Source organism: Cornus florida, unplaced genomic scaffold (genome assembly GCF_030987335.1).
Source record: "Cornus florida cultivar Cherokee Brave unplaced genomic scaffold, ASM3098733v1 CherokeeBrave_3.0.0_Hap2_Chr11, whole genome shotgun sequence".
NCBI lineage: Eukaryota > Viridiplantae > Streptophyta > Magnoliopsida > Cornales > Cornaceae > Cornus > Cornus florida.
The window spans coordinates 55,700,332-55,772,420 of NW_026775581.1; the positions used below are offsets into that span (position 1 = coordinate 55,700,332).

The 72,089-nt window shown below is 35.1% G+C and overlaps 2 protein-coding genes across 2 annotated transcripts; one reads left to right on the plus strand and one right to left on the minus strand.

Annotated features, from left to right (window-relative positions):
- The first annotated feature begins 19,319 nt into the window (after positions 1-19,319).
- Positions 19,320-22,686, plus strand: LOC132281105 (uncharacterized). Its single transcript, XM_059782840.1, has 6 exons — positions 19,320-19,469; positions 19,679-19,801; positions 19,928-20,023; positions 20,946-21,617; positions 21,987-22,043; positions 22,236-22,686. Exons 1-6 carry the CDS (start codon positions 19,320-19,322, stop codon positions 22,542-22,544), a joined length of 1,407 nt encoding a protein of 468 aa, XP_059638823.1. The 3' UTR covers positions 22,545-22,686.
- A 1,647-nt stretch (positions 22,687-24,333) lies between these two features.
- Positions 24,334-30,956, minus strand: LOC132283547 (uncharacterized). Its single transcript, XM_059785510.1, has 4 exons — positions 30,744-30,956; positions 30,463-30,577; positions 25,509-25,661; positions 24,334-24,636 (listed from the first exon to the last, which is right to left on the minus strand). The coding sequence occupies exons 1-4, from the start codon at positions 30,749-30,751 to the stop codon at positions 24,475-24,477; spliced, it is 438 nt and encodes a 145-aa protein (XP_059641493.1). The 5' UTR covers positions 30,752-30,956; the 3' UTR covers positions 24,334-24,474.
- Positions 30,957-72,089: the final 41,133 nt, after the last annotated feature.

Below are 72,089 nucleotides of genomic sequence, written 5' to 3' on the forward strand. Positions count from 1 at the left end.
TTCAATTCACGTCTCCGAGTTAACTGATATGAATCCAAACCCTAAGCTTACCTCACGTAATATATTTATAAGCTTAACTCTAAACCCTAATCCTTGTAACCTTAAAGCCAGAGCCCATCTCGGCCCATAAACCGACCTAAGATATATACCTACGTCGGCCACCCATGTAAAATGCAACCCTAAATTCACGTAGAGAACAGAAAACGAAATTCCCTTAAATTTAAATTTCTATTAAATAAAATTGAATAAACAATTAAATAAACACAATTAAATAAATAAATAAAATTATATAAACAGTTACCAAAAACAGATTAAGTAACATGACTGATTAAACAAATAAACCATTAAGCAATTAATTAAGTAACATGACGGATTAAACAAATAAACCATAAAACTATTACGCAAATAAGCAAATAAAATGCAAATAAGCCATAAATTAAATTCCAGGAATAGCCTTTTAAAATTAGGGGTATTACAATACCCATCAACTCCCTCACGAGACTAAATCTCTCCTAATCTCAAGGTCTCAATCCATAACCTATGTACCTATTATAGAGTTACAAACACAATTTATTGTTGGATAAAGATTACAATTCCTTAAAGGCCAAGACTTGTTTAATATTAAATCCTTAATAAAATGCAACTCTAAAATAAGAATCCAATTAAATTAGGAATTTGAGACACAAGTCCCAGCAATCTTCATTTTGGCTCAAATTCCATCACACCAATCTTTACTTCCTCCAGCATTCATCAACTCATTATACGTCGTTCGATCAGTCAAACCTCCAAGGCTCCACCTTGACTACTCGAGCTTGTAATACCCCTAATTTTTAAAAGGATATAAATGGGGTTTCATTATTTATTTTATTTGCATTTTAATTTGATTATGTGGATATATGCTTATGTGGCTATATGTTTATATGTTGTGCTTAATTGATTTAATTGTTTGATGTGTATTTGTGTGATGTGATCTATGTGACTTGATTGTGTACTTGTTTGTAATTATGTGTTAGTTAAATGTTTAATTGTTTGTTTTTATTTTATTTTATGTTATTTTAAAAATGAATGGATTTTGATAGTAGTAATGGACCAACCAAATGGGTCACATGAACTACTTAGATAGGAAGCCTAGATGGGTAAGAATTACGACCCATAGATATTGGTTATATATAATATATATATATATATATATATATATAAATGTGTGTGTGTGTGTGTGTGTGTGTGTATATATATATATGCAAATATGTGTATTACTATTATTATGGTATGTATTATTATTAATTATTAATATTATTAATACATGGAGGATTTAGTTATATATATACGATATATTGTTGTGTGTGTGTGTGTGTGTGTGTGTGTGTATATATATTACTGTGAATATATGTATATAATTAGATTGTAATATTAATATAATAATAATAATAATAATCAAGGAAGGATTATGGTTATATATGTGTGTGTGTGTGTGTGTATATATATATATATTACTGTGAATATATGTATATAATCAAATTGTAATATTAATATAATTACTATAATATTATTTTATTTTCCTTTTCTATTCCAGATGTTAGTTATAGAATAATTAGAATTAGGGTTGTATATTATAGTGCAGTATATATATGTGTGTGTGTGTGTGTGTGTGAGAGAGAGAGAGAGTGATAAGCGTCGAATACTGATTCAAGCGCCCTAAATTACATTAAAAAAGTCCATTAAGTGATTATTTTATGTAGATTATCTCCATTTGCATGTTTTTGTACATTTTCAGGTTAAATTGCAAAAAGGAAGCAAAAATGATGCCTTGTGGAATTTTGAACAAAAAGGGTGCCAATTCTGAAATTCTGGCAGCAGTAGAACCTAACTTTTGTCACCATTTTCGACCCTGCAAACTCAAGAACTGGACTTCCATCATAACATGAAAGATTTAGAGCTCTGAATCAGCTTTCCAAATCTTCAAGCGGTTCGTCATTCGGAGTTTGGAGCAGAGAGTTATGATCTTCTTACTAGAGGTGCGCAGAACTGCCTGGCAGCACTTCATTTCTCCCCATTTTCGACCAACTAGACTTGAGAATTGGGTCTTCATCAAAACATAAAGTTTTTAAAGCTCTGAATCAGCTCTCCAAATCTTCAAACAGATCATCATTCGGAGTTCAGAGTACAAAGTTATGGTCATTCTTCCACAGTGGGTCAAAGATGGGCAAGAGTTGCATGTTGCTCATTACACTAATTTCGAGTGCTCGAGACCACCCTTCGAGTGCTCAAAATTCTGGCAGATTACACTCGGAAATGGCTCAATTTTAGCCACTTGCACATTGGTTTCCTCAATGCCATCTTCCTTCTTTATGAAGTGGTTGGAGGTGTTCCTTGGAGGAGAGAGAGCCTTGACTTGAGCTTGATAAGAGAGAGGGAGGACCACATAGATGTTATCCTTCATTTCTTACAAGATTAGAGGAGAGAGAAGACAGCAAGGAAGAGAGTGTTCTTGAGTGCTACAGTAGAGCTCGAAAATGAAGTTGTATTATTCTTCTTCTTCTTCCATTTTTGTATCAATGGAGAGCTAAACCTCCATTTAGGGAGGTGATGAAGCCTCCTCTTTTGATCATGTTCTAGATTAGGCTATACTTTTGGGGACTATAATGTATAATGTATGGTAGTTTCATAGTCTAAGAGCATATTCCTTCTTGTAATGAATTTTAATGTATAAATGGTTGATGTAAGTTCATTGTCATATCTTTAATGATTCTTGGATCAATCTTATTGCTTTTATTTTCATAGTGACAATGAAAATGTAGACTATGAATGTTTTTCAAGGCATGTTGATTTTGAAACTTGATATTCCATTGCTTAGGTACCTCCTTTGATGGTTTATACTTGATTCCTACCTTCATGTGCTTCACCATTTGATTGAAAGCTTGATGGTCTTTTGCTTGAGATAGTGTATTTGATTCTACACCTTAGTTTAAGTAGTTTAACTATGGTAGCTTTTGATGGATCATTCTTGTTTTGATTAAGTGAACTTCTTAATGATTATTAAGCAACGGAGTTGCTTCATATTTCTTGACCATTGCATATATGCTATTTATCCCCAAATTTAGACCTAATCTAGCATGTACTTAGGGTGTAGTGTGGATTCATCTCCCTAGTCTTTTCTACTTGTATCTCACTCCTTTAATTTCCTTGCAATTTATTATTTTATGCACTCCTAATTTCCTAGTTTAGTGACTATCAAACAAACCCTTATTACCCCTTATCATTCTAAGAACAATTCTAGACTCTTAGGTTGCCATAGACTAGCGCAGTCCCAGTGGTTCGACTTACCCGACCAATAGCCCTATTTTACAATGATTCGTGTTATTGCGAAGGTTGATGTACAATTGACCAACCGATCAGTGAGTATGTTTGCTTAAGGGCCTGATACGTGAGTTTTAAAGAGAGAGGAAAGAGAGATTTGGCCAAGATCAAGGCCGAACCAAGGAGAAAGAAGGAAGGAGGTTGTACGTGGGTTAGGACCGAACCAATAAAGGTGCATGATGGCAACACGAAGGTTGCCGACGTCGAGGAGTTGGTCAAAGAGGAAAGAAGTTGGGTTTCAATCTGAAATCCTTAAAGGCAAGTTCTTTTTTCTACTCCTCTCTTTGATCTAGGGTTCAATACATGTTTAAGATAGCTTTAGGATGATTATAGAAGATTAATGAACCTGTTAACATGCTTTAATTGGATTCTAACAGAAACTAATTATGTGTTTATGCTTGTATTCTTGATTTGTATAATTTTGTGATTGGAAGCATGATTTGTTGATTAATCTTGTTGTAAACATGTGTAATCGTCTTAAATAAATAACTGGGGATGTTTGGGACTTAGAACTGAAGTTTAGGACCCATATCAATAGAGTTCGAAAGAGATTTTTTTTTCCGAAAGAGTTCAAAAGAGTTGCAAAGGCTTAAAAACGGAGAAGATGACCCGCAGCAAGAACGAGCCGACTCAGTTGCAACTTAGTCGACTCGATTGCTGAAGAAGCTGACTCATTCTGGAATGAGACGCCTTAGTTGACCTGGATGTGGGATTTTTGGGTTTTTGGTTTCAGATGAAGCTGTAACCTATTTTTATTTAATTTAATAGGTTAAATGGATTTATTTAATTACCAGAATGTCTAGTATACATTTATATGCTAGAATAAGTAATTATAAAGGCTCGAATGGACTAATATAAATTATAAGTTAGTAATTTGAGCAAAACATTTTTAGTTAAGTGTTTTGGTGGTATTATCTAGCCAACACCCAGACCCCACCCCTAGACCCCCAGGCTCGACCAAGTAAATTGTTAGCGTAGTGGGTTCATGATTAATGGGAGTTGTATTTATGATTTATGATATGAATTGGATTATTAATCATAAAAGGATAAATTGTTGAGATTTATATTATTGCTTATGTTGTAAATGGTCATAACCATCATGTGAATACAATTGAGGATTAAGGTATTAACCATACTGGATTAATATGAACTAGGAGAGGTTATGCAATTTAATTAAGATGTAAGTTAATTACTTGTTTAATAAGTTAATTGCGTGCTACTTAGAATTGTTGTTTATATTGTTTAATTAAATGCAATAAATATCTCCATGTTTATTATCATATTTACTTCTGGATCACGTGATGTACATATATACTTGCATCATTTATTAGATTGTGTGGAAACCATTGTCAGGATATGGTTTAGGATTAATGCACTATTGTCAAGATTTGGGGGCATATAATAGATGGATTAACTATTAAGTTAAGTCCAATCTATTCATGTCAAGCCACTAAATCAGTTGGATGGACAGACTATAGTGGATAGTTTTATTTTTATATTTTGGATAGGATAGGATTTTTATATATATATGTGGATATGTGTCATAATATGAGCTTGGGGTCTCAAGATTGATGATTAGTAAGGTTATATTGTCCTGGTTGCATAGCTGGATATAGATAATGTGATGTACCTTGGTAGATGACGGTGTCCATGACTGCCTATGTGTTTTGCATGATGCCTAGTATCACGATGAAGCTGCCCTATAGTCCAGTGAGAGTCTTTTTTTTTTCATGATTATGGTTGTACAAAATAAAAAGAAAATATGTACAAAGTCACAGAGGGCATACCCTTAGAATAGAAAACCCCTAAGAGAACTTGAAGACAGACCTCCAAGTTCTTCAAACAAAAAGAAAAAGCTTAAGGAAAGGTGGAAACCCACTAACCCCAAACATTTAGGCAGCAAGATCTAAAAGAGGAATATTATGAATATCCAACACTTCCAGCAGTAAAGTCCTTGCTACCTCTTTTGAATCAGTGGCAGATCCATAAATTCTCGCTTTTCTTTCATGCCAAATCCCCTATAGCACAGCAGCAAAAAAAGTTCTATGATAGACCGCATTAGACAAACTTTGAAACTAGTTAAACAAGTCTACCAAAGACTGCACACCATCAAACTGATTCATGTTCCAATTCAGCACCTCACCTAACCATCTCCACAATGTTTTAGAAAAATTACAATCAATGAAAATATGGACAGTAAAGTCAATAGCTCTGTGGCACAAGGAGCACCTAGAAACCAAACAGGGCTTCTTTCTTTGGAGATTCACCGTAGAAGGAATTCGATTCAACATCACAAACACAACAATCACAGACCAACGAGGCCTTGCTTTACCCCAACATAATTTAAACCAGGTAACTTCTTCTCCATAAAATCTGCAAGAATTCCAAGCTTCTTTAAAAGGGAACTTACCATCATTCCACAAAAGTTTATCTGCAGAATTGTGGACAAGAACCAACACCAAGAAATCTCTGAACTCCTGTAACTCTTGATCATGAAAGAGATTTAAATTCTAGCTACCATTGACCAGTAAGCAATTCAATGTAGCAGTTCTAGAAATAGGTAAATATCTAAACAATCTATGTCCAAACCTCTGAGAAATTGTGAACCCACCACACCATGGATCCTGTAAAGTAAATGAGATACCATTTCCAATATAAAAACTAATGTGTTGAAACATAATATCCCTCATTTCCACAACTGATTTCCAAATCACCGAGTGAGAAAACTTTGGAATAACATTCTAATATGAGGACTGAGGAGTATATTTATTCCTAAACTAAGAAACCATAACTTGTCTTTGCTTAGGAGGAAATCCCAAGCTAAAACAACCTTTGAGGTAGGTTGAATATCCACTAATTTCCTGAGCCCAAGACCACCCTCATTCTCAGCTCTAGTAATTAAATCCCAACTCAAAAGATGCATTTTCTTTGAGTTATCAGTGCTGCCCCATAGAAAGTCCCTACACATCTTCTGAAGTTGACTTGTCACATATGCTGGAACATTATAGATGCTGCACCAGTAGAGAAAAATTGGAGTGACAGTGGATCGAATGAGTTCCACTTTTCCAGCAACTGATAGAAGCTTAGTACACCAGCAGGTAATTTGTCTAGAAATTCTATCAACCAGACCCTGACAATTAACTTTCTTCAAACCATAAGGACACAAAGGGAGCCCCAAGTACTTGATTAGAAAATGTTCCTCATAACATTTCAGAATCCTAAGCAGATTTAACATCCTCCTCACTGCCCTTGAAAAGAGAATACTACTTTTTTTTTCACTAACTTGAAGACCAGTTAAAGTCTCAAAACTTTTGAATATAGCTGCCAATTTCCTAGCATTAGAAATAGAAGCTTTGCAAGTGATGAGCAAGTCATCAGCAAAAAAATACATGACTTAGGACAGGTTGAATTTTAGCAGCAGCACGGGTGACACAAAGCCCTTTATTCTGAACAGCAGTGTTGATAATGAAAGAGAGATACTCAGTAATTAAAGTGAAGAGCAGAGGGGACAAAGGACAGCCTTGTCTGAGACCCCTACCTGGTTGAATAAACCCTTGGGGAGACCCATTGATCAAAATAGAATACCTAGTAGAGTTAAGAATGGAAGAAATCCAAGAGATCCACACAGCACTAAAACCATAACCTTTAAGAATTTTTAACAAGAAATCCCATGAGACAGAGTCGTAGGCTTTCTTAATGTCCACTTTCACAGCCATGGAAGCATGCCTAGGTCCCTTGAAATCCCTCACCATTTCATGAGCTAAGATCAATGCATCCTAAATTCTACGACCTTTAACAAATGCACTCTGTTCCGGTCCAACCAAGGAATTTAAAACCATGGACAGTTTGTTGGCCATAATTTTAGTAATAATTTTATAAATCAGATTACACAAGGTTATCGGTCTATACTCTCTCAATTTCTTAGCATTTCCCACCTTAGGAATAAGAGTAAGAAAGCAGCTCCAATAGGCATACCACTAGTTGAGAAAAAATGTTGAACTGCAGCACTGACATCCTTGCCCACAACTGACCAATAGGTTTGATAAAATCTAGCTAGGAATTCATCTGGGTCAGGAGACTTGTCTGGATTAAATCCCATAACAACTCATTTGATTTCTTCTTCATTAACCAGTGAGAGTCTTTAGTGTGTATCTACATATATATATACAGACTATATAGCTATTGCATGAGTTGACTGGGATGTATTTATTCATTAGGTCTCTGTTAGATGTTGTAGAAAAAAACTTGTTTGTGGGTCTCACCCACTATTTATTTTTCAGGTACCAGGTGTAGATTCTGGTTCGTGCAGAGCAGAGACCATTCATCATCATTCCTTTGGATTATCTACTTAAGATTTTACTTTATATTTTAGTATTCAGATGTCGACAGTTGTTAGTATTCTTTATATCAGTTTGAGATTTTCTAGGGGTCCATATAGTATGGATTCTCGAGTTGTATTTTAAAGGATTAGTTGTATCAGAAGAATTTACTATTTAATAGAAATTTGTTCTAAGGTTTTATTTATTGGATTATCATTTTAGTTTTCATTTCAGCATTTTGTTTATTCTTAGTTATCCTTTTGTATTCTATGTTCAGGTGTGGGCCTGGCCAACCCGCATTCAGATATCTGGGGGTATCACAGAGCTCCACCTAGAACTGAAACTAGTCGTTGCAACTATTATGACTTCTTATGTTTTCTAGATCTCCTTTACACAAAGGCTGACCATCCAAACTAAACCATTAACTTTGATAACAATTTGTCAGCAGGCAACAAAAGCATGCGACCATAAAGATCCAATGAAAGCCAATAAAATAATCACACACAAACACAAAATATTACAAGGTTTGACAAAAACGGGCCTAGATCCGCGAATGAGAATATATTCAATTATGATTTTCGCAGAGATATTACAACAATAGAATACCAATATCGTGTACATGTTTTTTCACCATGTACCACTCTATAAGTCTGTCCCCTAGCTACCGGTGCCACTGTGTTTTCTCTATTATACCAACCTATAAACTACCTCTACCCATTAACTCTCTCGTAAGATACATCTCTCTCAATCTAATAAGCCTAAAATCGTAACTTAGACATCTATTTATAGAGTTACAAACTCAATTCCTTGTTGGACAAGGATTACAATTCTTTGGAGCCAAGACTTTTCTATTAAGAAACTACTTAATAAAATATAGCTCTAAGATAGAAACATAACTAAACAAAGAATTTGAGAGATAAGTCCCAATAATATTAAAACTAATTCGATCTGATTCCTAGAGATTGGAGAAAATTCAATTTAATCCAATCCATGGGAAGGCTTATTTTGATTCGATTCGATTCGATTCATAAAATATCATATTGGATCGGATCAGTTTTAGGATTGGATTTTTCTAAACAACTTTATTATTATTATTATTATTATTATTATTATTATTAAAGGATTGGATTTTGGAAACTCTAATTCATGATCCAATCCCAACAAATTCTCAATTTATGAATCCGCCATCGAACCATGGGGCTGAGAATTTAAATCGATCTGCACAGATTGGATTGGATTCACGGATTCACAGATTAAATGAATATCCCTAATCACAGTAGCAGCCAAGAAAAAAATATAAAGATAATAAATTTACCAAGCAGACGTTTGATTAATTTAGTAAACGAGCTAACTACTGATAGTAATTCCATTGGCACAAGTCATGAGAAGAGATAGGGAAATTGCAAGACAAAATAGCATAAACCAATGCACCTGTATGATTGCAGCCCAAAGCATTAGAAGAAATTAGTAACTAGGAAGATGGGGAAGAACTAGAAGATACCAATCCATGAAACAGGGCAACATACCAAACTGACAGATCAGGATCCTCTACGATTGCATGGTGTGTCTGGTTCCTCCGATGGAGCAAATTATGGAAGGTTAAAATTTTTTATTTTATTTATATACAGTTTTTGTATATATATATACACTGTTCAGACGTTTCCTCATTCACTCTCTTCCAAATTTGTCAGCAACCCATCTGAAATTGCAAATATTGTTCACCTTACTTTATTCTCTCCCAAAATAAACATATTTTGATTTCTTTCCAAAATGAATCAGAGATCTATTTCTCCATTCCTTTGTTTCCATAAATTTCTCCTTCCCTTTCTTCGTATACTAGGTCATTTTATTCCAAATTAACAAAGCAACATCAGAGCACAGAGACGAGCAAGTATTATTTTCAAGTATATTTTATTTCCAAACAAATCGTATATTTTTTTTTGAAGAAATCAATAGCAGAAAAAGAAAAAAATAATTACTAAGAAGGAAAGGAGACAAGTGGACGATACCCAGAAAAAGGAAATTAATCCTCTATTTATTTGTTTGGTTCATGAGTAAATTGTTTGGGTTTAATCGTATGTGTATTTGTTTGCTTCTTGCATAAATAGTTTGGGTTTAAAGTAGATACAAAGATTTGCAGAGTAATTTCGAATACTTTCCGGACTGGCATGGTTTTTTTGTTTAATTATTTTTGTACTTTTAAGTTTCTTTGTTATGCAAATAATTTTGTACATAACATCCCAAGCAGTTTGTAATTTAAGTCGATATAAGTTGTACGCGACATCCTAGCATAATCTTACTGGATGATAGTTATTGACTCTAATCGAAGAAACACTAGTTCAAATTATAATCTACTTAACATCTTAAGCATTACGTAATTTGTTTCATGATATACGTAAAATCCCAAGTAGTACGTAGTTTGTTTCATGCTTGTGTTATACTTACAATCCCAACAAAATCATACTTAACAAAATCTGAAGTAGTACATAGTTTGTTTCATGCTTACGTTATACGTATAATCCCAACAAAATCCTACTGAAGAGAATAATTGCAGTATTTAATGGAGTAGGAGAAGGATCAGGAACAAACACGAAGAGGTGGAGAGAGGAACACTAACATAGGAATCATGAATCAACGAACCGACAATTTTCAGACAAAGTAAATAAAATTGACTGTTATCACATGAATTCAAGTTGAACCACGTAAACAACATGAATTTGGAATAAGCTAACAATTGTTCAGGCAAATGGAATAAATTTGACGATAATCAAATGAATTTCACTAGAACCCAAAATAAAATACCAAGACCAAATAAAGAGAGGAAGACGAAACAAACAAAGAGCAAGCTTCTTCGATGGTTCAACCTAGAACACATAATTGAGAGTTAAATCATATTAAACCGGACCCACCTTGTCTATTAAGATAACTTATATCATATCTTGAAAATAATATTTAAAGTTTTTATATATATGGAATACAACTTAAAGGGGGAGGTGAAAATTTAATTACTCAATTTTTTTAATTGACATGGCGTTTTCATAGCCACTTATCTGGCACCGAATAGAACGGTCACTATGAGACAGGAGAATATTTTGCACCCCAAACCAGCCTACTAAAAAAATGTGATAATGTGTTATAGGACTGCTACTTTGAGCAAATTATATGGATCAAAGATTATGTTATGTAATACCCCTAATTTTAAAGGATAGTCTCGGTAGTTTATTTTGGAGGTTTTATTGTAATTTTGCATTCTTATGTGGTTATTTGGCTATTTGTTTGGGTGTTTTATTTGTTTTTAATTAATCGTTTAAACGCAGTGTTTTGTGTTATTTAATTAATTGGATTACTTGTTTAATTGTTTTAATTAATAGTATTTTGTTTTATTTAATTAATTGGCTTACTTGTTTATTTGTTTAATTTAGTTCACTGTTGTAATTTAATTCACTGTTGTAATAGGATTCCTGTAAGGTTAAAAATCAAGGTAGTATATTTAAGTTACAGTTATAACTTTGGAAAACTATTCACGTATAGGCAGCCGTGTATATTATAACCTAGATTATTATATGGGCCGACTAAGGTTTATGTTAGGGCTGTGGCTCTAATTAAACAAGGATTAGGGTTTAGTGTGTTACGTCTATAAATACAGTGATCACGTTGGTTAGGGGTTGGAACAACATAGTATCGTAAAGGTCTGTCAAGGAATGGAAAGCTAGGTTGGACCATGGAGGAGGAAGGAGAAGTTACTCATAGGTGAAATCAAGAGCAACAGAGGTGGAACTGTAGTCTAAAATAGTAATGGCACATTCAGAGACGGTGGAATTAGAGTTTCAAATTTGAAACTCAAGGCAAGTTCTTTCATTTCTCTCTCCCGTTGCTTGTGTTCTATGCATCCTTAGACTGTCTCTAGGGTTTTAATTGATCATTAGTTAATTTATACATGCTTGTTATATGCTAAATCAGATGTCTGTATATGTGGAATTAATCTGTTATAGTTCTTGTACCTCTGGTTTCCAGTTTAGAGTGGAAGCATGTTTAATCGGTTAAGGTTTTAAACACTGTAATTGAATTGAACTATTGTGAACAAGGCCTAGGGATGTTATTGGATGTTTCTAGGAATCTTAAGACTAGATTTAAGAAGCAACAGAGGGGTAGGTAAGGATCGGAGATGGAGCATATCGTCGGAAACGGCGAAGGAACAAAACCGAGGCTCTCAAAGTGGAGAGAGCCAACTCTCCCATGGAGAGAGCCGGCTCTAGGCAAGAAGAGCCGGCTCACCCTTGTGGGAGAGCTGGCTCCAGGTAGGTTAGAGCCTGCTCTTTGATTCTAAGAGCAAGCTCTGTGATCCTTTGTGTTTACTGAAGCAGTTTGTGCGTTGTTTGGGTCGAAAGGGGTTTTTCTGAACTGTGTTTGGGCTACTGTGATGATTTTAAACACTAATCCATGGAATATTAAAGCCCTAGGATGTATAAATTTATTTATGTGCTAATGTTTTAAACTGTAGGAAAATTTAAGGCAAGACGCAGGCAGTTTACGGACTTAGCGGACCGAAATGACTTAATTGTGCAAACTGTGTCTAGAAATTAAAAAGAGTTGGAACATGGATTCCAAGCATTATATTATGCTCTACTAGAGCCATTTTTAATAAATTAAGGTCTTTGTACTCAGGGATTTAATCGTAGGAAGGTATACAGCAGTGCAAGTTGTTAACGGATGGAAGAAGTTTAATTGCCTAATTTAGTTTAGCAATTTAACGGAGTATGTATATATTAGTAACTCTTGTTGTGGTTGTATGCTAGAATCATTTAATTAACAAGTTTGATTTATGCATATCCTGGATGTTAATTGTTGAAATACTAAATACTTTTCTGCAATGCATGGATTTAAGCTTGGAATTTTAAATTGCTGTAATATTAAGCATTACACTGCAATTATTTGGATTAGGGTTTGGACTTAAATTGATGAACTAGTACTTAGGTTCTGTCAATCTAATTAGACGTTGGCCTGGAATTAATTAAAGAAATAAATGTATATTTTCTGTCAATTACCTGGATGGATGCTGGAATTTAACTTGACGAATTAGTAAACTTTGTCTCGTTTGATTACGTGGATGGATTCTGGATTTGTAGTTGATGACTTGTTTAAATTCTGTGTTTATCAACTATATGGATAATGTGGACTTTATTTGATGTACTGCTTATAATGTTGCATCATTTATGGATCATTTGCATGCTATGCACGGGTATAGGACGGTGGCATACGGAGGGACGGATTAGATCAAAATGTTAATTCCTACCCAATCATACATATGGAATGGATTAACTAAAACAGTTAACTCCTACATGGTTTCATATTCTGTCAACTAAAATAGTTGAACGACATATTGGATGGTTATTTACATTTATGTATTAGTAAGGATAGGGATTTAACTAAAACAATTAAATCCTAATTTTATGTCGTGTCATGGCAATGAACAGTTGAGCGGCATTACATTGGTTTGGATGGGAATTTATATATGTAAATTATGGTACTGCGATCTGAGCTTGAGTCTTATAGTCGACGGTTAGGGAGCGTATATGCAGTAGGATGCGTAGCTAGCTATGTTGGTTAAGGTATACCCTGTTAGGCTTATGTAGTCATGCCCACTCAGGTACGTTTTTGCATGTTGCCTTCTATTCAGGTTGAGACCCTCAGCATAGTCTAGTGAGAGTCCTGTAGTGTGATTGTAGTTAGGATAGAACTTGTTCGTGGGCCTGACCCACTATTATTTTTCAGGTAACAGACGGTTCCAGGTCTTAGAGCTTGCTCGTGCTGAGCAGAGACGACTACTCATTCTACCGACGACGTAAGAGGTTTCTTCATGGTTTAGAATTGGACTTCTTTTTGGTCGTTTGCTTTCCAGTATTGGTTTTGGTTAGGGGTCCACCAGATGGATTCCCGAGTTATATTAGAAATGGAGAAGTTGAATGTATCAGAATAATTCTTTATTTATCACATTTTATTCTGAGGTTTTTAGTTTTAGATTATTATTCTAGTTTCTTTTCAGTAGTTTTATTTGTTCATGTTTCCTTAATTGTATTATGTGTTCGTTTATTACTAATTGGTTTGATATCCTCGGGTAATAGGGCGTGGGACTGGCCAACCCGCATACGGAAATCTGGGGGTATCACATGTTCTAACACACTTGATTAATAAAAACAATACTAAATAGTGTCCTGACTTGATGAAAATAAAAAATAAAAATTTAAAAAAAAAAAGGGGAAAGAAGAAGGAGAAGATACATACATTCATAACTAATTTATTCTTAAATCGTGTTTTAGTTTCATGTGCTACTATAGGTAATGAAGGAGTTGGGATCACTCATGAAAGAGTGATAGGTAGATTTGGGGAGAGTACGTAAGTGAGACCAGAGAATGGATAAAAAAATAAAATTCAACAAGACTTCTTAGATAATTGAGAAGGGAAATTATGGTATTAAATCTTTGGACACCAATTCAGCAGCCTATTTTTGGGCTTTTTTTGTATTTTCATTAGAAAATAGAGAGTGGAGTGTCTGATAAATCCTTGGACACCAATTCAACAGCCTATTTTATTTTGGAATAAATACTAGTATAGTTTTATAATGATGTGAACTATTGCTATTGCTAAACTTGATTTAGTTTTTAAAAAGTAAATATTCTATTATAATTTATTGATATAAAAATATATGAAAATTATTTTTTTATTGAAATTTATATAGTATAATATAAATAATTGTATTTGAATAATTAGCAACACAAAATTTTTTATTTTTTATTTTGTAATATCCTTACAAATAATAAATACACCCACTTTATTCACTTCCAAAGGTAGTGAAAAGATGGATCAGGATCCTCTCCGATCTCATAGTATCCATCCGGCGGAGTAAATAGACAGAATAATTGTAGAAGATAAAATTTTTGTAATTTTTTATGTAAGTAATGCTACAACGGGGGCGCTCTCGTAGCAGTACCCACGAGCTCTCCTCTTGCAGCAGTAGGATAAGGTTTTTATCGAGCTTCGCAAAAGGCAAATAAACGCCGTTTGTGCACAACTCTCTCTCTTCCTCTGCGCTCACTATCCTTCTTCCTTTGCTCACAAACCCAGATCCAAAAGCCAGTGTCTACCATTATTTCTCTATCCATTAAACTCTCTCTAAAACCCATCAAAGACAACAAGGAAATCACCCACAAGCATGTCACCGTACCGATATGATTGACTCATGAAGTTCAGTGAAATATTCACCTTAATAGATTGTAATAGATTTCAAGAACCAGAGTAATAAACCAATCCTCACACAAACAAAGAAGAAGAAAAATCCACACAAACCAAATCCAATGATTTTCTCAAGCCATGTTCAGACTTAAAAGATTGGAAAAACCAAGGTTGCTTAACTCTATCTTGTCTCAATTGTTCTTCAACATCAAAACTATTCCTTCTCACGCTAATTTGGTATGAATCTAGCACCTCCACAAGTCCCCAATAAGGTAGGCTAACTGAGTGCTGGGGTTAGTCTCCTCGGAGGGGGAGAGAGGAGAGGCATTTGGGATTTTTTTTTCACTAATGATAAGTTCTTCTCGCCGGCGTTCATGGTGTGAAATTTGATGCTCTCGCCGGACTTCAATGAGGATGGTGGTGATGGAGAAGATATTGAAGTTCTGGCCGGAGAGGATGCGGAGGGTGCCATGGAGTTGGAGAGCTCAAAGCCGGGAAGAAACTGTTCCGACAAGATGAGAATTGAGAAGACGAAGAAGGTGGGAGAAGGAAGGATCTGGGTTTGTGAGCAGAGGAAGAGAGGAATAGTGAGCGCAGAGTAAGGCGATGTTTGGTAGGGTGGGTTCGGAGGGAGAGAATTACATTAGTTATGAGGGAAAGTGAAGGGAAGGGAAGGATAATTTTAGTCTCCTATCGTGTTTGGTTGATTATTGAATGGAAAAGAAAGGGAAGGATAATAATCATGTTTGGGGAAAGAAAGGGAATAATAGGATGGAGAATTATTTTAATAAATTTACTATTATGCCCTTTTATATTTTAAAGTATAAATTTATATATATATATATATATATATTTGTCTCCTATATAAAGGCCCATGGATCGGCCACCAGAAAATGACAAAAAAATTTAGGGCAAATCATTTCGGCCTCCATCTCTATTCTTGTTCTCAACTCTGAACTTGCCCTCTTTTTTTTTCTCTCTCTCTCTCTTTGCAACTACAAATACAAGAATCAGAAGTTCAAAACCCATATATTTATATATTTGTCTATAAGAATCAAAACTTCAAAACCCATATCGGCATCATTTCAGATTGTTCAAAAAATCAAAACCCATATCGATCTTTCAGTTTCCATCGCCCGCTGCTGCAATTCGGGTTCGCCATTTGCAAGCTTCAGCCGCTGGCCCTCTTTCTCTCAACTCTCAAGCTTGCCCCACTCTCTCTGCAACTGCTAAATCAACTAATCAAGGTCTGTAATTCTTGTTTTGCAAACTAAATTCACATGTAATCAAGGGCAAAATTGGCATCTGAAATCACATACCAAGCCTCTCATTCCCTTTCCCTTCATTTCCTCCCATTTTTGGGAGGTTAAGAAATTTACTGTTAAAGCCTTGTGTTAACCCTCCAAACCCTTCCCTTTCCTTCCAACAATTTTTGCCAAACACAAATTTTTAATCCCCCTCCATCACCTTCCCTTCCATTTCCTCCCATTGCCATTGCACTGAGTTGGTGCAATGGCAAGGGGAGGAAAGGGAAGGGAAGGTGATGAAGGGTGTTTAAAAATTTGTGTTCGGCTAAAATGGGTGGAAGGAAAAGAAAGGAGAAGGAAGGCTTTGGAGGGTTAGGTATAGGTTTATACAGTAATTTTCTTATCCTCCCAAAAATGGGAGGAAATTGAAGGAAAGTGAAGGCAATAGCTGATGGAGGAGTTGTGATGCCAATTTTACCCTCAAGATTACACAAGTTTGCAAAATAATATACATACAAGTTAGCAGTTGCAGAGAGAATGAGAGACGACGGGCCAGCGGCTGAAGCTTGCGAACGGCGAACCCGAACTGGAACAGCGGCGATGGAAACTGAAAGATATGAGTTTTGATTTTCTAAACAATCTGAAATGATATACCAATACGGGTTTTGAACTTTTGATTCTTGCAGACAGATAGATAAACTAAAATATATGAGTTTTGAACTTCTGATTCTTGTAGTGCAGAGAGAGAGAGAGGGCAAGTTCAAAGTTGAGAACGAGAATAGAGATGGAGGCGAGATTGGGGAGGCTGAAATGATTTGCCCTAAATTTTTTTTTTCTTTTTTTGTGGCCCATCAGGTATAAGATACTATATATATATAATAGAGATTGAGGCAAGATTGGGGAGGCTGAAATGATTTGCTCTAATTTTTTTTTTGGCTGAAATGATTTGCTCTAATTTTTTTTTTTTTCTTTTCTTGTGCAGGTATAGGAGAATATATATATATATATATATATATATATATATATATATATATTAAAATATAAAAGGGTATAATAGTTAATTTATTAAAATAATTCCCTTTCCTTTCTTTCTCTTTCTTTTCCCAAACATGATTATTATTCTCCCCTTTCTTTTCCTTCATTAATCAACCAAACACAATAAGAGTTTAAATTATTATTCTCTTCCCTTTCCTTCATAACTAATGTTATCATTTCCCTTCAAACCCACCGTACCAAACATAGCCTAAAAGAGCAGAGTAAGAAAGAGTTGTGTATAAACGGAGTTTGTTGGCCTTTTGCGAGTCTCAATAAGATCCTTATCCAGTAAGAGGAGAGCTCGTGGGTAATGCTATGAGAGCACTCCCGTTGTAGCATTACTCTTTTTATATACAAAAACTAAAGCCGTATATATTGTATATACATCACAAATACTTCGTCTCCTTCTCCCTCCCTCTCTTCTGAATTTCCAGCTAATGCGATGCGATAGTTAATAATATTGATTTGTTTCCAAAAAGAACCCAAACTCTATTCCTCCATTACTGTGTTTCCATAAATTTCTTCTATTTCTTCATTGACATAGGTCATTTAATTCCAAATTAACGAACAACACCGAAGCACAGAGAAGAGCAGACATTATTTCCAAAATTTTTATTTTATTTACAAACAAAACCTTTTATTTCCAGAAGAAATCAACGGTAGAAAAAGGAAAATAATTACTAAGAAGGAAGGAAGATAAGTGGGCGATACCTTGAAGAAAAAAAAAAAAAATTAATCATCCGTTTATTTGTTTACTTCGTGCATAAATTGTTTGGGTTTAAAGTAGATATAAAGATTTGCTGAGCAATTTCAAATATATTCGCATGGTTTTTTTGTTTAATTATTTATGTACTGCAAAACATCGCAAACAGTTTGTAATTTAAGTCAATGTAAATTGTACACAACATCCCAACATAATCCTAACTTAATCCTACGGGATGATATGCAAATACTTTTGTACATAACATCCAAGCAGTTTGTAATTTAAATCAATATAACTTATACGCAACATCCCAACATAATCCTATTGGATGATAGTTATTGACTCTAATCAAAGAAATATCATAATCCTACTGAATGATAGTCATTCGCTCTAATTGGAGAAACACTAGTTTAAATTATAATCACTATAATCGTACTGGTTGATGGTCATTAACTCTAATTGGTGAAACACTACTTCAAATTATAATCTATTTAACATTCTAAGGAATACGTAGTTTGTTTCATACTTGTGTTATACGTAAAATCCCAAACAGTACCTACTTTATTTCATGCTTATGTTATAGTAAAATCTCAATAAAATTCTACTAAAGAGAGTAATTGTAGTACGTAATTGAGTAGAAGAAGGATAAGGAGCAGATACGGAGAGATAGAGAGAAGAACATCAACACAGACTGAGCTTCTTCTTCAATGCTAGAGCAACAAATTACGAATCAATGAACCTACAATTTTTAAACAAAGTGAAGAGAATTGACTGTTATAACAAGAATTCAAATTAAACCACATAAACAATATGAATTTGGAATGAACTAACAATTGTTCAGACAATTGGAACAAATTTGATGATAATCAAAGGAATTTTACTGGAACCCAAAATAAAATATCAAGACCAAAGAAAGAGAGGAAGACGACCTAGAACACAAATTTGAGAGTTAAATAATATTAAACCAGACCCACCTTATCTATTAAAATAACTTATACCATATTTTGAAAATAAGGTTTAAAGTTTTGATATATATATAAAATATAACTTTAAGAGAGATGGTGAAAAATTAGCTACTCAATATTTTTAATTGACGTGGCGCTTTCACATCCACTTATTCCAATAAGGAGAAAAACCCGTTAGTGTGAGAAAGGATAATTAATTGGTCTTATATATATGTACCCAAAAGTATAATTAATTTGTGAAAATAAATCTGATAATTTATTATTATTATTATTATTATTATTATTTTTAATTTTAATTTTTTGTGTGTGTATGTGTGAAAATAACTCAGATTCCTAATTTACCGGAAAAAAATCAAGAAATAAGAAATAAAAAATAAAAAATCGGATTACTAAAGTCATTCACGTTTATTTTGCAATATTCTTTCTTTCAATCCGTTAAAGCTCTCTCCCGCCAAAAAAGAAAATGGCGAATCGTCTGGGATCTCAGAACTCTCATTCGTCTCCATCAATGGCGATGCTTCGATTCAAGCTCACAAGAATCGCGTCTCACCATGAACAAACCAAAATCGCATTCCATCAGCTCAAATCTCAGATCGAAATCAGTTTGATCGAAGTAATTTGCATCCAGAATTCGAGTTTCTTTCACTGTAAGTCAGTTTTTTTTTTCTTTCAAACTTGACAGTGAAGCACGCAGTTCTTTAGCGTATTCCCTAGAATTCAGAACACGCCTTTTCGACTTGTGAATTTGAAACTATCATCGATTCGTTCGGGTTTGAATTTGGTATAGCTGTTTGAAATTTCGATGGATTGATGTTTTCGCAGGCCGAAGATGTGTTCGCATCTTTAGCGATTCCGCTTATGAGTCTCGTAGGTCTGAAGACCTTTGAAATGGCTGAAGAGGGAAGATTCAGCACCATTTTCATGAATACTGATTCGAATCCTCAAGTAATCTCCGAGATTTCACTCTCTCTCTATATATATATATGTATGTATGTATATATTTAATTCCTCTCTCTACATACACACACATTATATATAGACGTTTTCACAATTCTGGTTAATCTTCTGCAGGGATGCCGGATAGGCAAAATCGGATCCAAAACACGGTTGACCTCACCATCTACTGTTGAGCGAGGTGATCAGAATCATCGAATTCGAAAGATGGAGGTAAATATTTGATTATTGAAAAAGGAAAGTAGATGATTGTTAATGCTTAGCAGATGAGCTTACAATTTTCCCGGATCAATTAGTTTTTTCCATCCTTTCATTTCTTTACCTATTCAATTCAATCCAGTTTACGTGTGTGCATAATTAAGCTGTAAAGAGGGAAAAAAGAAAAAGAAAAATCGATGCAATTAAATGATTTCAAGCATATCATATGCATGAATTTTTTTTTTTTGTTTATGCATCATTTTTTTGTTTATGCCTAGCAGAGGAGCATATCAGATTGTTTTGATGGATCAGTATCTTAGTACTGCTTATGAAATGCTTATTAGATCCTCTGTGATGGATCAGTTTAGATGTTTGTGCAGAATTAAGCTGTAAACTTCAATTTTTGATGCAATTAAATAATTTCAAGTATCTTGTATGCATGAATTCTTTTAACTATATGGTCTAGTTGAATGACTCCGATAGTTGTGGTGGATCAGTATTTTTGTACTGCTTCTGAAATGCTTATTAGAATCTGGGTACCAATTTCTTGTCTCCGGAATGCAATGGATTTCTCAAAAAAAAAAAAAATGGAGCAAGATTACAAGTGTTTGGATATGGGTTAATACTGCAGAGTTCTAATATTAAAATATTCTTGTGTACTGATGAAATAAAAAGAGGCATGATTAGTTCAGTCCGAGTCTCATCTAGGTTTGCAATGACTAATAGAATGAATAAAAAGAGGCATGATTAGTTCAGTATACTTTGTAATTTTTATTATTTTTTTTTAATTTTTTTTTTTTTTTAGCTTTTTAAACTTGTATGTAATGTATCTTTAGGTTTTGTTCAATTCTAATTGGGTACACCACAATCTATTCAAATCTCTAACCCCGAATCAGTGACTAATACTGTAACCGCAAACTTTTGAATATTGTGTTACTTTGCTCTTGGATGTATATTGTCACCAGCCTTTCAAAGTCTGCAGGAAGATAGCTACACTACTAAAGCCACCTTGGCAGCCAAAGAGCTCATACAGAAACAAAGACTGCAGCTGACACAGCTAGTTCAGCTTCTTAGAAAAATTGAAACCCAAGTTAATTCTAGCCAAAATGACATCCTTCAGACTCTTGATGACCATCGGGCTAGCATCCACAAATTCTTCCAGAAAGCCACTGCATATGCATCTGCTATTCACCAATCAAGTCAAAACCGTGGCACCCTTCTTATCACATCAAAACTTCTAAAAGCTATATTTGATCATGTGGCTGCAGCCCTCAGCTCAGTCGAGTGTGGCGTGGAAGACCTAATGCATGAACTGGCTGAACAGATGTGTAGTCCAATGGTGGAGTATGCCAAGGTCCTTAAGACTGAAATGACCAGTGGAGCCTGTCCGAGACTATTGACCATAGTGGAAGGGATGGGAGAAGCAATGATGGATAGAAGGCTAGAACTGGAAAAAGCAAGAAAGAGCGCGAGAATAGCAGAGGAGAGGAAGATTGAGGCTTTGACCATGTTGAAGGAGTCAGAAGAAAGAGTAAGGAAAATGAAGGAACGACTTGAGTTCTCCTTAGAAGTCAAAAAAGAGACCAGGGAACATTCTCTCCTACACAAGGTATGTCTTGCAACTTCAGTTTTCTCCAGGCCGTGATATCTTTGGGGGCATTCTAACTTGCATTTCAGTTTCTGATAGGTCCAACCTAGGAATTTTTTGTAATTTTGCTCACATAAGTGAACCATTGCATATATAAACAATCTAGTCAGCATATTTTCTTGCTAATTAGGATAATAAGTCCCAAGAACAATGACTCTTTGGTTTAAAAAGATCGCAGTTTGGATCAGTTCATATTAAACTGATTGTGTGGGACTTCGAACTTTTCTTAGTTGACGTCATAAACATACTTCGTCATCATTTCTTGGTAAGCATTTCATTTATTGCATTGCTTGGTTGTGCTGTCCAATGATTTTTATTATTATTTTTCAGAAGACCTCTTTAGTTAAGCAGCATCTTGCAAACGACAATCCTGACACTGTTGGACATGTAAAAAAATTGCTTGTTTCTGGAGTCGCAACAAATTTTTCATCAATATTTATTTAATGGGAAAGCATAACATTTGTGCTTAATTAGAGCAATACACTCCCAAATCATGAGAATTCCGTTTTGCTTGTCTTTCGATGGGAAATTAACAAAGTTCAAACAGCTTGATAATTCAGTGTGTTCTACTATGTGAAGCTTTTAGGAATGGAGAAAGATCAAGCCAAGGATGAGAACCTATTGTGGGAACTACTGAGAAAGAAAAGAAAATATCAAACACCAGAGAGCCCCCTAGGACCCGGGCAGCTTCTATGCATAGGACCCAACAAGCACTTCAAGTCAGCAGGAATGAGAACCTCCACGAGTCACAGGCCGATTACAAGGAGTTACTCACGAGGGTTAAGTCCACTAACCCCATCCTCGAAGAATAATTCTTGGCTACCCTTGGGCTCATCCCCTTCGGCTTTAACTCACCATGTTCTGTCACGCAAGCGCGTTACGCCCTGAATTCATACCAGTGACCCCAACATTAGTAAGATTCTGAGCAAGTTCCATAATTTTTGAGCTTATAAACCTTTTTCTTATTCACTTTCTCTTATCTTTCTAATTTTACTAAACGCAGTGGATGCTTTATTAGAAAACACCCAAACAAGTCCTAATTTCTATAATAACAATGATCCATTAAATTGCTTGATTTTTGTTCTCTTTATAATCATGAATAAAACTTTTGTTGTCAATTTTAGCTTCTCGCACTCTTTTTCTTTTCCTTTTTCTTCATTTTCCCCTTTTTGTTTGACACTCTCCCTGTGAGTGCATGGAATTTATGGAGGTATGAGAGAATTTAACCATTTAAATCTGGAGAGTGAATAATATTACCAATTCACTGTACTATAGTTTACCATTTCTTTCTTTAGGATTCTTATGTCATAAAAGTTTTGCAATTCAATTCAGATTTTAGTTTCTTTCCATTGTCCATCTCCTAACAAACACAAACAATTTACTAATATATATATATATATATATATATATATATATATATATATTAGTTGCAAATTTGAGGAGTGCCTTAAAAAAATGATCAATCTAAGAATCCACCTTATTTCACTTTGTTTATCTGTTTTTGGGGAGAATTACTGTGAATAGTATTTGTTTTAAGCAGGCTCTTTAAACTATGTGCGATATCAGTGTTAAGGCAGGACAGAAATTTTTACATGGTTCGGGACTATATCGTTCCGGCCAATCACAACTCGATATACAAATAAATGTGTTAACTTTATTCAAAATTTTACTTTCGTGTCAAGTTGTGATTGGTTGGAACCACATATTCCTGATTTCGTGTCAGGTTGGGATTGACCGGGACCATATAATCCCGATTTCAAAATGACACTTAAGAATGTAATTATTTATTTTAGTAGACTACTCCAATTTGACACTGTTTATATTATAAACTGTACTTGTAATGGCCTGGTCCTTAAACCTCTCATATGCCTAAGAAAATGTTTAGACTTAGGTGGACAAAACATTGCCCCTCTTCTCCCCCAGGGGGAAAAAGAAAACTGTAGTCAATAAAGTGAATTGAGCATTTAATTACCTTTCTCATACTAGAAATACTAATACAATAATTCATATAAACCTTGTGCAAGGATGAAAGCGTAAAAGCGACAAAATCTAAAATTTGATTGAAAAAGATTTTGAAGTGTTTGTATACTTATATGCTATTATGCGTGTATACTTATAGAATGTATTCAATATAATGTTGAATAATAAAAATGTAATTTCATAAGAGGAGATGCTTGAGTTATAAATAATTTTTTTTTTTCTATATTAGCAAACACATAGCATTAGTAATAATTAAAATACAAAATTTATAGTATATTTTTTATTTTTGAAAAAAATTTGAGAAATCTATATACTAATTCTACATTCTTAAAGAGATATTGCCTAAATTTTCTTGCACCAAGGATCAGTTTAAAGAATTTTAAAATAATAAACTTCTTAACTAAATAAAGTAAAAGTAAAAAGTAAATGTTGGTGTTGGCCGATGCTAAGAACTACATTTGCAAAGCATCACCTGATTGCCTTCTGATTTACCAAAAGCAGAAGAAGAATTAGTAGCAGATTATCAAACCGAATACCCAGGTATCAAATATGGTTAATATTAATCAGTATTGTTCCTAAAACAACCTATACATACATGTTTCAATACCTACAGAAAGAATTAATAGACTTGTTGCAAGCGCCCATCCCCCGAGCAGGTGTGCCCGTGTTCGAGTCTCCCTCCCCCTAGTTTGCTAGGTTAAAAAAAAAAAAAAAAAAAAAGACTGAACTCTGTTCAAATCAAACTCCAAAACTAGAGACATCAGGAATTTTTAGATTAAACAATAGAGCTTTCTCTCTCTCTCTATGTTCTATTTTTATCAATCAAGAATTTGCCGCGCTAACTTGTCTCCTCTAGTTGCTCATCTGGATTTTCGTCTTCGTTATCACCATTTCCATCGTTAGACTCCAGTTTGGTTGGGGGAGAGGGTAAAACCTCTCCTACCATCTCTACCAGCTCTTCAACACCTTCTCCCAAACGTTCGTCACATTTCGCTATCATCTGCTAACATATGAGCGATAAGTAGATAATAAATAAGAAGATGCGCGCCCAACTTAAGGATAAATCAAGGAAAGCAAGCGAAAGACAAAAAAAAAGCACCTTTAGAAAAGTAAAACTTGAAGATTGCCAACAACATGATCATCAATCATACAAAGAGGCATGAAGTCATATTCCATCAATTAACGATATTCATTGGAACTGCATTTTATATTTGTTTTAAGAACGTTAGGCATAATTTTCTTGTCAATACAAAATATACATACATATATATATATTGTGAAGTGGCATTCTTGCTCTTAACTAATTTTAGCCAAATTGTAAAATGAATGTATACTAGTTAAAAATATATATAATCTCTCCTTCATTTCCTTCAAACCAAAAAAAAATAGGCGCCATCTCAACCGGAAAAAATAAAAATAAAAAATAAAAAAGAAAGAAAAAAAATTCCCTCCCTAGGGATGCCTCATCCATCCTCTCTGCCATCCGTTGCTTTCATTTTCCAAATTTCCATATCCTTTTAACCAAAAGGAGCATAAAGAGTAAAAGGAAAACGTATTGAAAATATTGATAAAAAAAAAAAAATGGAAATGTGCTACATTTTTTCTTGAAAATTGTAGGGTTTGTAAACCCTTTCATCATAACAGAAGCAATAGCCTTCCAAGCTACAGATTCAATTATATTTGCGCACAAAATTTGTCACCCAAGACATGAGAAAATTTAGTAAATAAGGTGAAGCAATTACTGGGAAGCATATATATATATAGATATATATATGTATAGGATCCTTGGACTTAAAACAATCGCTCTACAACAACAAGAAGAAAATGTTAAAAAGTACATAAAATGAATTTTAATAGCACTGAAAGAATTACCGGGTAGATTTCAACAACGGATGATGGTCTAACGTTGATGATACTGACAATCTCAGCTTTTTTGAGGTGGTACTTTTTACATTTTCCCACGAACTCCTCGATGCTCTCTTTTGTTTGACTGGAAGCAGCAGTTCGCTCCAAATAATCATAAACCTGACAAAATAAATATTAGAACATAGTATTTTCGAGTTGGCAAATTTCGTTATAAATGCGTTATATTTTTATTTCGCTCATTTCTAAATGTCAAAGTGAGACAAAGAGATCGAAAGAAGATATTCAAGATCTTGTTGAAGATCTAAAGAGATACATGACTCTTGAACATGTTGGTTACTCACATTAGAAAAAGTATTCTAGGAATGCATAAAAAAACCAATGGTTGCATATGTTTTTAAGTGAATACAATTTGGTTCTAAGAGTCACCAAAAATATCAAAGTATCCTTGAAACTAGACAAAAATCAAGCGGTACAAAATCTAAAACCAACCAGTTCAAGTTTAGACACGAGATTATCTACCAGTACATATTATTTTCCAACCTATGCATTTCTAGACAGAAACAAATCAACCGATACATTCTTGTCGCCACCTGGTAGTCTTTTGTTAAGGAAAGTCTTTTTAATTGGAGTGGTCTTCTTTGTATAAAGTTTAGATAAAATGATATTTTAACATGTGCCTTGCATAGAGAGGAATGAAAAAATAGAATTCATGTTATCCGACCCCAAGTAGTTGGGGAAAATAATTTGTTTAGTTTAGTTTTTAATAGGAGTTGTAACAGAACTAGGAAATCAATCTGGAATTAGAAACTGAAATCAAAAAAATCTAAAGGTACACTACATTCTAGTGACTTATCTACTGGTTCATTTTAAATTCCTACTTATACAAGTTGAAACAGTTCTAATTTGCATATGAATTCCAGCTCAAATCTAATTCAAAACTCTATTTTTTTGCACAACTTTCTAAGAATTTCCCAATTAGATTGGAAGACTTTTGAGCATATCTTTTGGTTATTTTGTTCATAAATGCATGTTTTCATGCATCAGATATAGAAGAAAAGAGAGAATACACGGAGCAAACATGCATATAAGCATATTTGAGCACAGTTTTGCACTTAATCTCAATTTTGCATCTGATTGACTACGTTGGGATTAGTGAGATTGTAAGCGTGATTTTTATTCACACAGGCACTTTAGTGTGACTGTGTGAGTAGTCGAGTTGTTCTTACATTCGTGCCCCAGCATCAGAGTGAACAACTCAGCAGCTGATTTCCATAGCATCCCTGCATTGATTTTGTGGAGACCATGCAATAGGTCTCGTAGCTATTGTTGCTCTCTCTCTCTCTCTCAATGAAAATGGAAGTCTCTAGGGTTTTTCTGATCTAGTTTTTCAAGTAAAAACATATACCGTGCCACTTTTAAGTCCTTTTACTAGCTTTCAATGCTTGTGTGGCCAAATGTGCAACTGACTAGTAAACCTAAAATTAGCTATATTAATTGAATTGATAATTGCAAGTCTTAATTCATTTTACCCATTATCTCCCTCTCAAGTCTGATCTTAATTCATTTTACCCATTATCCCCCGCTCAAGTCTGATTTTCGTACTTTGAATTTTTAATAGGTTTCCACTTGTGCCACCTTCACTTGGTATCAAAACAGGTTACTTTTACTTCCCCCCACCCCACAAAAAAAAAAAAAAAAAATGGGAAGCAGCTTACTTAAAATTTTGGTTGATTTTCTGGTAAAAGTTTTTAATTAAAATATCTTTTTTGATAAAGATTTTTACAATGGATTCTTTATTAATGATTTTTTATTTCCTTTATTTGAAGGTCTTTTTATGGCTATTTGGGTGCTAGGCTAAAGAAGAATATGCCTTACGAAATGCAAACTCTAAAGCTTTTAAATCTATAATTTTTATTTTTTATTTCTTTGGTTAGATAAATACACACACCCACAAATGCCCACTATGGAGCTCGAAACCCTCACACCACCCTTTTGAGGGAGGAGAGGTTGTACCAGCTGGGTTAATAGCCCAGTGGTAAAGCTATTAAATTTATTATGAAAGCAGTATCACCTAGTGACTTATTTCGAATTTTGAAGTGTTCCACAACTATAGAGCCTTGGATATTTTAGAGGTTGTGCATGAAGGAACCAGCAGAGTTGAGTTCTCAAATTTACAATTGTTGACCACTGGGTTTGAGATGATCAGAATAGAAGAATATGAGACCTTTGGTCAGTTTTATGCTAAATTGAACGCATTGTAAATAATGCATTCAACCTATAAGAAGTTATACCTAAGGAAAAAAAAAAAAAAAAAACTTTTAAAGATTTTGAGATCTTAACCTTCTATTTTAATCTAAGGTCACAATCATTGAGGAGAGCAAGAATATTGAAAGGATTAGAGTATGCATATATAATCACTTCCTCAACTTCTATACTCAAATTTCCAGATTTCCTCAACCTAGGAGAAACAAAGTGTAGCTCTAAAACTGCATTGAAAAAATTGCTTTGTTGGCTAGGAAGTTTTGGAGGTCTCTTAAGCAAAATACGGAAGGAAAGAAGCTTAAGAAAGTAATCTTCTCTGAGTCAAAAGCAAAACAATCAGAAGAGAGAAATGACGAAAATAAAGATTCTGATGCTGATTGTTCAAGTTGTGGCCAAAAGAGTAACAGCGGCAAATGAATCTCCTAACTCCTCAGTAAGAGTAACAAGGGTAAGAAAGTATCTAGGGCTATGAATGCTACTTTGACTGATTTTGTCAATACAAATGTCTCTCCTAGTGTGGTTTTAATTTGCAACAATGCACATTCAAGGTCACCACATTCCTCTGATAATGGTGTTGTATTCAGAATGAAGATTGTGGAGAGAGAATAATCCACAGAAAGCTTTTCAACAGTTGCTTGAAGAGACTGTGAATGTGAAGGTGAACAAAGCTCCAACAGAAACATGAGCTGATTGAAAGTGAAAGGTACTACTAGAAAGAAAATTCAAAATAGTCAAAACCACTGAAGATTTTTCTGAGAAGAGTTTCTTGGACAAGAAATTGATCAAGCTATGCTGTCTTGAAAATTTTTTAGTGATAAGATTGATTTGCATCAAGTCGAACTGAAATAGTTACGAAAAAAATCTTCGTTTTCAGATGGATCTAAGAAGGTTGACAAAGTGCTAAGTTTAGTGAAGATAAGACTGAATTCGATTTTGGTACTTATTAGAGGAAATCTTCCCCCTTGACCAAATCTAAAGTTGCAAAGCCTCCTCCTGCTTCTCCTTCTAGGAGTGGTTGTGGAGACTTATTTTGCACGCACTGTGAGAAAATAACAGTTAGATGCCTGTTACTGATAAGAGTTGCTTCGGTACATAAATTTAGAACAGGCGTCTAACAGGAAGCATGCAATTTACCATTTTATTGATCACCACTGGATTTTTGGAGCACTTAGGTCACAAAATAACAAAGTCAAAACATTGTAAATGCAGATGAATAAGTCAATGAGTGCCTTTAGATCCTTCAAAAAGTTTGTGACCCCAAGTATCCCAATCCCTCCACCAATTCAGGATCGAATCCTTCTATTCCAGAACCACAGGACCCTCAGTCTAACCTTAAAACTTCTTCCTTTAACTTCGTACCAAAGTTTATCAATTGAAGCAAGGAGTAGTTGCATTTTCGGATAGCATCTCTAAATCTTTAGATGAGATCAACGAGAGGATTGACAGAATTGAGGAATAATGAGAATGAGAATGCAACCTGGGTTGGAACACCTACCGCTGCTGGAGAGCAGGCTGAATGCTCCAAGTACCGTGTTATTTACTTCTAGATAGTCATGTTTTGGTTCCAATTATGTGTTCAATTGCTTTTCTTTTTCTTCCTCTTATTGCACTAATTGCCAATTTTGTGACAAAAGGAGAGAAAGGATATGAAAAAATAAAAAATAAAAATGATGCATGCATGGTTAATTGAACATAAGCATCATGACAAGGATGGTATTGAATGAAGTAGAAGAAAACCAAATTTTTTGCTTTAATTTGCATTTTGTTTTACTAAGGCTTTTACAAAGCTGCAAGACATAAGCATGCAAGCCTAGAGTGAATTCCTTTGGAGTCAATTTTCATAAATCATGTAATAAAAATTTCTCTGCTACAATTAGGTTACTTGACATACATTTAGGACTCGGGTTTTATCACGAAATTACGAAAGGGGGAAATTGTTAGAACTTAGAGTCTCAAAATTGGCAAATTTTGTTACAAAAGCCATGTGTTGTATCTCATTCTTGTAAAGTATCTAAAGTGTCAAACTAAGTCAAAGAGATCAAAAACAATGTTCGAGATCTTGGAAGACCTATAGAGGCAAGTGAATCTTGAACAAGTTCGTCATTCACATTTACGACAAGTAGTTTTAGGTACATATAAAAAGTGTTGTTGACATGCTTGCATATTTTTTTTATTGCATACAATATGGTTTAAGAATAAATGAAACTTTCAAAGTGCTCTCAAAATTAGACCCGAAAAAACAAACAATGCAAGTCTAGAACCAACTAGTACAAGTGTGGATAAAAGTTATTATCCAATACATCTCATTTTCCAACCAATGCATTCGGAAACAAATCAACAGGTACATTCTTGTACCCAACTAGTGCATTTTAGTTTTTCTACAAACAACTCTTTTTTTTTTTCCCCGGCAAAATAGGGGGTACTCGAACACAGGCACACCTCCGGGAGCACTCGAACAACTAAGTCACTAGTTAATGCCCTTTCTACATACAACTTTACAAACCACTTCTCTATTCTGTTTTACTGTTTAATGCAATTTCATGGCTGAATGTGCAAATGACTAATAAACTTAAAAATTGGCCTCATTAGTTGAAGTTGATAATTGCAAGTTCAAAAAAATAAAAAATAAAATCAGCCAAACAGGAATTTCCATTACTTTTCAAAAGTAAATACCTAAAAATAAATAAATTAATCCAACCTTGAGCTCAGATGGTGGAACTTCAGCAATCCGTGTGTGATCCTGTCTAGCTCCTTTAGATTGAAGAAATTGAAGCACTTCAAAGTTGGTAAGTAACCCATTTCTAGCTTCGAGTCTGCAACACATCCAATCAGAGTAAATAGAAAGTAAATCACTGGAAGAAATAAAACATGAAAATAAGTTGCAGAGAACCAATTCATTGTTTCCAAAAAGAAAAAAAATGATTCTCAATCAAACTTTGATTAATAGGAACTAGGGTTTAGAGAGGGTTAAGTACATACATCTTCATCACCAGAAATAAAACGGAGCTCGGCTCCAATTTAATCACTCTTCAACACCTACAAATTGATGCATTAGGGTTTGTTGCTTCATCGACTGGAAGAGCCGAGTGAGGTTTAAAATTTAAATGTAACCCATACCACACCAACCCGATGTAGAACCACGACAACGGTTTTTAGACCCGACCCAAAAGAAGTTGAAATAACCCGGCCAAGATTGTTAACCTTTCACTTTGTAAATACTACTGTACTAAAGGTCTATCTCGAGATCTTGATTTATTAGAATAAAAATGTCTACCGTTTTCAATAATAGTTGTATGTTACGATTACACGTTTGAGTGGCACGAAATTGAGTCTCAAATTTGTGAATACCAAAGTCTACCTCGAGATCCAACTCTACCAGACTGAAAATATTCCATTTTTATTGGAGAATGTAATGCAATCTTAACCTGCTGATCCGATCCTTGAGCAAATCGAAAAGTCAAATTTCACCCCACGAAATCGGCCTAAGATTTTTGGGTTAAATCACGTTTGTTGGGCATGCTATACGTTGCTTCTGTTATACTTTTGTCAATGTCAAAGCAATCGTTTCAGTGTAAGAGTACTTTGAATAGAAATCAAAAACATGTTTGATAATGAACATTTATTGAGAAATTCTAAAATTTGTTTTAATTCTCCGCCACAATATCAAAACAATAACATCACCAATTTGATGATATGAATTTAGGCTGAAAAATTTGATGAACTATTTCAAATCAATATCAGTCATTCCAAATATGATATGGATCCAAATTTAAAAATCAATATTAGAAAAATAGTGTCATAATACATTCCAAACAGACTCTTAATTAGTCCAGTCTACTTCTCTAACCAGTCCAGGGTAGTCTCGTGGAGCATAAAGAAATTATGTTGTGCTGGTACACAAGAATGGAATGTCCATTCTAATCACTTCTCTATTTGATATGAAATTTAAAGTAAAATAATCATTTCATCGGTTCATTCCTAAGAGCATCCGTAGCGGGCTCTTGGAACTGGGTTTTGGCAAGCAAAATGGGCCAAATGTGTCCCAACCGGCTCGCAGAATACCGCAAGGCCGAGCTCGATTGTGATAATTTTTTTTTTGTTTTTTGCTTGACCAAAACGGCGACGTTTTGGTGAAGCTTTTTTTTTAAAAAAAAAAAAAGCTTCATGAACAGTGCCTCGGAATGGTTTTTTTTTTTTTGAAAAACCCAAAAATAGGTTATTTTGAGCTCATTTTAAAAAAATAAAATAATTCATTAAATAAAAAATATATTGCTTTGGCACTGTTTGTTCAAAAAAAATTTATTTGGGCCAAAAATAAATTAAAAAACCTTTTTTTTTTATTTTTTCCCCTTAAAATTTTTTTAAGATTTTTTTTACTTTAAATTTTAAATATCTACCACAAATAATGTATTTGCCCGTTAAGGCACTGTTTGGCTAACACAAACAGTGCCTTAACGACTATAATTTTTAAAAAAAGTTTAAAAATTCAAATTTTTTTTTAACTTTTTTCAAAAAAAAAAATTAAAATTAGATTTTTTTAAATCACTTGACTTCTATAAATACCCCAACTCCCACCATCATTCGTCACATCTAACACATCTCTATTATCTATCATTCAAGCTATTTCTTCTTCTATTTTCTCAATCTTAGCTATTATTTTCAAATTCATTTCGATTCCATTGATCCTCAACATCCATTTTATTATAACACCCAATTTAACCCATCAAACGATGAGTTTTTGCCATTTCCCGAAAACAATATTAATTTTTCTTCACAGTCAGAACTAAACTCTAATTATTATGGAGGAGAATCTCAATTTCCTTCTCATCAACCATCCCAACCTTCTCATCAATATTGTGGTACTAGTGTTCCACAATTAAGTAACTCAAAACATTTGCCAAACACAACCGGTTATCCGAAATACGAATTGGACCAAGGCTGAAAATGAGGCTTTTATATAGGGCATGGATGTCCATTACCACTGATGCGATTACGGGGATAAACTAAAGTAAGAAGAAGTTATGGGAGGGAATCCTAGAACGATATGTACAACATATTGGTTTTCCTCGAATTGACCGAAATCCGAGAGCTTTGATGAATTATTGGTCGATGATCCAACAAAAAATCAGCAAATTTTTCGAGTGCATGACTAACATCGAAACGAATCGTCCCAGCTACTTCAACACTGATAATATGGTGAGTTATTTATTGTTTAAATATAACTCGTAAATATTTTAAACAATCGGCTTTTAATTTTTGTTAACTTTTTCGTGTAGATGATAGCAGCTAAAGACCTGTTTCGTAGCTAAATAGATGGTGAATTTAAGTTAGAAAGTTGCTGGGAGATCTTGAAGTATAACAATAAATGGCATTCACATTATACCGAACAAGTAGAAAAAGGAAAAAAGAAAAAAACAGCCGAAGAAGAGGAGTGGATTTGACTTTGACATTAATAAGTCTGTTGGGCACTCATTACGATCTAATCCGTCAAGTCGCATCATAACAGACGGAGCTTCAACTGAAGAATCAACGCACATGGGGGAAAATGATTCACCCGGTGTGGAAGAATATCAACAACTACAATGACCAGCAGGAAGAAAAGCAGCGAAGCAGCACCTAGCAAAAATTAATTCAGCATTTGAATTGCAAAATTCATTCATTTCCAATTTTAACGATCTTAAATACTGTTATGAGAGTCATCAGGAGAAAATGAAGGATGCCCAAGTGGCACGAGAGGTAAGAAAAGCGAAGAAAGAGAAGACAAGACAACTAAAGATTCTAGACAAACAAAGAGCTAAAAAGAATGAGATCATGTTAACAGATCCAAATTCGGCACCAACAGAAGCGGAGAAAGCTTGGATTATTGCACAACAAAATGAGATATTGGCATCTTTGCATTCACAGTCTGCCCCAAAATTCCCATAGGATTTTGTAATCCTTAGCCTATTTATTTTCTTATTCCAATTTAAGATATTGTATTGTTTAAGTTATTTTTAATTATTTTGTTTAATTTGTTTTTAATTCATAATAGATACTGTATTGTTTAAAATTATAATATTAATCCTAGTTTTTTTTAATAATTTGCAAAAATATTGCCGTTGAAAAACAATTTCATCATTTTAAATATTAAAAAATCATTACATAATAAAATTATAATATATGAAATATAGCCGTTACAAATATAACTGTTAGGAATATTGCAGTTAGAAATATGGCCGTTAGGGAAATTTTAAAAAAAAAATTATATATATATATATTTTTGGAGAGCAAAAATTCGGAAAGCCTGATGGAGTGCATGTTTCTGGAGAGCAAAAGTTATTGACGTGGCTCTTGGAATTGCTGACGTGGCATTTTTGGAGAACCAAAATCCGGAGAGGCTGGTGCAGATGGCCTAACAATAAAAATCAATTACACAACTAAATCTATAAAATGATCATTCAATTTTGAAGTAAAAAATCAAGTTCCAAAAAACCATCATGTTTTAAGTCCAAAAACTACCATCGTTTTTGCCTTCCAATACCACCGCCTTCTGTTGCCACCACCGCTACATCGACGGCCTTCCACCACTGTCGCCACCTTCTACCGCCAACACCTCCACCACCACGTTGCCACCACCATCACCATCAGAGTCACCTCCAATGTCACCACCACCACCACTATTGTCGCTGCCTTCCACCTCCACCACACCACCGCCATCATCATCAACACCATTACCACCTCCATTCCATCACCTCCCACCACTGTCGCCGCCTTCTACTGCCAACACCTCCACCACCACACCGCCGCCATCACCACCAGAGTTACCTCCACGTATTGTCACCACCACCACTACCACCACCACCATCACCATCACCACCACCACTGTCACTACCTTCCACCTCCACCACATCACCGCCGTCGTCATCACCACCACTGCCACCTCCACTCCACCGCCATCACCACCGACTTCCGCCACTTCCACTTCCACTGCAATATCGTAAAATCACACCTCTTTGTTAGTAAAAAGGACGGCCGTCAATTAGAAGGGTGGCAGGTGGAATTATGAAACGTAAAAGGGGTATAAGTGAAATATTGGCAAAGAGCAGGGGATGTAGGTGAAAATTAACCCAATTTTTGACTAATAGAAAGAAAAGGTTAAATTAAAGAAAGAGAAATATTAAACCAGGTCAAAAAATTTCATTAAATATGGAAAAAGGAGAAGTTGTGAAATAATATCATTTAAATTGTTCTCTTATCATATCTATATGAGTTTTTAGCACAATTTGGTAAGTATGAGGGGTCATATTAATCTATTATATTCTTGCTTCGTGTCAATATAAGAATATTCAATTATATTGGACAAACTGTACAAGTCCCGGTATTAAAATTAAATAGACAATGCAAAATAATTCGCTTAATCTATTTAATACAATATTAAATGGGTCATGTAACACATACACGACCCATTTAATAACCTATTTAATATATGTCTTAATTTTAAAGTGCAAATATTACAAAAGATTAAAATATTAAAAAAAAAACGTAAAAAATGACTAAATTTGTTTATTTCATATTAATAAAATACACAATTAATTTAGTTGAAGGAAAGGTTGTAGACTAGTAGTATAGTATCTACTCTGCCTGCCAAATTTTGTGTCTTGTACACATGAGGAGGAGGAGAAGAAAAAATAAAAAACCAGGGTTCTAACAATTGGTAAATAAATAATGGCTCTTTTGGTAAATATTTTTGTTTATTATTTATCTTTTAAGCTTAAAGGTATTTATGTATAACTTTTGTACTCGTTTGATAACTTGAAAATATTTGATATATTTTAAAAATAATAAATAGAAAAACATATTTGTTAATTTTAAACTGTTTTTAAAAAATTCCAATAGCCTGATCCTGCAAATGAAACAAATGACCCATGAATCTCATGAAACAAATGACACAAAATAATTCATTTAATCTATTTAATACAATATTAAATGGGTCATGTAAGGCATACACGACTCATTGCATAACTTATTTAATATATCTCTTAATTTTAAAACACAAATATAACAAAAGATTAATATATTAAAAGAGAATGTAAGAAATGACTAAATTTCATATTTCATACTAACAAATTACACAATTAACTTACTTGAAGCATCTACTCTCCTTGCCAAATTTTGTGATAAAAAATAAAAAACACAGTTCTAACAATTGATAAATAAATAAATAAGAACTCGTTTGATAACTTGAAAATATTTGATATATTTTTAAAATAATAAATGAAAAACATATTTATTAACTTTAAACTGAATTTTCAAAAAAAAAAAAACTTTAAACTGATTTTTAAAAATCCAATAGCCTTCAAATGAAACAAATGACCCATGAATCTTATAAAACCTGGAATTTGACAAAGCAAAACTGAAAAACAAAAGAGCAGTGATAGAGAAACCGAATGTTTCTACCTAAATAAACATCGAATCTTACTTGGCTTTGTCCACGTCAAATAATTTCATTACCTAACTCCTTATCATCGATCTTTTCTTTCCCAGTTTTTCCTTTTTCTCTCTCTTCCTGTTCGTTCTCTCTCCTCTTTGTGTCTGGTTCTTCACCATTTCTTCTTATACATCTCCTCTCTTGAGATACACATATCGGAAGTATTCTAGAGACAAGATCTAAAATTCTTCATCCTCGCTCCTTTTTCAAGATCACCTACTTTTCTCTATTCATAAATCTTCCAAGAATAAATATTTCTAATTCCAGATGAAAACCATGCAGAATTTTTTTTTGGTAAGTAAATATCCACACAAGAGTTGTCATTAATCCAGAGAAGAGAAACGGATGAATCTTCTCAAAGTTTCTATTTGATTTTTATGGATACAAAATCTGAAGGAAAGAAACAACAGGTGTAGCTTTTATTTATTTTTTCTTTTTTGTTCTGTTTTGTGATTTGTATTTGCAAAACATAAAGAAATTTAATTTTTTTTATTTTATCTTTAATTTTACGAAATCAAAATCAAAAATAAGATTGAATACGAAAGAAAAATTGAGAATTAGAAGAAGAGAGGAGAGGAGAGAGAATGAAAGAGGTAGGAGTTATCTTTAAAAAAAATAATTTGACGTGGCTCAGTCACATTAAATGAGTTTTTATTCTGTTGTTTGGTTCGATGCTCTTATCATTTTTCAAAACAAAATTGAATCCAAAATGGAATCGGTTCTAGGAGAGTCAATTTGGTCGACCAGGTTAAATTCGGTTCTCTAATAGGGTCAACTTGATTCCCAGAGGGTTGGTTACAGTTGGTCGTCCGTTAGTGTGACTTTATTGGCGAGTGTCTCTCACACGTGCCATGCGGTAATGGTCTATTGATAACCTAATTTAATGCGCCAATTTTCAAGACCCTTCTTTCTTGTGTGTGTCCACTGTGTGTTTATATAGATATACGGATACACACCCATTTTACACATAGCGACAACTCGCCTCAACCGCCATCCAATTATAGCCGTTTCCAAACAGTGGAGTTCCAACACGTGTCATCAACCCATTTCGTAATTTTTAAATCCTTTTTGAGCTGTCGCTCGTCAGTGATTTTGTGAAAGAAGAGGGGACAGAGTGGAGGATTAACAGCATGGAGGTTTATAAAAAGGAAAAAGTTGTAATCCCATCATGATTATTTACTACTATAATTAACTTTTTTGTCACACTATTCATGTCAGAAAAGACAAGGACAGATTATGAAAATCTTAAATGTCATAGATATTTAAGGGATTCACCCTATTGATTACTTACCTAATCTATATGTTAGAATTAATCTATCTGCTTTTACTTTTTTGAGATTTAAACAAAACAATTGAAGAGTGGGGTGTCTGTTATTTTCCTATAATACCCATTCATGGACTTTGTTATTACTACTATCATTACCATTTATCATTTGAAGTACCTACTAAAGAAAGGTTGGGGGATGGTTAGTAAAATACGAGACCCAAAAATATGGTTACGAATCATACGAATATAATTAGATATATTTTTTAAAAATATATCTAAAAATTTTGTTTAAAAAAAATTAAAATTATAAAAATACAATGCATACGTTCATAATACATTATATGTATTAAAAATTTGAGACCAAAAATTCGATTATATATATCTTATTATTATTTTTATATATTATATATTTGTAAGGACAATGAATAATAGGTAACAAATAATAAAATAAATCATTGATGTAGCATAACTATTTGTAATAAAATAGGGACTTTTACATACAAGTGGTGTTAGCAAAACTATATTACTAAATCATTGACGTAGTTTGCATATTTACTATATCATGAACCAAAAGTGAAGTCCTTCAATTTGAACCATTTTATAAGCTAAATGTATATTTTCACCCCTAAAAACTTATTTTATACACACTTTTACCAAAGAAGAACTTTTAGAAATTATAGAATTTCTTCAAATAGCATTTAGAAACTGTTGCACTTCACTAGAACTCGGTAATACAACGCATAGCCTTCAACAAAGAATAGAAGAGCTTAGATCTAGAATTATTCTTGTACAGAATATTCTAGAAGTTAGACGGCAAAATTTTTAGCAAGGTTTATCAGTAGAATATAATTTAATAACTTTGATAACTTTATAAGACGTTTAGAAAAAAATCTAGATTATATTAAAACTCAAGTAGACCAGAATTCTAGTCCAAATAATATAGACAACAAAATAATATTAGTCGCTACTAAAGACATAAACAGTGATATTAAAAATATTATAGAAAACCAAAAAATAACTATAGAATATTTAAAATATTTGAAAACAGATATCCAAAGACTATTACAATAGTTTTATGAGCACTAGTAATCTTGATTATCTAACAGCTTTAACCGAACTTTATAAAATTGACAAAGACCAGTAGGATTTACAAGTTTTAAGACAGACATACAATTAACTAATATAAATATTAGACAAAACAACTTTTTAATCCAGTTATTATTCCAGATATCTGAAAAAGTTAATAAACCTGAAGAAAAATTAGAAATAATACAAGAAAGTATTCTTAGAGAATCTTTTAAAGAATTATCTGAACTATCAGATAAAATAAAAGTTTTAAAGTTATCAACTAATTTCTTCTCGACTAAAACCACCAAGCGTGTAAATCTTTTACAACCACATAGAGAATGGTCATTGTCCTTAGAAAAGCCAAAGAAATAATGAGGGTAGAAGATCTATATGATAATGAGGACGATGCTCAAAATTATATAGAAAAATGAATGAAGAAAGTATCTAATAAAGTTAATCTTTATTCTAATAATTTATTAAATTTTCAGAGCAAGATATACAATTATCTTAGCTAGCGAAGGATAAGCGTAGTAAATAACCAAGTAATTTTAGATCTCATAACGCCAGAGGCTTGTCAGGAGCTGAAAAAAAGTAAATTAGAGCTTATACATTTAGAAGTAATAATGATCGAAATAGTAGGATTAAACAGATCAGAAGTAGGAACCAGACTACTCGCATATATTTATGACGATCGATGGAATAACCATCAACAAGCACAAATAGCTAGCGCTAAAATAGATCTAGCAGCCAACGCAACCATTGTAGGATGTATTCCTAATTTCACGATGACCACTAGAGAATTTAGTAAACATATAAAAATAGTCATATCCACAAAGGGATATAATACGATCGGGCAGTATGAAAACTTATTGATTAAGGCTTTATTCATGGGAAAAACAGTTAATCAATATAATTTAAAGTTCAAAACTTAATTTAGTGAAATAGTTAAACCTTTTAATAACAAATATGTCCAGATAATAGAGGCTAGAAAAGTAAACAGTATAACTCATGAAGGAACAGAATGTGAATTGCCAAATCTTACAAAAATAACCAAAAAGATTTTTGAAAACAATATGATATATTTAAAACATAATGGAGAAGCTAGTATAAGGTTTAGTAATTATAAAAGACAAGATAATTTAACAAATGATAATGAAAAAGAATTCTTAACTACTTTAGTAGAAATATAATCTCTCGAAGAAATAAATGTCCTTTATGATAAATTAGAAGATAAAATTCTAGATAAAATAAGGTACGATTTTGACAATTTAGAAGTAGAAGACTTACAAGATAAGTATCCAGAACCTAAATACAAACTTATAGAAAGTATTTACCTAGGACAAGGAAATAACAATGATATTAAGAGAAATATTATAAAAGTAGGACCTGAATCCTTTTATACAACCTATGAATTAAATGCATTAAAAGAGGAATTAAATGTAGTAGAACATAGAGAATGAAAAGAACCAGAAGGATCAGCTTCTCAGTCAATTGACCAAGAGATGCCTAACACCACAGGTAGTACAAATACCATAAACGATGTCTATACCAATGGACAATGGTTAAATCCCACATAAGAAATGTATGTAGAAAATAGAAATATACCAGATATGTACACATGGACACAAAATCATAAACGTTACGATAATATATCAGCCCAACAAGCAGGAACAATTTTAGACATATCACAACACGATCCCCAAGATTGGCAAAAATAATCGAAAATTGGGAACAAGATTGTATTAGGCAATTTATTCTAACCAATTTTGATAATAAAACACAAGACTTAACTTATTGTGAAACTTTTTAAGGGAAACAATCCATGATTGGTGGCAATCTTGCAAAGTAACTTATCCCAATGATTATGTCCTATTACTAATAAAAAATGTGTTAGTTGGTGAAGACAGATTATTAGACGAAACCCTAATAAAGCAAAATAAAACTTTATGTAATTTAGAATTAGTACAAATTTGCGATATTAGATATATAAGGGATTATACTAATAAGTTTTTCGAGTATTTCGCAGCCACAGGCGAACAGGAGATAAAACTCTAATTGATAGGTATCTTCAGAAATTATACGGAAGTGTAGGAACTAAGATATGGGAAACATGGTTAGAAAATTCTAGAAGAGATAGGTTAACCATAGGAGATAAAGTAAATCATGTTTATAATATGTTAAAAGCAGAATGTAGATAACCTAAGGAATCTAAACAAATCAAAAAATAATTTTATTATACATGTAGGCAAATAGACTTTCTACCACATTATGGTTGTATGCCTTAGAAAAATTATAATTGTAAGTGTAATAAACCTAAAAAATATAATCTATACAAAAGCAAGACCTACAAGAATTACTGAAATAAAAAACCTTATAACCCTAGACAATTCAAAAAGCGGCCTTGGTATAAAAGGTAAAAAATAAATAAAGATAATAATAAAAAGGATAGTAAAGATAACAAGGAGAATAAAGTAAACACATTACCCACAAAAGAAAGAAATTACAAATGCTTTATTTGTGGAGATCCATGACATATAAGACCAAATTGCCCTTATAGATACAAATAGAATCCTATCAAAATGATACAGGAAAAGATCAATATACTTGAAGATATTGAAGAACAGATAGAAGAATTATATGAACTAGAAAGTATTTATGATTCCGAAGATGACAATGAAAGTATATACAGTATCAAAAGCATAGACAGTGACATGAATAATGGTAAAGACTTTGAGCAAGGACTTCATTTATTAGAAGATTTCATTTACACTATAAGTAATCCATCTTGTTAATATACTTTTGTTGATTTTCATTTTTCATCTTACAATTGTAAACAATGTAATACATCTATTAAAGAAGGTCATTACTGTAAAGACCACTATAAAATTTTATTATGATATTCCAACGAATTCCAACAAAAAATGGATACCATTTGGATTAAAAAATGCGCCATAAGAATTCCAACGAAAAATGGATACCATATTCAATAAATATTGAAAATTCTATTGTGTTTACATAGATGATATTCTAGTCTTCAGTCAAACTAAGGAGAAACATAGAAAACATCTTGAAATTATACTAAACGAATTTATAACTCAAGGACTCATTATAAGTTGTAAAAAGATGATATTAGAAAAACAAGAAATCGAATTCTTAGGCTTATTCATAAAAGGTGGAAAAGTAGAATTATAATTACATATTGTTTAAAAGATTTTAAATTTTCTTGATAAATTAGAAAAAACCAAGTTACTACAAGCATTTTTAGGATTATTAAATTACAGTCGTAATTTTATTCCAAAATTAAGACAATTAGTAGGACCATTATACTCTAAATTAGGAAAAAATGGTTAAAAATATTTTAATACACAAGACATAGAACTAGTTAAGAAAATTAAATATTTGGTTACTCAGTTAAAACCCTTACAGCTCCCACTTGAAAATAGTTACAAAATAATTCAAACAGATGCATCAGCACAAGGATGGGCAGGTTTACTTTTTCAAAGACCTACAAAAAAATCTTCTCGAGAAGAAGAACAAATTTGTTGCCATGCTAGTGGAACCTTTAATAAAGCACATTCTACTTTACCCTCAACAGATTTAGAAATTTTAGGAGTAGCAAACTCTATTGAAAATTTCATATATTCCTTAATAATTTTTTTTTTATAAGAACAGATTGTGATAACATAGTTAAATTTGCAAACAAATAAAAGTAACAGAGGATATCTGTAAAAAGATGGATTTCCTTTATTGACTGTATTACTGGAAGATGTTTTAAACCCATATTTAAACATGTCAAAGGAAAAGATAATAATTTAGCAGATATTATATCTCGTTTACTAATTGATTGCTAAATTTTGCAGGAATGGAATGAAGAGCAACAATAGCTATAGTCTTATACCAGACATTTTTTAATCCTCTTTTAATTATCCAAAACCCAGCTCAACAGTTCCGCGCTAGACATAGTCTTTTTCCTGACCAAAAACTTATGTTAGACAATATTTGGTTTTCTAGAAATAATCCCGACAAATCTATAATGACCCGGTCATTTTCCTTCCTTTCCTTTTTTTCAAATTTTACGGATAAATTTTTTTCCATTTAATTTTCTTTTCTGAACTTTGTTTCTTGTCACTTAGTGTCATCTCGAGTACTTGGAAATGGTTTCTGACACTCTTTCGTTTGGATTAACAACTTCCTTTAAGGATCGAGTCATTTCTGCATTTTCACTTTTTATACACTATTCACTTTTCGTACTTTTCCCTATTTTGTCTTTTCCCCGTTTGTCACTTTTTGCACAACCTCACTTTTCATACTCGGGGTTGGTTTTTGACTTCACGTATCTTCATGTTAAGTAGTTTCCATGAAATACGTATCTTTATTTTTGCAGTAAAATATTCTGGTTGCTCCCAGTGTCCATAGGGGCATGGATGCACAGTTCTTCAGAATCTTTTTCTTTTCTTGGGGTGTTTTTCATAAATATCTTTTGAAGATATTTTATTTCAGGGGTTTTTAAGAAAATATTTTTGAAAGATATTTTCATTCTAAGTCATTAGTGCAGTTAACCCTTTTTAGAGGAGTCATTGTGCGATTAATGAAAGTTATTGCAAAAATACCTCATTTTGAGCCTGAATCCTCGTACGGGATTCATTTTCACATTTCGTCGAGTCGTGTACTCTTAGAATTTCCTTTTGGTCGTTTTTCTCCAGTTTTAGGGTTTCTGGCCCCGGTTACCGTCAACTTGTTCGGGGCATATCTCTCTGCTCGGGACTCAGTTTTCGACATTGTTTCTTCCGTTACTCATACTTTCTCATTTTGAATCTTTTTCATTCATGGAGTTTTTCCGTTTGAGCATGTTTACTCAAATTTCACTTTTCTGGACCCGGCGGGGCCCTTTCGGGGCACTTTTTGAGTTTTCCTATAAATAGGGGGTCTTAAGTCAAAAAATCAGATTTCATCATTTTCCTCCCTTCTCTTGGCCAGATTCCATGGTAGCCATGGCTGCCACCTTCTCTCTCCTCCTTTAAACCACTTTTCCTTTGTGGAAAGTCTTCGGCTTTAACGTTTATCATAGGCCTCGACGTGCTCTACCTTTCCCCCTTATTAGAACCCGTTTTTGGCCAAATTTTGAGTTCGGGTTTGAAGTCAAGTTGTGTTTTTGATGGGCTTCATTGGGATTCTTGTTCATCGTGTTATCCCCGACAAAACCCCAAAGTATCGTCGAATTTGGAGCACTTTTCTTTCGGTGGGGAATTGAGATTTTCATCTCAAATTGAGGTAGGAGGTGTCATAATTTATTATTCTTGATGTATTGCATGCTAGTGATGTTTATGCAACTTATTTACATACTTTGATACAAAATCTAGAGATTTTATTATTTATTTTTCTTGTGAGGGATTTGATTTTCCCGGTTGGTTGTACCTTGGTTTAAACATGTGGTATGATAGAATATTACACCTTGACATGTTTATTGATATATATTAAATTGAGAGTATTTGAACAAGTATTGATGATTTTATTTAATATTTTTCTAGAGTGAAAATTTAATTCATGTAGCCTTATCTAACTTGAAATTAATATGTGATGTTATATTATATTAGGCCCTAGCATGTTTTTCAATATAGGTGAATTTGAGAGTAATCGGAGATATTTTGAAGTCTAGTAATATTTAATTAATTTGATTAATTAATTTATTCCATGTGTACTATTCACTCCATTGGATTTCCGACTTGATTTTATTGATGTGCATGCCATATACTCTCACATATATTAAATCGGGGATATTTAATTAGGTTTTGAAACCTTTCATTTAATTATTTTCTAGTATTTTAATACTCATGGTCGTACCTCGTATGGAAAATGCTTGTATCATGTTTTTAAATCAAGTCTTGACATGTTGTATAACATATATCAAGTTGAGATCATTTGGATGAGTTTCAAAATCTAGAGATTTTAATTAAATGAATTAATTAAAATTTATTCAATAGTTCTATAAGCTTAATTCACATTGTTGTGTCTAGTATGAAATGAACTTATAACTTGATATTAAACTTGTCCTTGACGTGACCTTTGACATGCCTTGTTCATGGAATATTTAGACTTGCCTTGAAATTTTGATAATTTAATCCCTTAAGTAGATTAAATTCCCTTTTATGCTTCCATCGAGTTAATCATGCTTTGATATTAAACTCTTGTCAACTTGTGAATCGGACTTGTATTTCATGGACCTTTATCTTTTTATCAAGCATCATGACCCCTTGTACCTAGGTTTCATTAATGTACTTAATGAACATGCACATTTGTCTTGGAATGGTTTAATTACACATGTGTTGTTTAGTAAGTAATTGAAACGTGTATCTTATACTTGTGGTATATTTACTTCAATGGATTTCTTGTGCTATATATCTTGGTTCTAGTCTATATAGATGCACATTGTGATTTCTTGACATTTTCACATGCCATCATAGTTGAGAACTTAGGGCATGACTTGTGTATTCTGAAATCTTGGTTGTGCATGAAACATGGTTAATGCATTTCTTGTATTTTGATACAATCTTGACTTGCACAACTTGTTGATTTTGGGACTTGGGATATCAATCAAGAATTGACATGACTAGGACTTGGTTCTAGTACGGGAGATAGAGAGCTCCCTATACTATAGTGTGCACTAGGGGAAGGTAGCCATGGGTTAGTAGCTCTAAAGTAATCCTAAGAGTACGGTTTTAATCCGGGCGATATCCGAGTTTCCATATTGGTTGATTTCACTCTTTAAATTTCAAGTTGCTATTCCTTGAAGATTTAAAACTTGTCGTATTATGTGAAATGCTCCAATCTTGTTAATTGCATAGATATTATGCCTTGTCCTCGATTTCTTGTATTACTCCTATTGCCTAAATTAGAATGCTCCAACCATGTTAATTGCATTGATAATGTAATTCTTGTTAACTTATATTCGAGTATACCTCTTGTCGTGTTAATTGGAATGTTCCTATCATGTTTATTGCATTGATAATGTGATCCATGTATTCTAGTATCTTCTTTGTCATGTTGTATGGATTATTCCAAACCTTACTTAATTGTATTGATAATGCAATTCATGTTGATTTATATTTAAGCATCCTTCTTATCATGTTCCTTGGATTATCCTAATTATGATTCGTTTCATATATGTATATGTATCATGATTCTTGTTGATTACACTCTAAGGTAGCTTAGGATGCTCCCTGAGTCTCACTTTGACATAGACATTAAGTGGCATATCCCTTTTCAATTGTTTCAAGTTAATGTAAAAATCTCTAAAGAAATCGAGTTTAAGCATGCTCATTCTCTACGAGTAAACTTGTTTACTCACCTCGAAGTTACTCGGGGTTTTGGTCAGGTATAAAGACTTGGTTCGTGATGCTCATCATTCCGTGAATGACTTGCAGCTTTTAAGTTTCCATTTCATGCAAATGTTAGCACGAGATGCCTTTTGTAGCTTTTTATGTCAAAATGTGTATATTTGATTCCAAATATGTAATGTGTACATAAGTACATTCTTTTTAATGTAATTGACATGTATAAATTGAGGCCATAGGCCAATGGTATCAAGTTTGTATCATATGCACTTTCACTTTCAAAGTTTATTATGAAAATGTTGAAAAACGCTAAGTTATTGCTTCATAACTTTTGCATCGGGTGTAGAAATTCCATTCTTTTTCTTTCATAGGGTTTCTATGATCATGTATAAGGTGTGGCCAAGGGCCAAATACCATTTTGTTCTAGGTTTCACATTTTGGTTTCATTTATTACGTTTTAGGGCATTTTTGGCCATTGAGAGGTCATATTTTGCATTGGGGTTATTTTGGAGCCGCGAACCATTGGGACGTGTCTTAAATGTCTTTTTACGTTTGCATGCATGTTCACTCTTTGCAAAACTCTTAAGTTTCAACTTTTAACCTATTTTTGGGTGATTTTATGAATTTTCATGAAAATTCATGCATTGGGACATCATTTTAAGTTCCTCTTTGTTTTGGCATGTTTTGGACGCTTGCATGACGCTAGGGAATGTTTTCAAACTTGCTCGGATCATGTAGAATGCACGTAGAGCCTTAGAGATGGACCAAGCACCTCACACACATATTGCAACAGCTTTTTCTGCTATAGCAGATGTGTCGGTCGGCTGATGAGGACCCATCAGCCGGCTGACCAAACTTTCGAGACCATTCCAGTAGGCTTTTTAGGAAAAAACCTTGTTTCGGCCAGCTGATGATTGGAGTTCGGCTGACCGACGATTGAGGTTTGGCAGGCTGATGGTTGCATTTCGGTCGACCGATCCTTCCTGGGACCATTTTATTCATCTTTTCCTTGGACAACTTTGTTGTTCCAACTTTAGGGAATCATATCTCTTTCATTTCAAATTCAAATTAGGTCATTCTTGAGTCTAATTTTAAGAGCTTAAAGTTAGCTTTCTGATAGTACTAACCACTCATCAAAACTCCACCTATAGTGTGGGTTATTCCAGTTTTAGTGAGATAGGTTCATGGTAACTCTTAAACGGCGAAGGCCACTTTGTTTTAAATTTATATCTTTTCTGTCCGGACTCAGAATCAAGCGATTCTTGAGTCCAACTTTGTTTATTTTTTGTTGTCTTCACAATGGTGTGCACGGTGGCACCTATTTCAGTGTGAAATGACCATTTTGCGCGTAGTTCATTTATTTTCGGGTTTGGCATTCTTGCTTCATTTACTTGGCTCATGGGGAGTCATCTTGGTGCCTTAGGGGTGACGTACATCTCTTGAGGCTATTTTGCTTCTTTTGCTTTTGCATTTCGGATCCGTCATCGGGTCATCTTTTGGTTCATCAAAGGACACACTGGGTTGAAAAATCCAGGGTTGTTACAAAATACATCGTCAGAAACTTAAATACTTTAAGTGAATATTTTGTAACATCTAACAAAGCATATCACACTCTTCAGCAAGAACATGAGACTCTTATCTCTCATTTTAAAAAATTAAATTTAACATATCAAACTGTAACAAAAAACCCCATAACTGAACTAACCTTTTCTGAACAAAGGACTAATAAAGATGAAAATCTTCAGAAAGTTCAATTTCTGCAGGTACAAACAAAGGATGCTAACCTGTTACCCATTTTCTCTCCAACTTACAGTGAAATCCTAAGACAACAAGTCGAGCTCTTCCCTGAAGACATAAAAGATCTTATCATTGAAGAAGCTAAGTCTGATGGTTTCAAAGAATGTGTTGATATCCAAAACTACCTCAGAAACAACAGTCCACCCAAAGGAACCTGATACAATTATTATTTCTTATGATTTATACAAACAGGCAACTATATACCTACCATAGTCCTGTTAGAAATAGATCTGTACATTATTCTCTATTGACATTATCAGAAAAACATGTTTCTCAACAAGAACCACTAGATGTTACGTAAGTAAACTCTTAGAATTAGGAATGGTTCATAGTATTACCATACCCAAAGACATGCCCTTATAAGTTTTAAAAGTTTTTAATTTTCCTGACTGATTAAACCGAGCCATTATTTTTGAACAAAAGCAAACTCAAAATTACATGCCAGAAAGTCCGATTCTCCTTCAAATCCACAACACTCCTTTAGAATGAGTAAAAAATGGAGCTGTAATTCTTAGACAACATCAAATTTACATTCATTCTGATCCAACAGAAGTTCTGACTCTGACAAGACATATTGATTTTGTAAATAACTTTTGTAATAATATTAACCCAGTTACCTTTAACCATTTGATGTACTATAAAGTTTATCGACAATTTAACCCAAACTATAACCCTGGTTTCAGACTTTTCGACCATAATGTAAATATGGAAATTTTCATCAAAGCCAGAATTTCCTATGCCATCCGATCTCCTCCAGAGATTGAAGAAATAATAAATGAAGAAAAGGTGTTCATTGAGTAGTATGAAATAGCTTACAGAAATGAAGAAACCAGCTCACCAAATATCTCACTAGATAGTGATACTGACAAAAATTTGTCCAATATGTTAGAATTCTAAAGAGCATCCGAAGAAAAAATAGATTCTCCATCAGTGTACAGTATCAAGATAAAAAGCAATTCCTAAAGCAAATTCGTAACAGCGCAATACTATCTAAAAGCAGCTAAGATCCACCGAAAGCAGATTCCAAAGATAAAAGCCAAGATAAGGGTGCTCCGTAATAATTCAATAAACCTTATTTCTAAAGCATCTTACATCTTAGCCATCTATGGCTGAAGGCTGGAATGTTTGATGGCTCTTAACTTGATTACTCTAAAACTCAATGATATTCTCTTATTCAAAACTTCATTATCTCTATTTAGTATTTTCAGTACTTTCGGGCAAAAGACTTCGGTTGACAAGATCAAATATATAGATTTTATTTAGCCAGACAGTGTAGATCCTATAATTTTCTTAAATCCAACCAGTACAAGCAACTTTAGTTTTAATTTAGTAATTTATTCTGTGAATTGACTCGAACTGTTGGCTTGTTGGCCCGTTCTTGCCGATGTTCTGACGTTTTTACAGGGCGTTGACAGGGCGTTAACAGGTTCGACAGTCATTTCTATGATTTAATTGTTAATTTTATCTTTGTGTTATTGCATGCTTCTATCCGGTTTGATTTGATTTGATTTTGGTATCAGAGTCTATATGATGAGTGCTGAAAAATGCGTATTTAAACCCCTTAAGCTTAGGTATTGTAGAACCTTTACCTATCTTATTTTACAGTTTTGTATTGATTTCGTGTTATTTTCATTTTTAGGTACTTATCCCCAAAATAAGCTAACTCAGCCAAATAAGAGCAAAAATGAAGCAATTCTGGGATGAATCAAAGAAAGGAGCAAAAGGAAGCAAAAGGTGGAATTTCAGCAACTTCGATCGATCTTAAGAAAAGTTTGATCGATCCAACTTTCATCGATCTCAGCACTTCAAGATAGATCTAGACCATGATGTCATCTCCAGAGATCCCAAAAGTTCGATTGATCCAACTTCATTCTTTGATCGATCGAACTTTCTTGTCCTTATCCACATGCTAGATCTTATCCAGCTGTACCACCCTACCAACCACTTTTGTCCTTTTCCCAAAAATATCTTCAAAATATCTCAGATTTGTTTTTATCCAAAAGGCCCCGTAATTGAGGATTGATTCAGCTTCAATTCGATAGATCTCAGCTATGTTCAATCGATCTCACCACAAGTTTGATCGATCGAACTTCCCAAATCCCGAGAAAAATCTACATTCCAGCTCATTAAAAGTTGTCTTATATCCAATCATTAGAGAATTATTGGTGTATGAGCCCAACTCACTTGGGGTAATTTTTGACCTACCTATATAAGGAATATGAGCCACTTTTACACAAAAAGACATATACTTAGAAAAGATAATACTTAGTGAGGAAGAAAAGGAGAGGAGGCTCGGCTAGAGACACCATTGGAGACTCTTCATCAACTAAGGAGCAGATTTCTTCCATGGAGCTTGCCCTTGAGGGTTGGAGGACATCATCCATGAGTGGCTAGACATCCTCTTGGGGATAGAGTTAGCCCTAAGCATGCTTTCTACTTTTTGATTTTTGTATTTTTGAGGGGATTTGTATTGTGATATATGTTTTGACATTTATATATATATAGATCTTGTTTATTCAATGATTTGTATGCTTTAATGCTTCCAATTGATCATTTCATTCTATCCATATGTCTATGTATGCTAGAATAGATGTTCATGTGTTTGTCTTTATTTCTTGTGTTATGGATGCATGTCTATGTGTATTGATGCTATAGATCTAGAGAGTGTCAAGACATAGTGCTTAATGGCATGTTCTTATGGTTTATTTGATGGTTCATACTCATTTCTTGATGGATTGTACCTCTCCCTTAGTTTAATTAGTTTAATTTCATGTCATTAGCTTAGTTGTAGTGTAGTTGTTAAATGGGAGGACAATCCATGCTTGTTGTTGATGTTCCATACTTATGAAAGCAAGCAACATATATCTCTAACCTTGTGATGTGTTTGGATTGTGAGCTTAAAGAAGGGATTAATGGCTTAATTTGATATGTTGTGCTATCCACCATGTTGTTTAGATAATATATGCTTAATTTGTCATTCATGCTTGTTAGAACAACCACACACACACACTTTGTTGCAATACATGTTTTCCCCCTCATTAATCATTCATTAAAGGTGTAGAAAAGCTATGCTTAGTGGTGATCTCTAAACCCCAAGATCTCTCTCTCTCTTATTCTCCTTATTGTATTATTGTTTACTTTAGTTTAATTTGCATCTAGTGTAATTCAACCAACCAACCACTATTTTGATCACTCGACCTACTAACCCTAATCTTGATTCCTCAACCTAGTATGACCCTCAATCCCTTGGGACGATCCCTTCTCATTCATACTACATAGTATAGGTGTTAAACGGTTTGTAAATTTAAATTATGGTGCCCACTTGACACTAATTTCCAAACTCAAAGTGTTGTGCATTATTTTGTGCGCACGCTCGGACCGACACCATAGTTTTTGGCTCCGTTGCCGGGGATTGATTGATTGGCAACGTCGTATTTGTGGAATCAATTAGGAATTAGTACTCTTTTGATCGTGTCTTTACTTTGTTTTCAATTTTTGTTATTTATTGTGTTTGTTCTTGTTTAACTAGAAGTATTGGGCTAAGAAGGTGAGCAAAGAAGTATTCCAAGCAAAAGAGCTAAGCAAGCAAGGAAAAAGGCTAAAATCATAAAAAAATTGCAAGCTAAAAGCTAAGAATTTGGAGTTGAAGTGCTAAAGGACCTTTGTGAGCTTTTTCTTACTCAGACCCTTAGTTAAATCATCGGCCTACGTAGAGGCTTGTATTTCAATTCTTAGATAAATCGTGAGCCCACGTGGAGGCAATTTACTTTTCTTGCATATTGTTATTAAAACATGGGAGTATGAGAACATTAAATGTGGAGGAAGGTTGTTGATTGTTGTTATTACTTGTTGTGTTACATTGTGCATGCATGGTCGTAGATCATTGAGACCCACTCTTGTCCCTTTAAATTTTCATCTTGAATCCATTGTTCAAAACCCTAGGAGAAGAGGTAGTTCTAGTCAATCCATTTCATCAATGGAAGGACACAATAAGGACCATGTGGAGGACCTTGGTCACATAAACCAACAAGGTATCCTCCACCTCAATGTGCATCATGATAACATGCAAGTTCCATTAGGCATGCCGAGGCCATATGTTCATCCACCACAACAACAAGGCCAAGTTCTATTGGGAATGCCAAGGCTAATCTATGCTCCACCACCGCCCATCATTCAAGGCATTCAAGGTACCCATGTTGCACCTCCAATTGCTAATCCTCCCCCTGCTTTAAGAGATCACTATGTGCCTAATGACTTGTTCAAGTGTTTTACATTCTACTTCCAATTGTCCTCATGGACATGTGCAAAGTGAGTATCATGAACAAGCAAATGCTATTTTTGCTAATCAAGGGAACAGTCTTTATGGCAATCATTACAATCCTAGTTGGAGGAATCACCCGAATTTCTCTTGGAAAAGCTAAGGGGAGGGCTCAAACCCATCCCAAGGTGGTTTTCAAGGTAAATACATTCCACCTCCACTACAAGGCCATGGTTCCCAAGGTTTTAGATCATCATACCAATCACAAAGAAACCAATTCTCCAATTCTCATTTTCCTAATCAACCATCATATTCCCAAGGAAATGTTAGAAGTCCCGTTTTTGAAGAGAAAGTTTTGACCGCTTTGGGCATTTTAGAGGCAAACACACAATTACTTCATTCTTACTCTCAATCTATTGCTAAGCTAGAAATCCAAGTAGGCCAAATAGCTAGTACTTTGAATGCTAGAGAGAAAGGAAAAATGCCTTTGAATGCCCCACAAAGCAACAATGTGTTGTGGAGACTCATTCCTCATCGGAAGGTCACATAATTGAGCATGTCAATGCGGTGACTACCTTGAGAAGTGGAAAGATTGTGGACAACCAAGTGGGTATGTCCAATGAAGAGAGTGAACCGGTGCAACCATAAGTTGACACCCATCCCGTTTCATATCCTATTCCTCTTTCATTGCATGTGCATGACCATATAAATGAGAATGTGTTGAAAAGTGATTTGAAAAGTGATTTTGAAAAGAAAGATTTGCAAAATGATTTGAAAACTTCTTGTGTTAAATAGACTTTAAAGAAAATTTTTGAAAAGGTTTTTGAGCCAAAAGCTCCATTCCCGGATGCCTTAAAAGGATCCATTTGAAATGACAAGTAAAAGGCCAAAGTAAATGAAATCATGGAAGTGTTTAGGCAAGTGAAAGTCAATCTTCCACTTTTGGTTGCAATCAAGTAAATTCCGGCTTATGCTAAATTCTTGAAAGACTTGTGCACCCAAAAGAGGAAGAACATAAGCCAAGCACCTAGAAAAGTGGTCTTAACCGAGCAAGTAAGCTCAATTTTGCAGCATAACATTCTTCCAAAGTTTAAGGACCCCGGTTCACCTACCACTTCATGTATCATTGGTGATCATATCATTAATCGGGCTCTTCTTGACCTAGGAGCAAGTGTTAATCTTCTTCCATATTCGGTATATGCCAAATTAGGCTTAGGAGACTTAAAATCGACGTCGGTGGTTTTACAACTTGCCGACCAATCAATCAAAAAGCCTAGGGGTATCATTGAGGACGTCTTGATTAAGATTGATAAATTCTTCTTTCCCGTTGATTTCGTTGTCATTGACACGGAACCAGTCCGAAATCCTAAGAGCCAAATTCCCATTATCCTTGGCCGTCCTTTCTTGGCAACCGCGAATGCCAACATTAATTGTAGGACGGGGATAATGAAGATTACATTTGGCCACATGAAGGTAAAGTTGAATTTTTTTAATCCTACCCCCAACTCATTTGACAAGCATGAAGAGATGAATGTTGTAGAGAAATGTCATGACCTCAAAAGTTAAGGAATTGAGTTTTTATGTGAGACCAAAGTTTTAAAAATTTCATCTTCAACCTTGAAACCAAAGAAAGTTGTTTTAAAATCTTATTTTGAAAGGGCGTGAAAGCCCAAAGATTGTCTTGACCAAGGACCGAAAACGTCTTTTGAGCTTAATCCAACAAGTTCCTTAAAGAATCATTTGTTGGGTGGAGTTCAAAGCACTTATCACCCCATTGAGGAGGGGATGCACTACAAGATATTTGATCCGGGCTAAAAGAGCCCAACGTCTTACTAGAGACGTTAAAGACTAGCAAGACATTTCGTAGGGTGTCAAAACCCTATTCCTTCCTCATTTCTATCTTTAATTTCATTTCTTGTGAAGTCTAGATATTGGCTTTGGGTTCATATGCATTGCTAGGAACTGTGATTAGGATTGCATGCACCTTTATGTTGAAATTGAGCATTTTGCATAAGTTCGATCGATCTCAAAATGAGTTCGATCGATTGAACTTCCCACTTGCATTAAACCTGCATCCAACTCACTCTCTGTCGAATGGTTTGAACAAAACCTGTATATTTCAGCTCTCTGTCCCATTATTCGAACTTGTTCCTAGATCGATCTAAACTTCTTCGATCGATCCAACTTCATCTTGGATCAATCTGCAGTTCCAACACTTAGAAAAATTTTAAACCTGCATCTAAAAGCCTCTCTGTCTTATCGATCGAACATTTCTTCAATACTATGCATTTTCGATCGATCGAAGGTATTCTGTGATCGATCTTAGGGAGATACCTTTATGTTGAAATTGAGCATTTTGCATAAGTTCGATCGATCTCAAAATGAGTTCGATCGATCGAACTTCCCACTTGCATTAAACCTGCATCCAACTCACTCTCTGTCGAATGGTTCGAACAAAACCTGTATATTTCAGCTCTCTGTCCCATTGTTCAAACTTGTTCCTAGATCGATCTAAACTTCTTCGATCGATCCAATTTCATCTTGGATCAATCTGCAGTTCCAACACTTAGAAAAATTTTAAACCTGCATCCGAAAGCCTCTCTGTCTCATCGATCGAACATTTCTTCAATACTATGCATTTTTGATCGATCGAAGGTATTCTGTGATCGATCTTGGGGAGATCGATCTTTGATCTTTGTTTTTCAATTTTGACTTTGTTTTAGATTTCAAAAATTTTAAAAATATGCATATTTTGTTATTTTTATTTTCCAAAACATAATAATAATAATAAAAATAAATAAATAAATAATTTAAATAAATAAATTTATTTTTCAAAAAAAAAAAAAAACTCCTGAAATACTTTTAATTTTTATTTTACTTCTTCAAAAATCACAAAAACACTTTGTCACTTAAGAGGAGAGATCTATGTCAGTTCGATCGATCTAAGATTCAGTTCGATCAATCGAACTAGTAAGGGAATGTTTTTAAAATCGATTCAGGGTCATTCGATCAATTCAACTTGAATCGATCTCAGACCCTTGTTCCCCCTTCGCCGTTGCAACCTAACTCTTCCCCATCTCCGGCGAGACCTCAGTCAGCATCCCAGGCGTCGAATCACTCTCTCTCCTCTCGGATCTTGACTCACATCTCACCCCCCTTCGCATCTCTACTTCTCTCTTCACTCCGGTGAGATCCGAACCTCCCTCTCGTGATTTCAAGCTTCAATTTATTCAATACATATTTTAAATGCTAGACTTAAGCTATTTTGATGCTGAAAATCTCCATTGATGAAGTTTGAAGCTCTTTATCTATATATGTATATATGATTGTATATATTTTGAGATTTGTTTCGATTTTTGGAATATGAGCCGAACCAAGTGACCCAATAGGTTGATTTGTTGTGTTGATGGGCCCACGACTATGTTCATGAAGGCCCCGTGCCATCCACGTCACAGATCTGTGACTTTTCGAATTTCACTTTACAGTTCGATCGATCGAACTTTTTATTCAATCGATCTATAATAGATCGTTTTTACTCATTCTTGATCGATCGAACTTGAATCGATCTCACATTTTTGTGATCGATCGAACTTCATAGATTTGTCTCACATATCTCACACACCATCTCTTGTGTTTCATGCCATCTTATATATGCCCAATGCCTGTGTTTTCCACATTGGATGCATTTCATGCTTATACTGTCTAGCATGTTTCATATCATATCATTTATTCCTTGTCACTTGCATAGATTCATGTTCCCTATCTGTTTTGTCTATCCTATTTGACATACATGATTCTATGAACTGTGCTTTAATTCTTTATAACGGCACTAACTTCCTTTGCAAGTTTTTCCTTTTATTTTGCAGACCATGGCTAGGGTCAAGACTGTAGCCCGCGGACACTATCACCGCAGGGGCAGGCCGAGTTTGGATGACGAGGCGGGTCTATCTTATGCCCAGGAGCCCACTCCACCTCAGTCTCCAGTTGATAGCCGTCTACAATCTTCAAACGGAACATCTTCTTCACAGGGTGATGCTGAGGCTGAGCACATACCATTTCCACCACCACAGCCAGCTCAGCCAGCCCAAGAGTTAGACCAGCCATTGCGTAGATACTCACGCCTTCGAGTGGCGCATGAGTCAGTCTTCGACACAGACTTCTTTTCCCGATCGGTGCTTACCTGGTCAGCATATGATAATATCTTTAGATGGGGCATCTCAGCCATACTAGCCCCTATCTCATACCCAGTGTACCCGAGGTTGGTCCGGATATTCTACCAGAACCTCCGGTCTGCCTCGAGTAACCTGGCAGAGCTGCGGACCACCATTGATGGCTACCCGATCCGCATCACTGTGGACACATTGTCCAGATCTTGCCAGTGTCCACACGTCTGCCCTCCAGAGTTACAGGACATATATCCCACTCTCTACAGGCCCACATATGTAGACATGGCCGTTTTACTCACAGGTCACTATGCCAGTGGCGAGACTTACGCCACCCGGACCTATCTTCCAGATGACCTATGGTTTTTCGACTCTGTCCTGTTTCGTAACATCTTTATGGCCGGCCATAAGACACTGAGGCGCGATGACTATTTGACAGCTCTGTATGCATTCTATACAGGGCATTGGCTATCTATTCCCGTGCTCATCTGGAGCGTCATGATGAAGCTGTATGTTGACCACATCAGCAAGGCCAAGCCCAAAAGGGCTAAGTATCTTCCATTTGGCCACCTCATCACCCAGATTCTACGAGACCAACGCTATCCCTTCCAGCTACGAGAGTAGACTGAGTCTGGGGCCTGTTCCTTCAAGAAGAAGGACTGGGATAAGAGTTACAATGCTCTTATCAAAAGCCTGAGGGACGATGCTGTAGAGGCAGCTGAGGAGTGATAAGCGCCAAATATTGTATATTCAAGCGCCCTAAATTGCATTAGTAAAGTCCGTTGTATGTTAATTTATGTAGATTATCTTCATTTCTATGTTTTTATGCATTTTCAGGTTCATTGGCCAAAATGGAACAAGAATAAGGCCTTGTGGAATCTTGAGCAACAAAAGGTGCCAATGCTGAATTCTGGCAGCAGTAGAACCTGGACTTTGCTCGCCATTTTTATCTTCCAAACTCGAGAACTGGACTTCTCTCATAACATGAAAGATTTAGAGCTCTGAATTAGCTTTCTAAATCTTCAAACGGTTTGTCATTCAGAGCTCGGAGGAGAGAGTTATGGCCTTGTTACCAGAGGTGCGCAGAACTGCCTGGCAGCAATGAAATTCTGCCTTGATCTTCATTTTCGACCAACCATCCTTGAGAATTGGATCTCCACCAAAACATGAAATATTTAGAACTATGAATTAGCTTTCTAAATCTTCAAACGGTTCATCATTCGGAGTTCGGAACGCAAAGTTATGGCTGTTTAACCAAAATAGGTCTGGGCGGAGCAAGTGAAGCATGGAGCTTTTTACACTAAATTCGAGTGCTCGAGGCCTTGCTTAGAGTGCTCGAATTTTGGGCAGAATGCCCTTCGGAAATGGCTCATTTCAGCCCACTTGCACCTTGGTTTCTTCATTTTGTTTTCCTCTTTAATGAAGTGGTTGGAGATGTTGGTTGGTGGCCTTTTGGTGGTAGATAAGAGGGATAAGAGCCACACAATCATTAAGCTTCATTTTTACAAGATAGAGGAGAGAGAAGAGAGCAAGAAGGAGGAGTTCTTGAAGCTTCAAGGAGGGTGCACGAAAATGGAGATGAGGATCAAGCTTCTTCTTCAATCTAGGGCCACCATAGGTAACTAAACCCTCTTCTAGGGAGGTGATGAAGCCCTCTCTAGTAAGCATGTTCTAGCCTTAGTTTATTTTGGGGAAAATGATGTATATATGTGATTATTTCACAATCTAGAGTTACACTTGATGTAATGAACCTAATTTCTTATAAATGATTATGATGAATGTATTATCTTGTCTTAGATCATATTTTCTCATGATTGTATGCCTTGCATTTCTATAGTGACATTGGAAATGAGATTGTGAAATGGGTTTCTTGGCATGTTGTATGAGAATCTTGATATTCCATAGCTTAGGACCCTCATTTGATGGACTATTCTTGACTCTTGACTTCATGTGCTCCTATCATGTGATTAAAGGCTTGAGAATCTCTAACTTAGTAAGCATGTCCAAGGCTACACACTAGTTTAGGTAGTTCAAACATGTGCATCTTTGATAGGTTATACTTGCCATTGATTTCATGAATTTCTTGAAGGAATGTAGCAATTTTGGTTGTAGCATTCCATGGTCACATATTTATGTTGTTTCCCCAATTTAGCTCTAATCTAGCATGTGTTTAGGGATGGAGCGGATTCATTTCCTTAGGCTTCTCTACTTGTATTATATCTCTTTACTTCCTAGCACATTACTATTTTATGCATTCTAAGTTCTAAGTTTAAGTGACAAACAAACAAAACCCTCTATAAACCCCTTATCATTCTAAGAACAATTCTAGACACTTAGGTTGCCATAGACTAGCGCAGTCCCAGTGGTTCGACTTACCCGACCAATAGCCCTATTTTACAATGATTTGTGCTATTGCGAAGGTTGATGTTTAGTTGATCAACCGATCAATTTTTGGCGCCGTTGCCGGGGACTGCAAACGGTTTAGCAACCAAAGTTTAGGGTTAATTTTAGTTTGATTGTAAATATTGTGTCTTGTGAATATTTCTTGTGTGTTTTGATCATCTTCGTGTTGTAAGATTCTAGGGACTCGGAGCTCGCCGTGGGATTGCTAGCAAATTGTAAGTCTAGAGGACCCCAGGTAAGTCTCTTGACTTCTAGTTTCGCATTGTGAATATTGTGTATGTGTTTAATTTAGTTGTGAAACCCTTGTCGAGGCTCTTATCTTGTTTATATTTTGTGTTCAAGCATCGGTCCTTGTCGTGGCCATTTACATTTTCTGTCTTGATAATTGAGGAGAAAGGGAACATCGTATGTGGAGTTGTGGTTGATGAATTGCTTTATTGAGTATATGCTTTGTTGTTGATGTTCGGTCGTAGGTCACTTTCCTTACCCACAATCGATTCTCCCATTGATATTAACTCTTTTGAAAGAACTCTTAGACGGAACCCTAGGGAACCTACTCTTACACGGGATCTTGAAACTGAATTTAATACAATGGGGGATAATATAGGAAATCCGAGGAATGAAAGGGCTGAAATTTCTAATATCGAGCCAATGACTCTTAGAGATCATTTCATCCCTACCACCTATGCTTCTCCATCTTGCATAGTGATGCCAAACATCGATGCAGCTCAATATGAGATCAAATCTAGTACCATCCAAATGCTTCCATCATTTCATGGCTTTGATAATGAAGATCCATATAAGCATCTTGATGAGTTCCTTGAAATCTGTTCGACCATCCGGTTGAAAGGTTTTCCGGACAATGCACTCCATCTCCATCTTTTCCCATTCTCCCTAAAGGATAGGGCAAAATATTGGTTAAACTCCCTCGCTCCCAACTCTATTACTTCTTGGGCTCAATTGCAACAAGAATTTCTTAAGAAGTATTATCCGGTGAGTAAAACCAACTAAATGAGGCGTTCCATTCTAAGCTTTTCTCAAGTTGATGGAGAACAACTCCACGAGACTTGGGAAAGGTTACAAGATCTTCTTCGGAAGTGTCCTCATCATTTGATCCCAAAATGGCAATTAGTGCAAGCTTTCTATGCCGGCTTGACCGACACCCATAGATTCATGGTTGACTCTTCTTGTGGTGGGATGTTTATGTCCAAGAATGCGGATGAGGCTTGGACCTTACTTGAGAATTTGAGTGAAAATTCACTTCAGCACAATTCTCGTAGGGCTCCGACCTCAACCACTCCAAAGAACACCAATCCTTGTCAACAAAAATCAATAAGAGAGGAATCATCTCAAGTGGATGCCATTGCTCATAAATTCTACCAATTGATGGCACCACATCTTCCCCCTTCATTGTCTCAAAATTCGGCAAGTTCAGTTTGTGCTTCATGTACTAGTCCATTCCATCGCTCGGAAGATTGCCCCACAACGGAGCAATTTCCCAATCCCAACCAAGAGCAAGCTAATGCCATGTTCTCAAGGCCCGGGCATAACCCGTATTCCAATACATATAATCCAGGTTGGAGGGACCATCCGAATTTTTCGTGGAGGCAACAAGCCCCACAAAATTCCCAACTTCAAAATCAAGGGCCTCAAAATCAGCACTCTTCTCAATATCAAGGTAGGCCTTTCCAAGCCTCTTCAAGCTACCAACCTCCATACAATCCAAATGTCTCCACTCAACCTCCTGTGAATCCAATTGATGAGATAGTGGCTGCAAACAAGCAAATGATGGAATCATTAAATGTGCAAATGATGGAATCATTAAATAAGCAAATCATGGATTCCAACAAGCATCTCTTGACATCCTTGCAACCTACTCTCCAAATGGTTCACTCCCATACTCAATCCATAGCTAGGCTCGAAAATCGAATGGGACAAATAGCTAACCAAGTGAACCAACTTCTTCAAAAAGACAAGGGTAAGCTTCCCGCTCAACCATTTGAAAATCCTAGAGGGATACATGCAATTGATGAAACCCCTCTTCTGAGTGGGCGGAGTCTTGAGCATGTTCAAGCTATCACCACCCTTCGGAGTGGTAAAGTGGTTGACAACAAGGTCGATGGAGACAAAAGTGAACAAAATCCTCCTTTGAAAAATCCAAATTCAAGCTCTTCCAATCCAAATCCAAGTTCTTCTTGTCCAAATACCATTCACGGATATCCCACGCATGTCACCCCAAATGTGGAAACTACTTATGAGCCAAAAGCTCCGTTCCCTCAACGTCTTCAAGAGTCGACACATTTTGGGAATAAGAATTGCAAAATTCAAGACATGTGGGAGGTCTTTAGGCAAGTAAAGATCAATCTTCCTCTCTTGGATGCTATCAAGCAAATTCCTCCCTATGCAAAATTCCTTAAGGATTTGTGCACTCAAAAGCGCACTTCCAGAAGTCATTTACCAAAGAAAGTGAGGTTAACCGAAAATGTTAGTGCGATCATTCAGCACAGCACTCCTCCGAAGTATAAGGATCCGGGTGCCCCCACAATCTCTTGTGTCATTGGTGACAACAAAATTGAGAGGGCCCTCCTTGACTTAGGAGCTAGTGTGGATTTGATTCCATATTCGGTTTACCTACAACTTCGTTTGGGAGATCTAAAGCCAACTCCGATAGTGTTGCAATTTGCTGATCGATCTATTAAGCAACCACGGGGAATTATTGAAGATGTGATCATAAAAGTGGACAAATTCTACTTCCCGGTAGACTTCGTGGTTCTTGATACGGAACCAGTCCATGATCCAAGAAAACACATTCCTATAATTCTCGGACGTCCTTTTCTAGCTACAGCTAATGCTTCCATTAACTGTAGATCCGGATTGATGGATATCTCTTTTGGGAATATGAATGTTAAGCTCAATATCTTCAATGCTGTGCAACTTCCTTCAGATGACAATGAGTGTTTTGTAATCACTATTGCTGATGAACACATTCAAAATCCAATCCCACCTCCTTCAACGGATGATCCCCTACATGCTTGCTTGGTCCCTTTTGATTTTGAGGATTTTGGTGTGGACAAGTCCATTCGGGAAGTCAACTCCTTGCTTGATATTCCATCACCATTTTCCTCTCCTTTATGGGAAGCACCAAATCCATCTCTATCTTGGGATTGTCCATCTCCTTCCATTTCTTCACTGGAGTTACCTCAACATTTTGAGGGTGAACCACCGGACAAAGGTAATGAGAATGTTGACAAGTTGCTGGAAATTCTTCCAATCATTCCGGCCCAATCTAGAATCATTGTCCATGATACTCAACCTGTGAACAAACCATTTGAGTACAATGAGGTATATGACTTGGAGATTGAAAATATGAAAGGTCATGATCCTCCCATTGTTAGTCAAGACAATGACATTCAAAGAGCCTCCATAATCTCGAACAAACAACACCTTTGCTTAAATCTGAAAATAAAAGAAATGAGATTAAAAGCGATGCTCAAATCCTCTAAGGCCAAACTTGTTTCTCTTCAGAAGGATCAATATCCCTCACCATTCATTGATCCAAGTTTGAGACCATATGAAGGAGGCAAGTTGCACACGGAGCGTTAAGGATCCATCTCTCCAATGGATCCTGATCCTGGTTCGTCTAGCTATCGACATTAAATTTAGCAAAGCATGGGAATAAATTCTTTCGATGTTCCAAGCTTCCCTACCTTCTCAAATTGCTCGTGCCTTAAAATTTTCTGGGAAATGGTTTCGAAAAGCCAAAATTTTGATTTTTCTAGAATGCTCTTCAGTTGTGTTCCACAATTTTAGACCGGCTTCTTAGACCTTCTCAGCTCTAATTTTCATTCCCGAAAATTTCCATCGCTTTCTAGCAATTTCATAAGATCTTTGGCATGCAACTCATGTGCACAACCTCTCATCTTCAATGCATTGTTGGATCATGGTTTCTCAAAATCATCCATGCGTTGGAAAGGTGCTACATTTTGAAAAAATTTCCAAATTGTCCATGCATTAGAAAGAAGTTGAAAAGTTTTCAAAATTTTCCATCCATGCATTACATTGGAATGAAAGTGCAAAGTTTAAATTTTTCCATGCATTGAATTAAAATGGAGTTGCCAAGTTTTTTTAAAAAAAAATATTTCCATGCATTTGAGATGATTGCAAAGTTTGAAAAAAAAAAATTGCAAAGTTTAAAAACAAAATTTTCAAAATTTTCCATGGAATGGAATGAAGTTCATTGGAGGAAAATTGCACAATCTGAAAAATTTTCAAAATTTTCCTTGCATTGCAATGAAGTGTAGAGTTTGACAATTATCCATCCATGCATTGGATTGTATTAATATGCAAAGTTTCATTATTTTACATGCATGCAAGGTGAAAATAATCCATCCATGCATTGATTTGGAAGCATGTTGCAAGGTTTTATCAATTCTTCAGCTCTCAGTTGATCATGTATACATTCACAATGCATAAGAATGAGGCACCTAATGGAATGACATGCAAAGTTCATCTCTCAACCTCACTGCATAATGTTACAATGCATACAAAAATTCATCTCTCAACCTCAATGCTATTGCCTTCATTTCGAGCACTCTATTTCTTCTTTGGAGTGCTCGAAAGCTCTATGAAGCTTGCACAAAACCATTCCGAGGCTACTGCTTGTATTTCGAGCGCTATAAGTCCATTTTCGAGTGCTCGAAATGTGAACCAATCTCATCCCAAGCTCACTGCCCTCCCTTCGAGCTCTCTAGCTTTCATTTCGAGTGCTCGCCAATCCCACACAACCATGCAACCATTCTCCTCTCTGCCTGTATTTCGAGCACTCGAAGCAGGCATTTCGAGTGCTCGAACCCCCTCTCAACCTCACCCAAGCTCTCTCACTCAACAGCCGAGCCCTCTGCCAAAATTTCGAGCACCCCAAGCTCTTATTTAGAGTGCTCGAGATTGCTCAACCTCACCCAAGCTCTCTCACTCAACAGCCGAGCCCTCTGCCAAAATTTCGAGCACCCCAAGCTCTTATTTGGAGTGCTCGAGATTGCTCAACCTCACCACCAAACTCCCTCTCTCTCGGCAACATACCACACCACCCCTCTCGGCAAATCATCAACCCAACCTCACTTCTATCCATGCACCAACCCACAAACAAACCCCTCGGCATCACTTTCCACCTCCAAACCACCATGCCGAGTGCTCGCACCAACTTCCCTCTCCACCATGCAATCCTTAGGCAACCCAAGCAACCCACACCTCATTTCCCTCAACTTCCACCACCTCAACCCACAAACTAACCTCTCGGCAACCCCTCATCATCCTCAACCATGCATGTCTTCCACGGCCACCCTCCCAACACAATCCCAACCATTCACATCAACACCATGCACACACCAACCAAACCGACCACCACCCCAACCTTCACCCTTCTCTCATTCACCAACCAACCCTCACACCAGCCTTCTCTCTCTCGGCACCTTCACTCCCTAACCACCCACCACCCTTCACACTCAATCAACCCCATCCTCAATTCCTCCACAACACCCTCATGCATGCCATTCAAAAAAAAAAAAAAAAAAATTTGGCACACTTTTGGCATTCTTTTGCTATCCATTTTACACTTGTGGCTAATGTCTGCATTTGTGTTTTGTTTGGATTTTTATCTTGCACTACAATTCAGGTTAGTGTTTTTAATTTTGTTTTAATTTTTCTTAAGAGCCTATGCTTTTACATGTGTATATTAGTTGTGTTTTGCTAGGTCTTCATGTCCAAGTTTGGGGGAAGCACTTGCATATTCACATAGATGGAAACCTTTGCCTTCCTCACTCCGCTTGGTATTATTGTTCTTTAACCCTCTCTGTTCTTATTTTCATTTGCTTGTCTTCTCACATTGAGGACAATGTGACATTCAAGTTTGGGGGTGCATTTATGTATTTTTGGTTTTACATTTTTGCTAAGCAATGATAATGGAATTTGAAACCTGTTGGAGATGAAAGCATATGTTTAAAACTTTGTGCATAGAAGCAGCTGTTATTTTTGAAAATAAAGAAAATTTGAGTTGAAATGATCATGTAGATTCAAATTAGTCTGTATAAATGTCTCAATTAAATTCTCGCTGAATTTGACACTCTTTTAAGCTTCACAATGCACAGATGCACATTGGAAACTTAACTGTGAGGCATGCAACTTGATTGACCTTGACCTTGCCCTAGTTAATCTGATTTGATGAACCTAATGGATGAATACTTTTGGCATGAATCTAAAAAAAAAAAAAAAAAAAAAAAAAAAAAAACTGAGAAAGAAAGAAAATAATGATCAGTTGACGTTCGTAGCCTTTCCAACTCGAGTTATTAAGCCCTAGGAGTGTCTCTACACTTAGCACCCTAAAACCATCTGGTTTGGGAGTTGTTGGCCTAACGCTTGCTACAGGGGTTGGTTAGAAAGCTTAAGGGACTTAAACATTGCACGGTCATTCAAAAAATAAACTGGTAATAAACATGGTTCGTTGGAGTTCGTAGCCTTTCCAACTTGAGTTATTAAGCCCTATGGAGTGTCTCTACACTTAACACCCTAAAGCCATCTGGTTTGGGAGTTGTTGGCCTAACGCTTGCTACATAGGTTGGTTAGAAAGCTTAAGGGACTTTAGCATTGCACAACCATTCTATGTTTCGCTTATGAGTTACAATAAATTGTCAACAAGCAACAAAAGTTGTCTTGTAAATAAAATCATGCCTTAGGGACCTCATTTAAAGGGGAATTCAATGATTTGAAAACTTGTGCTTTGGAATTGGAAAAGAAAGTAAAAGCCGCATGTTGAGAATCCAATTCACTTTCACTGAAGCTAGAGTTGATTTCCATTCAAGAGATGATAATTGAGTTATTTATATAGATTTTAATGTTGATGCATATATGTGGAAATGTATTTAGCCAATTTTTGTATCAATGCTTCATATATGCAAGGTAGTCTTTCCAATGACCCTATCTCCAGCTCTTTTTCTATTTCAAGTTATTTTTGAGCAATGTATATATCTTATTTTACCATGGATGATATTTTTGTAGTAGCAAGCCCATGGTTGTCATTTCATTAAGTTTTTCATTGTAGTTTTGCTAAGGGACTAGCAAAATGTAAGTTTGGGGGTGTGATAAGCGCCAAATATTGTATATTCAAACGCCCTAAATTGCATTAGTAAAGTCCGTTGTATGTTAATTTATGTAGATTATCTTCATTTCTATGTTTTTATGCATTTTCAGGTTCATTGGCCAAAATGGAACAAGAATAAGGCCTTGTGGAATCTTGAGCAACAAAAGGTGCCAATGCTGAATTCTGGCAGCAGTAGAACCTGGATTTTGATTGCCATTTTTACCTTCCAAACTCGAGAACTGGACTTCCCTCATAACATGAAAGATTTAGAGCTCTGAATTAGCTTTCTAAATCTTCAAACGGTTTGTCATTCAGAGCTCAGAGGAGAGAGTTATGGCCTTGTTACCAGAGGTGCGCAGAACTGCCTGGCAGCAATGAAATTCTACCTTGATCTTCATTTTCGACCAACCATCCTTGAGAATTGGATCTCTACCAAAACATGAAATATTTAGAACTCTGAATTAGCTTTCTAAATCTTCAAACGGTTCATCATTCGGAGTTCAGAGCGCAAAGTTATGGCTGTTTAACCAAAGTAGGTCTGGGCGGAGCAAGTGAAGCATGGAGCTTTTTACACTAAATTCGAGTGCTCGAGGCCTTGCTTAGAGTGCTCGAATTTTGGGCAGAATGCCCTTCGGAAATGGCTCATTTCAGCCCACTTGCACCTTGGTTTCTTCATTTTGTTTTCCTCTTTAATGAAGTGGTTGGAGATGTTGGTTGGTGGCCTTTTGGTGGTAGATAAGAGGGATAAGAGCCACACAATCATTAAGCTTCATTTTTACAAGATAGAGGAGAGAGAAGAGAGCAAGAAGGAGGAGTTCTTGAAGCTTCAAGGAAGGTGCACGAAAATGGAGATGAGGATCAAGCTTCTTCTTCAATCTAGGGCCACCATGGGTAACTAAACCCTCTTCTAGGGAGGTGATGAAGCCCTCTCTAGTAAGCATGTTCTAGCCTTAGTTTATTTTGGGGAAAATGATGTATATATGTGATTATTTCACAATCTAGAGTTACACTTGATGTAATGAACCTAATTTCTTATAAATGATTATGATGAATGTATTATCTTGTCTTAGATCATATTTTCTCATGATTGTATGCCTTGCATTTCTATAGTGACATTGGAAATGAGATTGTGAAATGGGTTTCTTGGCATGTTGTATGAGAATCTTGATATTCCATAGCTTAGGACCCTCATTTGATGGACTATTCTTGACTCTTGACTTCATGTGCTCCTATCATGTGATTAAAGGCTTGATAATCTCTAACTTAGTAAGCATGTCCAAGGCTACATACTAGTTTAGGTAGTTCAAACATGTGCATCTTTGATAGGTTATACTTGCCATTGATTTCATGAATTTCTTGAAGGAATGTAGCAATTTTGGTTGTAGCATTCCATGGTCACATATTTATGTTGTTTCCCCAATTTAGCTCTAATCTAGCATGTGTTTAGGGATGGAGCGGATTCATTTCCTTAGGCTTCTCTACTTGTATTATATCTCTTTACTTCCTAGCACATTACTATTTTATGCATTCTAAGTTCTAAGTTTAAGTGACAAACAAACAAAACCCTCTATAAACCCCTTATCATTCTAAGAACAATTTTAGACACTTAGGTTGCCATAGACTAGCGCAGTCCCAGTGGTTCGACTTACCCGACCAATAGCCCTATTTTACAATGATTCGTGCTATTGCGAAGGTTGATGTTTAGTTGATCAACCGATCAAGGAGTTAGAGGCAGAGGAACAAGTAACAACAGCAGCAGACCCGGCAGCGGACGATATACCAGTCAATCCGGTTGCCGTACATACAGACATCGATTTGGAGCAGCCTGCAGAGGACGCAGAGCTGCACTCTCCAGTTGGGTCACCCATTCACGATGCGGAGCAGGCTCTGGATCATTATTCTCCCGCTCCAGCGGTACCTGAGGCTCCAGCACAGACACCCTGCTTTGGAGAGCGACTCCAGGCTTTGGAGGATGATGTCGTATCTATTCACGCCGACACGGTCTCTCTCCGAGAGGATGCTGTCTCCATTAGAGCTGATATTGCTTCCCTCCATACGGATGTCATGACCGCATTCAGAGACCCTATCCAGAAACATCCGCGGAGCGCGATCTGCCCGTCCTACCTCCTCCACTCGATCTTTCCATATATCTATCATATCTGCATACTTTTGATACTGTTATATTATTCTTGTAGCCGTGTCTGTCGACTTTGCTACTGGATGTACTGTACTTTATTTTTTTTTTTTTTATATATGTTTTCTGTATGGATGTCATATTTTCATATTCTTATAGCTATCTGTTTGACTCCATTAGGTGCATCCCAGTGACTTCAGTGAGAGAGAGTACTGCCCAAAATTTTCAGGACCACCCTTTTACCTCTCTCTATTTTCAGTTCCTATCCCATTTACACTTGCATGTCCACTGTGCACTGTTATTATCCCTTTTATTATCTGATGAGTTTATCCAAGTGCCAAATTTCAGGACCACAGTTAATCCCAAGTTTGGGGGGGCTATGCCACGCACTTTAGATACTTCTGTCCCAGCCATTCTTTGCCTTAATTGCACTGGTGTACTCTTCTCTTTTGTTTTCTTTGCACATTGAGGACATTGTGCCATTTAAGTTTGTGGGTAATGGTGCTTTGCAGTGTTTGTTTTTAAATTCAAAATTTTGAGCATGACTTGTGTATTTGAGAGATTTTCTATGATTGGTCCATAACTAGCTATGATTTTGATCTTTTAAGAACCATATTACTTAAAATTTAAAAATTGTTTAACTTGAGAATCCAATACTCCTTGTATACCTTGTGGATGCCATTTAGGAGTAAATTTTTCGAAAGATTGATATCTTGCTTGCACTTGTGGTCCACATCATCCTGATTTTGTGATTGTTTTGAGATTCACTCTAGGATTCTACACCAGCACAGGTGCACACTAGCATTCATTTGTGGGGTACATGCTTTGTTGATTATTGAATTGGTTATATCCCAATTGGGCTAGTAGTGCATTGAAAGCTTTCATTCTTGATAAAGTTAGATAACAACCCCTTTTCATTAAGTAGTCGGGATTGTAGCCTCATCAAGCACTGAACTTCTCGCGCCGAAAGGTGGAGGGCCCAAACTCTAGGTTAATAATTTTATTCAAAAAAACAAAAAAAAAATCGAGTAAAAGAATAAGCGCACCTAGACTAATAAAGCTTTAATAAAAGGTCAACTTTTTGTCTTGATGATCGGTACTAGATTTGTGTGCTAGTTTGAGGGTAAGGATGTGATTAATTCTTTAGTTGGCTAAGATAGTAACATATTTGATGCCGGTCCACTCAAAAAGGATTCTAGAGTTGTTTTGATTTGCATGATCGTTTTCTTGATGTGTGGAGGACCATACTTGCTTACTTGATGTTGAAATTTTGAGAGATTGCTTGGAAAGGGTTGAAAAATTGCATATTTGAGGTAGTTTTCTCCCGATGCTTGTCTGCAATATTGGTGCCTCTTTAGAAAGAATGAGCCTAATGTTTGTGGGTATCATTTTTGGAAATCTTTACGAGACTTCACTCGTCCACTAGGGGTAACCTAGGGGTTTAAAAGACTTGTTGCATATGCTAAATGCAATCGTGTTTCCTACGAAAGTGGCGCTATCTATTTATTGATTTCTAGTTCGTAGTTGTATAGTTGTTCATTTCATTCCTTTACCTTATAATTCATTGCTAGGGACTAGCAATATTTAAATTTGGGCGTGTGATGAGCGCTGAAAAGTGCGTATTTAAACCCCTTAAGCTTAGGTATTCTAGAACCTTTACCTATCTTATTTTACCGTTTTGTATTGATTTTGTGTTATTTCCATTTTCAGGTACTTATCCCCAAAATAAGCTAATTCAACCAAATAAGAGCAGAAATGAAACAATTCTGGGATGAATCAAAGAAAGTAGTAAAGTAGAGCAAAAGGGAGCAAAAGGTGAAATTTTAACAACTTCGATCGATCTCAAGAAAAGTTCGATCGATCCAACTTTCATTGATCTCAGCACTTCAAGATAGATCCAGACCATAATGTCATCTATAGAGATCCCAAAAGTTCGATCAATCCAACATCATTCTCTGATCGATCGAACTTTCTTGTCCTTATCCACATGCCAGATCTTATCCAGCTGTACCACCCTACCAACCACTTTTGTTCTTTTCCCAAAAATATCTTCAAAATATCTCAGATTTGTTTTTATCCAAAAAGGTGCCGTAATTGAGGATTGATCCAGCTTCAATTCGATAGATCTCAACTATGTTCAATCGATCTCACCACAAGTTCGATCGATCGAACTTCCCAAATCCCGAGAAAAATTTAAATTCCAGCTCATTAAAAGTTATCTCATATCCAATCATTAGAGGATTATTGGTGTACGAGCCCATCTCACTTGGGGTGATTTTTAACCTACATATATAAGGAATATAAGCCACTTTTACACAAAAAAGAGATATACTTAGAAAAGATAATACTTAGTGAGGAAGAAAAGGAGAGAAGGCTAGGCTAGACATCCTCTTGGGGCTAGAGTTAACCTTAAGCATACTTTCTACTTCTTGATTTATGTATTTTTGAGGGGATTTGTATTATGATACATGTTTCGACACTTATATATATATATATCTTGTTTATTCAATGATTTGTATGGTTTAATGCTTTCAATTGATCATTTCATTCTATTCATATGTCTATATATGCTAGAATAGATGTTCATGTGTTTATCTCCATTTCTTGTGTTATTGATGCATGTCTATATGTATTGATGCTATAGATTTAGAGATTGTCAAGACATTGTACTTAATGGCATGTTTTTGTGGTTTATTTGATGGTTCATACTCATTTCTTGATGGATTGTATCTCTTCCTTAGTTTAATTAGTTTAATTTCATGTCATTAGCTTAGTTGTAGTGTAGTTGTTAAATGGGAGGACAATCCATACTTGTTGTTGATGTTCCATACTTATGAAAGCAAGCAATATATATCTCTAACCTTGTGATGTGTTTGGATTATGAGCCTAAAGAATGGATTAATGGCTGAATTTGATATGTTGTGCTATCCACCATGTTGTTTAGACAATATATGCTTAATTTGTCATCCATGCTTGTTGGAACAACCACACACACACACTTTGTTGCAATACATGTTTTCCCCGTCATTAATCATTCATTAAAGGTGTAGAAAAGCTATGCTTAGTGGTGATCTCTAAACCCCAAGATCTCTCTCTCTTTTATTCTCCTTATTGCATTATTGTTTACTTTAGTTTAATTTGCATCTAGTGTAATTCAACCAACCAACCACTATTTTGATCACTCAACCTACTAACCCTAATCTTGATTCCTCAACCTAGTACGACCCTCAATCCCTTGGGACGATCCCTTCTCATTCATATTACATAGTATAGGTGTTAAGCGGTTTATAAATTTAAATTATGGTGCCCACTTGACACTAATTTCCAAAGTCAAAGTGTTGTGCATTATTTTGTGCACACGCTCGGACCGACACCATACTATTTCGTTAAATTTAGTTTATATATAAGATCTTTTGTCTAAAGAAGTGTATAAGTCCATATTAATCTACTGTGAAATTTTAATTTATTGTGAAAAACTTAAAAAATATTGTAAAATAGTAAATAGTTTGTTTAATGATCTTTTTGTAAGTTTTTTCATGTTTTAAGGTTTTTATGTTATAATAGTATATTGTTTTGGGTCATTATAATAATATAGTGTGTTGTGTGGTCCAAAGTAGAATATAAGTTCATTTTATAGAAATAATTTGTGTGGTCCCTCCATATTTAAGAAAAAGTTTGTGTGGTCTTCTCATTTTCTAGTTATAACCAAAGGTTGACCTCATTATATTATAGTATTTGGGCTTTAAGCCCATGTATTGGTAAAAATCCCTAAAATAAATATATTACAATTAACACTATCACAATAATCATAACAGAAATAAATTATCTAAAAATAATTAATCAATAACTATAAGTCCATAACATGATCAATTCATCACAAAATTAATGAAAAAAATTCTAATTTAATTAATCAACTATGTTGCCTAAATTAAAAATAAAATGCAGCTTGCTTGAACCTCTTAGGGTACTTTTGAACATCTACCTTTTACCTCGAATAAATGTGATTTGACTTTTGAAATACCTTCTTGATAGTTATAGTTTTGTTCATCATGATCTCAAAATGCATTTTTATTTTTATTTTTTATAGCCTATATATTTATAATAAATGCATAAGTATATGGTGTGATATTTGTGAAAAGATCTTTATATTCTACTAAAACATCTAGTGAATGTGGTGATTTACAAACTTCCAAAATAATACTAATAACAAAGATACTAACAAAATTTAAAAGATCTCGAAACAAAACAAAAAATTTATAAATGTCTAGAAATATCAATAAAAATTTATGATTCTTCAAGGTATAT

Excerpts from the sequence above, each read along its gene's own strand:
- LOC132281105 (XM_059782840.1), top strand. The coding sequence starts at position 19,320 with ATGGCGAATCGTCTGGGATCTCAGAACTCTCATTCGTCTCCATCAATG. Across the intron at positions 19,470-19,678 it reads TCGAAATCAGTTTGATCGAA|GCCGAAGATGTGTTCGCATC; the intron begins GTAATTTGCATC and ends ATGTTTTCGCAG. Across the intron at positions 19,802-19,927 it reads ATACTGATTCGAATCCTCAA|GGATGCCGGATAGGCAAAAT; the intron begins GTAATCTCCGAG and ends AATCTTCTGCAG.
- LOC132283547 (XM_059785510.1), bottom strand. Across the intron at positions 25,662-30,462 it reads TTCCACCATCTGAGCTCAAG|GTTTATGATTATTTGGAGCG; the intron begins GTTGGATTAATT and ends TTATTTTGTCAG. Across the intron at positions 24,637-25,508 it reads CCGTTGTTGAAATCTACCCG|ATGATAGCGAAATGTGACGA; the intron begins GTAATTCTTTCA and ends ATATGTTAGCAG.